Source organism: Helianthus annuus, chromosome 11 (genome assembly GCF_002127325.2).
Source record: "Helianthus annuus cultivar XRQ/B chromosome 11, HanXRQr2.0-SUNRISE, whole genome shotgun sequence".
Lineage (NCBI taxonomy): Eukaryota > Viridiplantae > Streptophyta > Magnoliopsida > Asterales > Asteraceae > Helianthus > Helianthus annuus.
Genome location: NC_035443.2, coordinates 24367202 through 24439290, shown reverse-complemented (window position 1 = coordinate 24439290; position 72089 = coordinate 24367202). Strand labels below are relative to the sequence as shown.

The 72089-nt window shown below is 38.6% G+C and overlaps 2 protein-coding genes, 1 long non-coding RNA gene and 1 pseudogene across 9 annotated transcripts; 3 read left to right on the top strand and 1 right to left on the bottom strand.

The window, feature by feature from the left end:
• Positions 1 to 22239: 22239 nt before the first annotated feature.
• LOC110887793 (leucine-rich repeat extensin-like protein 3) lies at positions 22240 to 29411 on the top strand. Its single transcript, XM_022135362.1, has 2 exons — positions 22240 to 22300; positions 28207 to 29411. Exons 1-2 carry the CDS (start codon positions 22240 to 22242, stop codon positions 29409 to 29411), a joined length of 1266 nt encoding a protein of 421 aa, XP_021991054.1.
• Positions 29412 to 44894: 15483 nt separating this feature from the next.
• On the top strand, positions 44895 to 50358 carry LOC110889651 (probable serine/threonine-protein kinase At1g54610). Of its 2 annotated transcripts, XM_022137216.2 has the most exons (9): positions 44922 to 44991; positions 45100 to 45161; positions 45730 to 46193; positions 47078 to 47680; positions 47761 to 47988; positions 48062 to 48162; positions 48739 to 48853; positions 48943 to 49356; positions 49865 to 50358. In XM_022137216.2, exons 3-9 carry the CDS (start codon positions 45786 to 45788, stop codon positions 50045 to 50047), a joined length of 2052 nt encoding a protein of 683 aa, XP_021992908.1. In that variant the 5' UTR covers positions 44922 to 44991; positions 45100 to 45161; positions 45730 to 45785; the 3' UTR covers positions 50048 to 50358. The 2 variants fall into 2 exon arrangements, with proteins under 2 accessions (XP_035835550.1, XP_021992908.1); XM_035979657.1 differs by having other exon boundaries at positions 44895 to 45161.
• A 1302-nt stretch (positions 50359 to 51660) lies between these two features.
• On the bottom strand, positions 51661 to 56638 carry LOC110889652. Of its 6 annotated transcripts, none has more exons than XR_002563817.2 (9): positions 56489 to 56638; positions 55716 to 56390; positions 55417 to 55450; positions 55119 to 55309; positions 53263 to 54854; positions 53085 to 53149; positions 52876 to 52915; positions 52456 to 52755; positions 51661 to 52048 (listed from the first exon to the last, which is right to left on the bottom strand). It is a non-coding gene; the product is annotated as an uncharacterized LOC110889652 (long non-coding RNA). The 6 variants fall into 6 exon arrangements; XR_002563818.2 differs by having other exon boundaries at positions 52456 to 52915; positions 53263 to 54044; positions 54821 to 54854; XR_002563819.2 differs by having other exon boundaries at positions 52456 to 52915; positions 53263 to 53982; positions 54821 to 54854.
• Positions 56639 to 63036: 6398 nt separating this feature from the next.
• LOC118483985 lies at positions 63037 to 64942 on the top strand (annotated as a pseudogene).
• Positions 64943 to 72089: the final 7147 nt, after the last annotated feature.

Here is a 72089-nt window from a genome sequence, read left to right as displayed (position 1 = left end):
TAATAAAACATAAAATACTGTAAGAGCCTTTAAGTAAAAACCTTGTCCATCATTTATATGTAGCAATTGAAGCTACATGGCTGGATCGGAGGAAGTCAATAGCCATCCGGTAGGAAACCGTGATGATGCTAAATTCTTAGTAACGGGTGCTGAGCTGAAAGCAATTGTGAATGATGCGGTTGCGAAAGCCTTGGAACGACAGTTCAGTGAGTACAGTGAGACCCGTAGTAGAACCCTACCTACACCGCATACTAAACCAAAGAATCATTCTGAGGCTCACAACAAACCACCACCTACTCCACCCAAATCTAAGAAAGATGATGACCGACTTTCCTCAAATGAAAACAACATGCACCCCAAGAAGATTGTGTTTGACGATGCTTCGCGTGCTAAGGGTTGCACGTATAAATATTTTGTGTCCTGTAAACCCTGGGATTTTACTGGGGGGAAAAAGGAGCAGTAGACTGTATGACATGGCTTGATGAAATAGAGACAGTTGTCGACATCAGTGGTTGTGCTGAAAGGGATATGGTTAAGTTTGCATCCCAGTCTTTCAAGGGTGAGGCTCTAGCTTGGTGGGGGGCGTTGATCCAGGCTTCTGGAAAGGTTGATGTAACAACCCTCACTAAAAATTAATATTTAGTATGATAATTATGCAATAAGGAAACCCTAATTAAGTTTAGTATGATTAATTAATCAGTTAATCAATATTAATTAAGCTAACAAGATTAATTAAGCTAAGTAAGGTCTATTAAAAATAGATTGTATAAGAACGTTTAATATTAATAATAAAATATATTATTTTATTTTCCTTACTCCGTTTTTAATGAAACTTAGGTTAAAACGTAGATAAAAATATGCTCGTTCTATTGACATATTCGTCGTTTTATAAAACGTTATATTTTAAAAGTTATACAAGAAAAACGAGTTAAGCAGCTGAAATAAAATAACTAAGCTAGCTAGCAAGCACGTCAAGCTAGCTAGCAAGCACGTCACTTAGTCCCACATCGACGAAATTATGTTGAGGTGCCTGCCTGCTTGCTTACTATAAATAGGAAGCTTAGGATTCATTTTTCTTTGCTCAATTCTCTTCTTCTTCTCTCTATACGTTGGTGTTCTAACCAATAATCACTCGATCGCTATTACGATTAAGTTTCCAAGCGATCAATATATCCAAAGAATGTTTAAGTGCCGCCCACATTGGGTTATGCTTTATCTATCGTCGGTAATCCGATGACTGAGCCGAAGCATTATACTTTATCGTTGTCGATAATTCGATAATGAGCCGAAGTATTATACTTTATCGTTTGTCATTATTGATAAATGAGCCGAAGTATCGCACTTAGACATTCATTAGAAATTGATCTCGGGAAATTATCGTAACTGCTGTATTGATCATTAACCCGGTTTTTATGAAATTCGTTAAGGTTCGAATCTCATGACTACCGTTAAGGTTTGATTTGGGTTTTTACACCAATACGTATTCTATTCTGTTAAACTACCAAAAATACTCCCAACTATACCCTTACAATCAAACAAACTATTAAATCATCAGAAGATCCAGAATAATAAAGTACATGCTTAATTATCGGGAAAAGTAGAATCAAGAAGTTTGTTAACTCAATCCTGCATGATGATTTGTGAGTTATTCTCTTTTTATAAATTCTTTTATCACAGTTTGTGATTAATTTACAATACTCCAAATTCATTTTCCGGGATTATAATACCAGTGATTAAGTTGATGTAATCACCAAATTGCAGCCAGTATGTGGGGTATTGTGCACAATATTACAGTTTAAATCATTTTAGGTGGGCGTACCTAATTTAATTGATTTACGTCATTCATTGGGGCAGCCAATGGTGATATGACCACTGTCACAGATTCGGTCGAGTGACAAATACTGTGGGTAATTGGTTGATATCAGAAACATGCGTAAAAGATCTTAACACTGTGAATTATAATCATAAAATGTGTCGTTTTCATTAACTAGAATAATTCACTCAGTATTTCCCGCTGACAAAATCTTTTTAAAACGCGTTTCAGGTAATTACAGTAGATTGGAGTAAGGATTGGATCCGGCACTAAAAGACTTCAAGAAGTGGCTTATTTTATTAATTAAATCAACTTAAGAAATATTGTTTTCATTAAAAGCTACCTTTGTAAAACATGGAATTTATTCCATCTTTTTAAATAAAATCCGGTGTTTCTAAACTCTGATATTTTTCCTAACTCACGGTCCTGATGAAATTTCCGCTGCAATGTTTTTCAAAATAATCACCGGTACCACTGGACTGCTCACGACACCGATTCCGGCTAGATGGGGTCGGGGGTCGTGACAGAAGGTGGTATCAGAGCTAAGCCACTACTTTAAGCCTATAAATGTTGTGATAACAATACTTAAGCTTAAATAAAAGAGTTAGGAAATTGCTATTAACTTAACTGGTAGCAAATCTGATAGAATTTAGACTTGAACATAAGAAAAGATGCCTTAGTACAAACTAAGCCACTTGTTTAGAGCAAATAGGTGTTATAATAATAATATCTAAGTTTAAACGAAGAATTAGAAACTTAATATTATCTGATAACATTCTGAATGATATTTAGACTTGAACTTAAGAATTTTGCCTTAAAAATAAACTTTAACATAAATTACTTATATAAGTATAATGTAATGGATACTGGTATGTCATAAGAATGACGGTTAGCAGGCAATAGCACTTAATTACTATTTATTCTTGCTTATTGATATTATTTGGTCTAGAATAAGATATGTTATGGGAATATAAATTTCCTTGATTCTGGATAAAAGTCCTAATAAAAGAGACAGTTTTAAAATCTTGGAAAGATACTATTTATGGGAAATAGAAAAATTTTCTCCGGCAAAACTGGGTATAGAGTAGCAGACTCTCCAGCTTGTCCGGATATACTGAAATTACCGCTCCGGCGCGAACCGGATAAGACGAGATAAATGGTATGTCAAACCAGTAACAAGATTTCCCTAAATAGTATCATGACCAAATATCTGACTGGTTGTTGGAAAAATGAATCTATTATATACATTTAACCCTATGAAAGGTATGTATATTACAACATGTGAAATATATAATATAGATATGTATATCTATAAGGAATTCCAAAAGTCAATTAAGAATAAAGCACAAGCATATGTATATAGATTTCTTTATCAGGAATCTTTCGCATATATCTTTAATTTTGATGTCAAACATTCTTTCGTTTAATCATCTACCTCGTAACTCATGCGACAAAATAATACTGGAAACCCATTAAGTTGGGACACCATCAAAAATATAAGAATTACCAATGCATTGCCATAAATTATTAACGCCATAAATTATGAACGCAAGTAAGAACCATCTAAAGTTGTGCTAATGCACAAGAAAACACATGAAACTTAAATTATACATCCACAGATGTCGAAGTTTATCACACACGACTTCCAAAGGCAAGATCTTTGAAAAATATAAATTAGGCACGATGATACCTACACTAATGCCATCAGTAAAAGAACTCCTCAATCAAAAAAAAAAAAAAAAAAAAAAAAATCGGCACTTTGCCACATGATCTTACAAACGATCAAAATATCGCTGAGGTACATTGGAACAATATTTCACAAACATCGGTGCATAGTCTAACCTGAGTCATAATTATTGGCACTACAAAAGAAGTCATCTACCTTTGCAAATCCCCTATTTCATTTCATTTCATTCGACATTCCTTGGTAATGTCACTTAACAAAGGTTATCACACGAGATTTCAGATAAAGTTCTTATATTTCTTTCATTGCAATTCTAACTTCTGCCTATAATAAGTTGACTTTCGTGTTCTTTTAATGGTCATCATACCATAAAGAATTCTTTCATAATAGCAAATATTGATCCATCTCGTTTCTTGGTAAATCCACACGATACACATGCACTATTTGTTGCGCATGTGGTTCATTTGAGTTATAAGACCCTAGGAAGGCATCATTTCAATTTGTTGTTTTATCAAAAGTTCAAATATCGTTCCGCTATACTTGATCTTTGCATTGTAAACCGCGTTTTTACAAAGCAATAACTCTTTAATATCGAATCAATGAATTTCTTGAAAAACTCGATTTTCTTTTTGAAGGGTATACATGGTTTCTGTTGTAATCATGTCCGAACTTCCTTATTAAAACTCGTTTTATCCAAACCCAGTTAACTTGCTCGCAATACAATTCAAAGTCCCATATGATGAATTGAAACCATCATATTCAAAATAGTCCTAACAAGCACTTCAATTCTCTTAAAACCATAATATGCTTGTTTAATCCTCGAATTCATCAAATCATCTCTTTGATCACGATCACTTTGTGATGACATTTTCACAAAATTGAAAATTGCGCTAATCTAAAATTTAATTATTTATTTATATTGAATCCGCTTTATTTTATAAAAGCAATCTTAACACAACTATGTGCTAAAATAATGATCCACCATTTCATGTCCTAAATTCCGTAGTCCTTACAACCAATCGAGCCTTTCGTGATATTTCTTACCTTATCATCATTTAATCGAAAAACATTGTATAAACTTAATTGATTATATAAAGAAACTTACAATATAGTATTTCTGTAATTAAAATTTTGTTAAAACCATTAAGGTAAAGAAATTATATTTTTACGTATAAAATTTTGTTTAAAGTATATTCTCATTTAAGTTTATGCATTTATTATTGGTAATTAATATTAGTTTTATTATTAGTAATAATATATTAATAATAATAATGTTAGTATTATTTTCAGATACTAGGATTATTATCAAGGGCAAGTATTGGATAGCCTAGCCTTAGTTAGGCATGGACTGGCCACCTATGCTTAAACAAGGCAGCACTAACCAATATCCGCCGTGATAATGACTAGTTAATTAAGTCATCATACTTATTTAATAAATTTTAATTATATATAAAAATATTTTACTTTGTACTAAAAGAAAAGACATATTTTTATAAAACAATACCAAAATTAGAGGGACGAATAAAAAAAAATACAAATAATTATATTTTGTGATAACTATGTACTATAACACTCTAGCAAGAAAATAACCATATAAGAATAATATAGTAGTCAGCGACTACATTGGGTTAGAAGAACATTGTAATACATAAAGAATAGTCACCACAACATTTGTAACTACATTTTACAATGCTATATGGTTTCAAAGTAAAAATAAGTAATCACATAGAATTGACCCAGTGTTATATAAAGTATCTTACAAATACTTTTACCCCTTTTATTCGCAACTTTCATTTAAACGTTATAAATAATAGTGATTCTTTTACAAAATGATAATACTAAAATATTTTGTAAATGTAATAACTTCACTATAATATTTTGTAATCTATAATAAATATAAGTTATTTTACATAGTATAATACAATACTAAAATAATATCTATTTGAGAATAGTAACCATCTACACATACTAAAAATGTGTGTAACAAATAAATATATATTACATTTGCTTTAGTAATATAATATAATAGTTGGTCATGCCAAAATAACTTGTTCTTATTATAATTCCATCTCTATGACATAGTACGAAAAATATAATCACTGATAGTGTACTATTACATTATTTCACCATTTAAAACAACTTGGAACTCTAAAATAATAACACGCTAACTCTATTGCCCTTTGGTGTATCTTTGCAATTCACTCATCTCAACACATAGAATTTTTCATATCATAATTTACTATTTGAAAAATCATTTTTCATGCTCTTATTTTTGAACCCGTCAATTCTCAGTCTTTCTCAGTTGTCAATCAAGTAAGATTTCTTTTGATAAGGAATTTTAGTGATTCCAAAAATCCTACACATTTATTTTAAAATCTATTTATCATATCTCTTTTGGCTTAAACCCAATTACCTTGAAAAACTATACCATTTCATCTCATTCGTTTAAACATTTCATCTTTTGAAATATCTAGATTCGCTTCCTTGAAACTCACAATTTCGAAAACGGTGAATTTATTCGGTCATCATTATTGAATTCTTTCAATCACTACAAACGCTTTGTAGCATCCGAATAGAACTGTAGCCTGTGTTAAACCCTATTCATAAGTCATTCGTTTGATTTGTCATATTCTTGGTACAATTATGTACTCAGATTACAATACACTAAATCCTGTTGTCCATTACCATCTAAGTAAACAATACTGATTTTCGGATAATCATTAACAAATTATTTTCCATACTCCCATTCACAAATAGATATTTATCGAATCGGAATCTCCCTCAATTGATTAAAGTAAGTTCATTTTGAATATTAAATCCAACTGTTTCTATAAATTATTTTTATTTTTTAAAATGTTCATACCCCTCAAAATATCTTTTGACTCCATTCCACGATACATTGCTTCTCCTAATTAAAAGAAGAAACAAAATTCCAAGAAAATGTCATCGTCCAAATCTCGAGGACGAGATTTTTATTAAGGTGGGGAGGATGTAACAACCCTCACTAAAAATTAATATTTAGTATGATAATTATGCAATAAGGAAACCCTAATTAAGTTTAGTATGATTAATTAATCAGTTAATCAATATTAATTAAGCTAACAAGATTAATTAAGCTAAGTAAGGTCTATTAAAAATAGATTGTATAAGAACGTTTAATATTAATAATAAAATATATTATTTTATTTTCCTTACTCCGTTTTTAATGAAACTTAGGTTAAAACGTAGATAAAAATATGCTCGTTCTATTGACATATTCGTCGTTTTATAAAACGTTATATTTTAAAAGTTATACAAGAAAAACGAGTTAAGCAGCTGAAATAAAATAACTAAGCTAGCTAGCAAGCACGTCAAGCTAGCTAGCAAGCACGTCACTTAGTCCCACATCGACGAAATTATGTTGAGGTGTCTACCTGCTTGCTTACTATAAATAGGAAGCTTAGGATTCATTTTTCTTTGCTCAATTCTCTTCTTCTTCTCTCTATACGTTGGTGTTCTAACCAATAATCACTCGATCGCTATTACGATTAAGTTTCCAAGCGATCAATATATCCAAAGAATGTTTAAGTGCCGCCCACATTGGGTTATGCTTTATCTATCGTCGGTAATCCGATGACTGAGCCGAAGCATTATACTTTATCGTTGTCGATAATTCGATAATGAGCCGAAGTATTATACTTTATCGTTTGTCATTATTGATAAATGAGCCGAAGTATCGCACTTAGACATTCATTAGAAATTGATCTCGGGAAATTATCGTAACTGCTGTATTGATCATTAACCCGGTTTTTATGAAATTCGTTAAGGTTCGAATCTCATGACTACCGTTAAGGTTTGATTTGGGTTTTTACACCAATACGTATTCTATTCTGTTAAACTACCAAAAATACTCCCAACTATACCCTTACAATCAAACAAACTATTAAATCATCAGAAGATCCAGAATAATAAAGTACATGCTTAATTATCGGGAAAAGTAGAATCAAGAAGTTTGTTAACTCAATCCTGCATGATGATTTGTGAGTTATTCTCTTTTTATAAATTCTTTTATCACAGTTTGTGATTAATTTACAATACTCCAAATTCATTTTCCGGGATTATAATACCAGTGATTAAGTTGATGTAATCACCAAATTGCAGCCAGTATGTGGGGTATTGTGCACAATATTACAGTTTAAATCATTTTAGGTGGGCGTACCTAATTTAATTGATTTACGTCATTCATTGGGGCAGCCAATGGTGATATGACCACTGTCACAGATTCGGTCGAGTGACAAATACTGTGGGTAATTGGTTGATATCAGAAACATGCGTAAAAGATCTTAACACTGTGAATTATAATCATAAAATGTGTCGTTTTCATTAACTAGAATAATTCACTCAGTATTTCCCGCTGACAAAATCTTTTTAAAACGCGTTTCAGGTAATTACAGTAGATTGGAGTAAGGATTGGATCCGGCACTAAAAGACTTCAAGAAGTGGCTTATTTTATTAATTAAATCAACTTAAGAAATATTGTTTTCATTAAAAGCTACCTTTGTAAAACATGGAATTTATTCCATCTTTTTAAATAAAATCCGGTGTTTCTAAACTCTGATATTTTTCCTAACTCACGGTCCTGATGAAATTTCCGCTGCAATGTTTTTCAAAATAATCACCGGTACCACTGGACTGCTCACGACACCGATTCCGGCTAGATGGGGTCGGGGGTCGTGACAGTTGCCTTGTACAATATGTCATGGAAGCAATTTGTTGCTCTTGTCAAGGATAACTACTGCCCTCAGCATGAGGTTGAATGAATAGAATCTGACTTCCTATCTCTGGTTATGAAAAACCTAGACTGCCAGGCATACCTCACCAGTTTCAACACTTTGTCCAGAATGGTTCCTTACCTAGTAACCCCGGAACCCAAGAGAATCGCGCGCTTCATTGGGGGTTTGGCCCCAGAAATCAAGGCCAGCGTGAAAGCCTCCCGACCTACCACATTTAGATCTGTAACCGATTTGTCTCTGTCCCTCACCCAAGATGCAGTGAGATAGAGATCATTAAGAAATGCGGACTCTGAAAAGAGGAAACGTGAAGATGAAAATTCACGTCGGTCAGGCAAGAAGCAAAAGGGGAACCGTGACAGTAAAAAGGGGTCTGAAGCCAGGAGGAACGATCAACAGTCGGGCGATAGGCCCAAGTGCAAGGTTTGCAAGAAGCACCACTTCGGGAGGTGCAGGTATGAGCAGAAATCCCAACCTAAGGCATGTGGGATATGCAAGTCCACTGAGCACCGAACTCTTGAGTGCAAAAAGTTGAAGGATGCAACTTGTTACAGTTGCAATGAGAAAGGGCACATCAAGACCAATTGCCCAAAGATAGTAAAGAAGGCTGAGGAGGGGAAGAAGACCAACGCTAGGGTCTTCCAGATGAATGTGCAGGAGGCCATCCAGAATGATAACGTCATAACTCGTACGTTTCTCATTAATGACGTTTACGCAAGAGTATTGTTTGATTCTGGAGCAGATAAATCCTTTGTAGATGATAAATTCTGTGAATTATTAAGATTGCCTATTAAAGCCTTGAAGGTAAATTATGAGGTAGAGTTAGCAGATGGGACTTTAGAAACCGTCTCGACTATGTTAGATGGATGTGCCATATCCATTAGGAACCACTCTTTTCCTCTGTCCCTCCTCTCGTTCAAATTAGCAGGCTTTGATGTAGTAATAGGAATGGATTGGTTATCGCGTAACCAAGCCCAGATAGTGTGCAACAAGAAGCAGGTAGTAATCAAGACCCCATCTGGTGAGCCACTCACTATTCAGGGAGATACTCAACACGGATTGTCAAAACAAGTGGCCATGCTTAAGACATCCGGATGCACGAGTAGGGGTTGTGTCATTTATATGGCACAAGTAACTATTGGCGAGAAGAAGCCCAGGATCGAAGACATACCGATCATTTCTGACTATCCCGAGGTTTTTCCAGAGGAACTACCTGGTTTGCCACCGGACAGGCAGGTGGAATTCAAGATTGACATCATTCCCGGAGCTGCACCAGTAGCCAGGCACCATATAGATTAGCACCAACGGAGATGAAGGAATTAAGGACACAGCTAGATGATTTACTGGCTAAAGGTTTTATTAGACCTAGTTCATCTCCATGGGGAGCGCCAATTTTGTTTGTTAAGAAGAAGGATGGATCAATGCGTCTATGCATTGATTACCGTGAGCTAAACAAGGTTACTATCAAGAACAGATATCCTTTGCCTAGGATCGATGATCTATTCGACCAGCTACAGGGAGCGAGTTACTTCTCTAAGATAGATCTCAAGTCAGGCTATCATCAATTGAAAGTTAAGGAGGAGGATGTACATAAGACCGCGTTTAGGACTCGTTATGGTCACTACGAGTTCCTGGTGATGCCTTTTGGGCTCACTAACGCACCTGCCGCATTCATGGATCTCATGAATCGCGTATGCAAGCCTTATCTGGATAAATTTGTCATCATCTTCATTGACAACATCCTCATCTACTCAAAGAACCGAGCTGACCATGAGAGGCATCTTCGGTGCATTCTTAAGCTGCTCCATCAAGAGAAGCTCTATGCCAAGTTTTCAAAGTGTGAATTTTGGCTTCGCGAAGTCCAGTTCCTTGGACACGTTGTGAGTGAGCGTGGAATTCAAGTGGATCCTGCAAAGATAGAAGCTATCATGAACTGGCAGGAGCCAAAGACACCTTCAGAGATTCGTAGCTTCCTAGGTTTGGCTGGATACTATAGGCGTTTTATTGAAAACTTCTCAAGAATTGCTGCACCCTTAACGTCGTTAACACGTAAGAACATTAAGTTTAATTGGGGACCTAAGCAGCAAGAATCTTTTGATATCTTGAAGCAGAAGTTGAGTAACGCACCAGTGTTAACACTACCCGAAGGCATTGAAGAATTTGTGGTGTATTGTGATGCATCACACACCGGAATGGGTTGTGTGTTAATGCAAAAGGGCAAGGTCATTGCCTACGCTTCACGTCAACTAAAGGTGCACGAAAAGAATTACACCACCCATGACTTGGAATTGGGTGCCGTTGTATTTGCACTTAAGCTTTGGAGGCATTATCTGTATGGGACGAAATGTGTAATCTACTCTGACCACAAGAGCCTTCAACACCTGTTCAATCAGAAAGATTTGAACATGAGGCAGCGACGGTGGATGGAAACCTTAAACGATTATGATTGTGAAATTAGATACCATCCAGGCAAGGCCAATGTAGTCGCAGATGCCTTGAGCAGGAAGGAAAGAGTGAAACCAATAAGGATCAATGCCAAGAGCATTGAAATTAAGAATAGTTTGAATGAAAGGTTGTTGGCTGCACAAAAGGAAGCTGTGATGGAAGCCAACTATCCTGAGGAAAAGCTAGGAGTAACTGAAGAACAGTTGTCCTACGATAAGAACGGAATGTTGAGATTGAACGGACGAATATGGGTTCCTGTATATGGAGGACTTCGAGATGTTATCCTCAAGGAAGCCCACAGTTCCAAATATTCCGTCCATCCTGGAGCTGATAAGATGTACCAGGATTTAAAGGCGAATTATTGGTGGATAGGCTTGAAAAAGTCTATAGCTGCTTATGTAGCTAAATGCTTGACGTGTGCTAAAGTCAAAGCTGAACATCAGAAGTCGTCAGGTTTACTGCAACAGCCTGAAATTCCCACTTGGAAATGGGAAATGATGACGATGGACTTTATCACCAAATTGCCTAAGACGCCGAAGGGAAATGATACTATATGGGTCATAGTTGATAGACTGACTAAGTCAGCACATTTCCTGCCCATTAAAGAAACCTTCAGCTCTGACATGCTAGCCCAACTGTACGTGGATAAGATTGTGGCCTTGCATGGTGTACCAGTATCTATTATCTCAGATCGGGATACTAGATACACATCACATTTCTGGAAGAGTTTCCAACAGTCTCTGGGCACTCAATTAAATTTCAGTACGGCTTACCATCCTCAGACGGATGGGCAGAGTGAGCGTACTATCCAGACATTGGAAGACATGCAACGGGCATGTGTAATTGATCTAGGAGGTAGTTGGGACAGGCATTTACCGTTGGTCGAGTTCTCCTACAATAATAGCTACCATACTAGCATTAAGGCTGCGCCTTTTGAGGCACCGTATGGTAGAAAGTGCAGAACACCCATCTTCTGGGCAGAAGTAGGGGATACCCAATTATCAGGTCCTGATTTAGTCTTCGAGACAACGGACAAGATTGTCCAAATTCGTGACCGCCTGAAAGCTGCTCGAGACAGGCAGAAAAGCTATGCGGATGAAAGGCGAAAGCCTCTCAAGTTTGAGGTTGGCGATAAAGTTTTGCTCAAAGTATCGCCTTGGAGAGGTGTGATGCGATTTGGCAAGAAAGGTAAGTTAAGCCCAAGGTATATAGGACCATTCGAAATCATCGAATGTGTAGGATCAGTGGCTTATAAGTTGAACTTACCTGAAGAGCTCGATGGAATTCATAATGTATTTCACGTCTGCAATCTGAAGAAATGTCTAGCTGATGAATCACTAGTCATACCACACACAGATGTGCATATAGACGAGAGCTTAAAATTTGTGGAAAAACCTGTGTCAATTGAGGATCGACAGGTAAAGAAGCTTCGAAGGAAGCATGTATCCATCGTAAAGGTCAAATGGGAGGGCCGCAGAGGTCATGATTATACGTGGGAGTTAGAATCTACGATGAAAGAGAAATACCCTCAATTGTTTCAGTAAATCTCGTGGTCGAGATTTCTTTTAAGGGGGTGAGGATGTAACACCTCGAAAATTCCTGTCCATAAAAATAAAGACACGTGTCACGAGAGACAGACGTGTCAGAAAAACCGGATTAAACAAAAAGATGTTTGGTAGGATTTTTAGGGCGTCATGTTATTTAAAATACCTCTGAACGACCCAAGGGCGGCATGTTATTAAAACACCTCTGAGCGACCCAAATTTTTATAAATCCCAAGATCCTTAAATCTTTTGAAAATCATCCTATATGATAACCGGTTGTTTCAAATAAATAAAGTTCCATCTTTTATGTGAACTCGGGAATTGGCAGGACTGTTACTACTAATAAGGCTAAATAAAATTCTTATAAGAAATAATCAAAATAGTTAATTACCTTGGCCAACTAACATGAGAATCCAAGGACTTATTCTTGATGTTTCCGTCAAATTAAAAGTTGCCATAAGATTCCAAGGTATCAATATTCATGCAAGCATGCAAAACCTGAAAATGGTGGACCCTACATTGCAGTAAAAGCCTGATGTTTCGACATTTGAGAGTTGCATGGTCAAGACTTAAAAGTTTTAAAATTTTTGTCCTCTGACCATCTCTTACGGACCGCAAGGCCCCAAGCTTACGGTCCGTAAGGAGGGAACCTAGGCTTGTTTCAGCAAGGTCGGTTACGGACCGTAACCATTTTAGCTTACGGTCCGCAAGAGTTTCTTACGGACCGCAAGGCCTCAAGCTTACGGTCCGTAAGACCGTCGCTGGCAGCAGTTTTTGGACAGCTGCCTGTCCAGCCCGTTGCACCGACTTAAAACGATGGTTTCTGAATTCAGGGGCTTGCTAGGCAGTATTTAGCCCTCTAGGGACACCTGGGGTGATCCCCCAACCATTGTAGACTTGCTTGTCATAATCTTGGACCATTTAAGTTCACTATATAAGGGCATGAGGTGTGACCATTTCCTTTGCTCACTTTGGACTTGGGTTCAAGACTTCTCTGAAGCTTTCCTGGACAACAACCATTTTTCTTAAGGTCCCAAATCATTCTTAGGACTCTTGTAAGTGCCCTTAACCTCCCTTAATCCATTTTAGCTTAGTTAATTAAGTAAAAGTCAAACCGTCGTAATTAAGGTTTGACTTCGTGATTACTTAAAATGTGCTCTGTCAAATCACGAATTAAAGATACCTTTAAGTAGGTAATTAGGTGAGTAACAAACCCTTAAAAGGGTATTTCCAGATTCCCACTTTAAGCATGTCAATTGTCGAGTCAAAGCTAACTATAAAAAGTCAACAGAACGCTTAAATTCAAATTAACTTATAATTAGCAATGTAGGATGCATGCAACCTGTTTTATCATTAATATAACTTGGTAAATAATGTAAGAACATGTTCCAACATGTTCAACTCGACAATTTTCTGTTTAGACCCGGTTTGGAACCGAAAGTCGCATAGTTTGACTTTCGCTTTGACTTTCAGTTCTGACCCGTTTTAGTCTAGATTAAGATTGCCTTAGAGCTTCTTTTGGACCTAATAACATGTTAGTATATCCTCCTGTGATTATACAACTTGGTTCATTAGATATCTTGATCGTATGCATGATTCCGTTAAATGCCCATATGTTGACCATTATGCCCAAATATCCATAAATCATGATTTTTGAAAATATAAAAGGATAGACATCTTAGTTACTGAATTATAGACTTGTCCCCAAAATTTGACATCAGTTTGAGGTCTAGATTAAGAGTTATGCTCATTAGCGTAATTAGAAGCTTTCTTAGTAAATAGTTAGCGTAATTAGCATGTAACCTACCTAGACCCAAATTTTATATCAAAACCTTATACCCACTGTTATATAATAATATTTTGGGAATTTTAAAGATTTTTATTTATTTTTAGGCTGAGCATAACATAAGGTTTTAAGCTTAATTCGGCTTATGCCGGTTTTGCCCTTTTAGACCATAAAATGAGTTTTTCAAAACCTTTTGACCCCAAACCTTTTTCTACTGATTTGTTATGTTAAATATATTATTTTGAGCCTTCCGGAATTATAAAAATATCAGCTTTTCTTTTAAAACCCGGAAATGGCTCCAAATCGCCTTTTTCGGCATTTTTACGACATAGTATATGTCAAAACTAGTTTTTATACATAAGGTCTAATACCTACTGATATATTTTGTGAAATTTCATAATATAACAGTAAACTAAAGTTGAGAACTCAGATTCCCGGTTTTAACCTTTTAAGCTTATGTAAAATTACCAAAATGCCCTTATGGGGCGTAATTGGAGTTCAAAATCATTTGGGGCATAATAGGACTTATCTTACTGAAATTACAACATATTTGGTGCATATAATCTCAGGAAACTTGTATATGATTTATATGGTTGCCCGTTACGCACTTTCGCGTTCGGATCGGCTTATGTAACTAGTTTACGCACATTAGCCGAAATGGGCCAAACCGTATCATCTTAGTCTCTAAATTCAGAATGTATTTAGTTTACCCATATTATACAAGTCTCCAAACTTGTCGGGTCTAAGTCACATTCCTTTTCGGTTTTCGCTTCCTCGTGATTAAACCATGTTTATCCTTCGAAACTAACCGGTCTAAGCTTAGGCTATGTTAAAAGACCCGTTAGGATTCTAATAGGTTATTATAAACCTTCGTTCCAGAATAGGAGCCCAGTAAAAGACACTTGCATTTTGCTTTTGTGGTTTATACTTGCTCAGGTAAATACTTTTAACTTATTTTCCGTTATACGGGCTTGGGGATACGGTATATAAAATACCGCTTGGTCGGGCAATTGACCCTAACTCATTAGTAGTTGGGTATTATCAATGTGACCCGTTTGAAAACTGGTTTTGTTTGTTTTACGCCTTTGGAAGCTTAATGACCATGTCCCGGATATCCTTGGCATCATTTTAAGAAATGGCCACGACCTTGACACCCGTGTGTAGGTGTACACCTGGTAATGTATCCATTTATTAAGGTATAAACGTTGGCTTCCTGCCGCGGACTTATACTGAGTGGTGTGTCAATTAACCTTAAACTCGACACGACCCGGGCGACTAAACGCATAACGAACATGTAATTCTTTTACAAGTTTAACTTTGATTAATTATTCCCAAGTTATAAAATGTTTTGTGCCTTGTGCATTCATATCAATTTTTAAAACCTTTTCAAAATGAGTCGGTTAAATTGTATTTACCAGTGCAAACTGACGTATTTTCCCCAAAAAGATTAAGTGCAGGATCTACACGGAATAGGCTGGTTTCTCCTTAGCATCATAGAGTCTCGCAAACTTTGGGATGCATTTATCTGTTGAACAATTTTCTCCTTTTTATTTCGATCCGCCTGTGGATCTATTTCGACTACTTGTGATACTTAGATATTACATTTGATGGTTGAAGTAAATCTATTTTTATTGCTTCCGCTGGGCATTATAATTTGTGTTGTTTGACAATGATGATATCAACTACGTCACGATAATCCCCCACCGGGCCCACCGGTGACACGTGGAAATTAGGGGTGTGACATGAATGCGTAACTGGTGATAGCCTGAGCGTAGATTGATTTTTTTAGAAATACATAGCACCTTGTAACTGATTAAACAAATCATCGATTCGAGGCAAAGGGTAGCGATTCTTGATAGTCAGCTTATTCTGTTCCCTATAACCGATGCACGGGTCCTTCTTTTTGACGAAAAGAACTGGTGCACCCTAACGAGAGGTGCTAGGGAGAATGAATCCTTTGTCAAGTAATTCCTGGAGTTGACTTGAGAGTTCGCGCATTTCGGACGGAGCGAGTCGATAAGGAGCTCTAGCGACAGGATTGGCTCCATAAATGAGGTCGATACGAAAGTCGATATCACGACTAGGAGGTAAACCAGGTAAATCGTCGGGAAAGACCAGAGGAAAATCACGAACAACGGGAACATCTTTCACACCTGTGGTTCTTTTCTTTTCCTTCTCCGCTACTACAATATTAGCCAAGAAAGCTCTGTATTCCTTGCGGAGATACTTGCTCGCTTGGACACATGACATGAGTTTGAGACCTTTCGAAGGAGTTTCGCCATACACACAAAGTTGATCACCATTAGCGAGCGAGAAGCGAATCATCTTATCGAAGCAAATAACTTCAGCACGATTTTCGCGAAGGAAATCCATGCCTACCATGACGTCAAAACCACCAAGCTGCATCGGAATAAGGTCGATAGGAAAGAGGTGATTATTGAGTTCAAGCGTACAATCACGTAGGACAGAATTGACAGCGACGGTTCTTCCGGTGGCAACTTCAACATCGAACGACGAGGGGAGATGGGCGCGCTTACGATTAAGGAGTCTTTCGAATTCCAATGATACAAAACAGTTGTCTGCTCCCGTATCAAATAAACACGAAGCATATATACCATTCACAAGGAACGTACCATTAACCACATTGTTGTCTGCTTGGTCCTGGCGGGCGTTGATGTTGAAAGCACGTCCGTGGGCTGCTGGCGGCTGCTGCTGTTGAGGCTGCTGTTGGGGCTGCTGCTGTTATGGCTCCTACTTCACCACTTGATTGGGGCACATGTTTGCGAAGTGGTTGGGATCACCACATGCAAAGCAAACTCTTGCATGAGCCGCGGGGGCAGGAGCTGTTGGCTGGCCCTGTGGAGCAGGAAGTAGAGCTTGTTGAGCGGGAGCTTAACCTTTAGCTGGAGCTGGAGCTTGACGTGGACCGGTACGGCAGTTGGCAGTGAAGTGGTCGTACGCGTTGCAATGAACACAAAATCTGCAAGCAATCCCCATGGGATGATGATAGGTGCAAGTACGGCAGAGCGGGTGTGGAGCAGTATATGCACGCTTGGCCGGCGGTGCAGTGGTCACTGGGGCCGCTACTTGGCGGTGTTGGGGTTGCGGTTGAGCAGCGAAGGCTTGGAGAGGAGCGGCGGTTGTGACAGCGCAATTCTTGCTATTGTTGTTGTTGTTCTTTCTCCTACGGCGGGAGGACTTTGAAGACTGCGGTGCGGCGGCGGTTTCAGCGGTGGGAGCAGCGGTAACTTGGTGAAGATTCTTGGAGGCTTTATCAAAGTAACCAGCCCTGACTCGCTTGTCGTTTATCTCAGCAGCGAGCAGGTAGGTTTCCTCAATAGTTGCCGTCTTTGCAGCTTGCACAAAGTCTGCCACACAATCTGGCAGAGCGCGGATGTATTTCTTGATCGTAATCTCGGGGGTAGTAACCTGACCGGGGCAGATGATACTTAGCTGCTTGAAGCGAGCTGTTAAACCAGCGTTATCTCCACCATCCTGCTTGATATGCCAGAATTCGTCCTCTAGCTTTTGGGGTTCGTGGGGAGGGCAGAACTCTTGCATCATGATGTCCTTCAACTCATCCCACGTCAGCCCAAATGCTGCATCGTTCCCTCGTTTGTTTCTCTCAGCCGTCCACCAATCAAAAGCGCGGGATTGGAAGATGCCGGTGGCGTTAACAGTGCGAAGGTTTCCGGACAGCCACTATGGCGCAGGGTGACTTCGATTGAGTCAAACCATTGAAACATGGTCGTAGGCCCATCTTTGCTGGTAAATTCTTTCGGGCCGCAGGCTTTGAGCTGCTTGAAGCTAAAAGTAGTTTTCGGAGCATCAGTCCTGGATTCTTCAGAAGACTTGCTAGCATTTTCATTCAGCTCGCTCACAATTTTCGGCATGACTTTCGCCATCTGCTTAGCGATGAGAGCAGCGATACACTTGTCTTCATGGTTTCGATGAGCTGAGCGGGAGTGAAACGACCCAAATGACGACATTGTCTGCAATTGGCATCGCCATAGGACTCAGACACAAATTTCGATTACTCTACGAATAGACTCCTACACCGCTCTAGACTACTTCGTATAAAGCTCAGGAACACAATCAAGCATATAAACACATAGGCACGTAGGCACACAAACCACAAAATCACATAAGCACATAGAGCACAGAAGCATTTAAACCACAGAAACATACTATATTTTGCACGTATTCACCTACATTTGTCGTACAGATTCACCTATCAGTCAAAGTCCGCGAGTTTGAGATAGCGATTGCGATTAGTGGGTACACAGCGAGTAGCATAGCGAGCAGCATAGCAGAAGCGAGTAATCAAGCGGTTTGTTAACGTTTTGAGATAAGTGTGTAGTGCGAGTCATGTGTGCCGATTAAAGCGAACAGTGAAAAGCGAATAAATCACCAAAAATCGAAACACATAAACAGATAAAACCACATAAAACACAGTAAAATCCACATAAAAGCGACCAACATCAGAGGTAGCGGCAGCGTAATTCAGAATCGAAACACATAAAATCGAAGATAGATTGTCTGGGTGTGTAGACATCGACTGCCCGAAGTGATTCGACTGTTCACAAGGACCTTGAGTGCACACTTTGGCCTCCCGGACTGTGCTCTCGCCTCGATTTTGGGCGAACGGCACGCATCCTTCCAGTTACAGCGTGACTCAAGTCGTTTGGAGTCCGTCGAGACTTTGGTGAGAGTTTTGTAAAACTAAGATAGAGAACGGAACAAGTCGTTAAGGTTCGGGTTTCACCCTTGGCTCAACAACTTCGTTCCTATTTTGATGAGATTGAGAGGAAAATTTGCGTCGAAGTATGGATTTCACTCCCGATTCAACGCAAATTCTCTTGTTTATAGATAAAAATTTGCGTCGAACACGCGATCTGATCGAGAGTTTGCGGTTTTCACACCTAATCTCGACCTAATCACTCATTCATTTTGAAAGTAGTGCAGTGATAATGTTCAGCGAGTGCGAGTGAGAATAGCAAATAAGCTCGTACAAACCCCTACAGGGCATGCACAAGGCGGTCTGTTGGTACTTAGACTGTAGACTAGGTCGTTTCTAAGACATCAACCCGGACTAGGTCGAGTCTTGCCTAATTCTCTATAGTTATGGCTCTGATACCAATCTGTCACACCCCAACCGATGACGAAAACATCGCGGCGCGGCACTGAGCGAAACAGATTGTCCAAGAGAAATTCCATAACAACTAAATTACCGGATAGTTAATATTTAGTCCCATACCATAACCCATCAAGTAAAACAATTATTACAAACAGAGATATCTCAAAGACAAGTAAACCTTTTCCGACAACTCATATTTAAATAAATAAATTGTTCGTAGGTTTCTAGACTCTCCTAAGCTCGATTCCATGAAAGCAAGCAAGCATCCCAAGCATCTGTCACATACGTTAAAATAGAGGTCAATACACATAGTGTAAAGGTGAGCATACAAGTTTAATGGTATAATAGAGTTCAAAATCGTTTACGCATAACCAGCATGTAACATGTAGCAAAGTGAAGCTAGTAGGTTATCGACAATGAAATATACACAGACATGACTGCGAGTTGTAGAATGCGCAACACATATCACCACTGTGACACGTGAAGGAATAACCTTAACAACCCCTGTCCACGACAGGTGCTGAGTCTGAACTATAGTACTATCGTTGCTAAGGCGTCAGGCAACAATCACTGTGTAAACATAACATACAAACGTTCACGAGTAACACGTATAACATGCAGTAACGATTAGCGTATAAAAGTGTTTGCGTTGTGTGATCGATGTGATTTGAATAAGTAACGTATGTAACACCCAAAAGTGCATAAATCAAAAAGGGATCGAGTATACTCACAGATAGCGTATAACAAGTAAACACTCTCTTGGATTGAAGGGAGCGCTGAGAGATTAGCCTGAATAGTTAATGATAGCATAAGCGAAGAACGACACGTAAAACGATGCAAAAGTAACAAGTGTCGAACGGTAATCCGATCGGATGTCAATCCGTTCGGATGGTCATCGGATCGGATGGCCATTCGGTCGGATTGACATTCGTTTGGTAAGGATGTGTTTGTGTATGATGGCTTTGAAGTTTCATTGTAGCATTTTGAAAACAGAGAAGTATCTCTATCCTTCAGGTTGATCGATCGAACGGTCATTCGATCGGATAGCGATCCGAATGGCGAGACATTTCAGTTTGAGAACAAGTTCACAGCAGGATGGTCATTCGATCGGATGGTCTTCCAATCGGATGGCAATCCGTTAGAAGCTGATGATCTTTGAAAATTTATAAAACAATTTAAGTGTTGAAATCCAAGTGCAATCCGATCGGATTGCCGTTCGATCGGATGGCAATCCGATCGGACGACAATCCGTCCCACAACCTGATCGTCTTGAAACTTGAGAAATTTGTTAAGTTTGAAAAGTTTTGCGGTTTGATCGAGACGTTATGACAACGCATTAAGCAATAGGAACTTCCATCAGACCCGAGTTATCCGATCGAACAGGAATCACCCTAATATGATCAGTTAACTGTCCTTGACGGTTGTTCATACTCAACCCGAAATCGATTGTCTTGTTGATAGAAACCAGATCTCAAACCGTCACTTCACTAGAGAAGAGTAGAAGGCCTGAACGAGCTCCGATTCTATCGGTTTTGAGTGCATTGAGTGTAAAAGAGTTGAAAGAAAGTTGAAAAAGTGTCTTTCAATCCTTTCAAGTTCGAAAATGTTTAGATCTATACAGAATCATTGTTAAATCATGTGGAAATCCTTCAGATCTAAGTTGGTCTTGATGGAATGAGGCCAAACCTTAAAGTTCATAAGAACACAATGATGACATCACCCTAGAACACCTCAGATCCGCTGATTTCACGGTTAAAAGTTAAGATTCAAAGGTGAAAATGATGAAGAAATGTGTGTAGATCATAGAAGCACAAGATTTGAGTTGGAAACTTACAAGGATCGTGAGAAGTCGAGAGAAAGAAGGTTTGGAACGCGCTTGGTCGAGTAAGAGAGTTGTCACACCACAAGTGATGTGACACGAGGTATTTATAGGTTGCCAAAAGAGGAAAGTGGAGTGCAAGGGTGCAGGTGTCGGGTGGCATCTCGATCGGATAGCACTTCGATCGGATGGCAATCCGATTGGATGGCGATCCGATCGGATGGCCATTCGATCGATTGGCCATTCGGTCGAAGTATCCGACGTGTTGAGTTCCGGCGTTTCGTTTCACGTGTTGAGCGTTGCGATGCGTTTAAGCGATGCGATGGATTAATAATGGCTACAATTAACTTAATCGAAACTCGCTATATCTAACAAACAATCATCTTAATTAACGGGCGTTTAGCGTTTGCGATTAAGTTGCGATTGCGATAGAGTTGCGGTTGCGTTTCGATTAATCACCACAAAACAATAAGTAAACATGCACAAGTAACACATAAATATCACACACACGTAAATCAATATACAGAACCTATTAGTCAAGTTGCGAACGCGATTGCGATGCGATTGCCGATTAAGCGATAAAGCGATAAAACATGCAATAAACATCGATGAAACCTCGATTATTAATAGATACTCCACATAATACCACTAAAGCAAATAGAATAAAAGGTTCGATTACAAGTCACGGTGTACAATCCATAGTTAAGCAAGAAGTGACAGATCGCAATTAGCAATCTTTTCTTCCTTTGACTTTGACTTTGACTTTGACTTGTACCTTGACTTTCGAAACACGGGGTGTTACATTTACCTATCATTTAACACTTAAAGTTAATAGCTGTTAACTTTTTGGATTAAACTAACATGTTTCAAGAATGTCAGAAACGGAAATGATACAAATTTAAAATTGGCATGGACTAGCATATTTGGACAAACCACAAAGACGAAATGACAGTTAACTCTAAATTTAATAATATGTTTAGATCAAATAAAAAAATGTATAACTTAAGAAAATTTAAATTCAAAATTTCAATAAATATGCAATATATCATGTATTCAGCCCCAATGTAATACACAAGATCAAAGAAGACCGTTTTCTCTCGTGTATGTTTTACGATGACGATTGACAAAATTCAAGGACAATCTCGTGTATGTTTTGCGATGACGGTTAACAAAATTCAAGGATAATGACTATCCAGAGTTGGTTTGTTTTTAAAATAATCAATATTTTCACATGGTCTATACATGGCTTTTTCCAGAATCAATAGTAGTGATGGACTTAAATCGTTAGTTGTTGATAAAAATGGTAATCTTACGAGCATGACATCCAATGTTATCTACAAATCACCTTTTTAAAGATTTTTAATTTGTATTAATAGATTCCTAAATGTAACATTAATTTCTATTTTTTTATTATTACTTGTATGTAATATGTCATTATTTATTACAAATATTTTAATTTATTACATCATTTTTTATCCACCTTTGTGTAATATACGGGTGTATACTTAGTTTTACATATTAAAATATTTTTTTTTATTATTTGTGCATGTGGGTGTGGGTGTTTATACACACACTAGTATTAAGCCCCTGTGTTGCAGTGGTTTACATAAAACTTTGTTAAGTAGTAACAATACTATATCATTGTCAGCGACTACTAACACCGGAAAAGCTCGTAAAAACAAAATATATAAAAACGGAAAAAAATAACGCCGAGCGAAAAGCAGACGTAAAATCTTTGAATCACGCACGCTCGTTGCTGAGAAATTAAAGCGAAACGTAAAACATAGAAAAAAATAACTAAGTCCATCCAGGACTCGCGTGTTGGACGAACTTGTCAAACGCAGAAAAATAAATGTGACGCAACGGGCCAGTCAAACGGGAAAAAATATATGATAAAATGTTGAACCCCACATGCACGTTGCGGTGCGTTAACTCACAAAATTTAGAACGAAACGAAAAACTTGGGAAAGATGAAAAGTATGGTGGACCAAAATTAAAAATAAAAAGGAGTTGGGATTAATTTGTAAAGAGTAAACTGCCATTTTGGTCCCTGTGGTTTGGGCACTTTTGCCAATTTAGTCCAAATCTCAAACTTTTTAAATCCGGGTCCCTGTTGTTTCACTTTTATTGCCATTTTAGTCCAAAATTCAAAACCCCCCTTTTTGAGTATTGCAACCTGCCTATTTTGTCTTTTTGTGTAGGGGCATTTTTGTCCAACTAATTTTATTTAACATATTAACTAAAGAGTAAACTTCTGTTTTGCTCCCTGTGGTTTGGTCACTTTAACAGTTTTGCCCCAAACCTTTAAAAATAGCCATTTTACTCCCTGATGTTTTGGTTTTGTTGCCAGTTTGCTCCCCACGGGGAGCAAAATGGAAAAACAAACAATTTAGATGGAGTTAGAGGCGGGGAGCAAACTGACAAAAAAAACGAAACATCAGGGAGTAAAATGGCTATTTTTAAAGGTTTGGAGCAAAACCGTTAAAGTGACCAAACCACGGGGAGCAAAACGGAAGTTTACTCCTAACTAAATAAATCAACCAGCAGCCCTGATTCACCAAAATCCTCTCTCCCCCTCTCTCTTTCTCTCTCTCCCCCTCTCCTCTCTGCCGCCACAAGCACCACCACTTGCCACCACCCTCTCGCACCCCCACCCCCACCCCCACACCACAACCACAACCACCCCACAAGCACCACCTCTTCAGAGCAGGCGGTGATCTGGAATCCAAGAAGCGATGGAGTCACACTCGAGTTAGGGTTTGACGGCGGCGCTCCGGCAGTCGGAGATGATGAGTATTTCGTGTGCCGGTGAGCCCTACAAACCCAAACCTTTTATATCTTCCCCTACAAAACAATCCAAGATCAATGAGAGAACAGTCTGACCGGATGTTCATCGGTCAAAACCCTACAACAGCCACCGGTGAACATAGTGTTCGAAACAACGGATAAGATTGTCCAGATTCGTGACCGTCTCAAAGCTGCCCGGGATAGGCAGAAGAGTTACGCTGATCCAAGACGTAAGGATTTTCACTTCGAAGTAGGTGACAAAGTCCTACTTAAGGTGTCACCCTGGAAGGGGGTGATGCGGTTTGGTAAGAAAGGCAAGCTAAGCCCGAGATACATAGGACCTTTCGAGGTTATCGAACGTGTCGGGTCCGTTGCCTATAAGTTAAACTTACCAGAAGAGCTCAGTGGAATTCACAATGTGTTCCACATCTGCAATCTGAAGAAGTGCTTCGCTGACGAATCACTGGTTATACCCCATACAGATGTGCATATAGATGAAAGCCTGAAATTTGTGGAAAAACCACTGTCGATTGAAGATCGACAGGTTAAGAAGCTTCGTAGGAAGCATGTACCTATTGTAAAGGTCAAATGGGATGCCCGTAGAGGTCCCGAGTATACGTGGGAAGTTGAATCCACGATGAAAGAAAAGTACCCTTATTTATTCCAGTAAATCTCGGGTCGAGATTTATTTTAAGGGGGTGAGGATGTAACACCTCGGAAATTCACGTCCTATAATATGTAGACACGTGTCAAATGTTTAAACATGTGAAAGAAATATTATAGAAGGACAAAAGTTGACAAACATGCAAAGTACGTGAATATACGTAATCCTAAGTGTCAACTGTGAATAAATGTAATGTACATTAACCCTACACGATGCTCATACCTTCAAACGAATAAATCATGGATCATACGGAGCTAAAAGTGAGAGAGTTCAAACTACAGGGGCTAAATGTGTCAACATGTTTAAATTATACCTCTGAGTGACCTTTTGACAAACCCGGAGCTTTGTGAATGTTAGTTATGCTCACTAGAATGCACTATAAAAATTTTGTAAAGTTTCGTCAACGTATGAGAAAGTTATGATCAAATTCGTGTGCGAAGTGTTAAAGCGTAAACGTTGGAAGTTAGGACTTTTCGGGTTAACCAGAAGTGCCCAGGGACTTGGCAAAGTGGGTATAAGTCCTAAAGCCCTTGTAGGTAAATAATACGGGGTTGAATTGCAAGAACAACGCTTAGTTACCCTTTCGAAGGACCAAGGGTCAATTGTGTAACAAAAGAAAAAAATAAAATCTGAATTTAAGAGCCACGCGGCCCGCGTGGGTTTTGTTAAAATATGAGGCGGGCCGCCTCAGGCGCCCAGTAACAGAAAAAGCGGGCAGCAGCCTGTTATGCGCGAATTTGACCCATTTAGCCGGTTTTCTCACATCCCTTGGCCCCTAAAACAACCCCTAAACTTGTAGGACACCTGTGGGAATGTTGTGGTTAGTCCTAGACTAAGATGTCAACATTTTGTGGTGGGTTAAGCACTATAAAAGGGGCATGATCTTGCAACTCATTGATCACACCTTCTCCTGCATTTGTGGATCATTTCTGGAGCTATCAAGCAGCCTCAAGTGATCAATCTCGTGCATAGGACTCTTGTAAGTCTACTAGTCCTTCTTTAATTGAGTTTAGCTTAATATTTAGGCTAAAAGTCAAACCGTCGTAATTACGGTTTGACTTCAAGATTAGTCATTAATGGCTCAGTCAATTCTCGAATCAAAAGTAGATACAAGATGGTATTTATGTGGGTAATAAAACCTCAAAAGGGTTTCCCCTGATCATCACTCTAACCAGGTCAAAAGTCGGGTCAAACTTATATTTAAAAAGTCAACAGGAAGTCTAAAATGCCATTTATGCATAATTAACATTGTAGATCATATACAACCTGTTGGATCATTGTTATAACTTAGTAATAAGTTTAAGAACATGTCTAAACATGTTCAACCCGACAATTTCCTGTTTAGACCCGGTTCGGAACCGAAAGTCACAAAGTTTGACTTTCACTTTGACTTTCAGTTCTGACCCGTTTAGGCACATTTTAGAAATGCCTCAGAGCTTTAATTGGACTAGGTTCCATGTTAGAACAACCCTCTGTGATTATACACCTTGGTTCATTAATTATCCAATTAATATGCATGTTTCCGTTAATTACTCATATGTTGACCGTTATGCCCTTATTACCTTAAAACGTGATTTATGGAAATGTAAAAATGTAGAAACCTTAATTACTGATATATAGACTTGTATGCAAAGTTTGACATCAGTTTGACTTGTAGATTAAGAGTTATGCTCATTATCGAAAAATTAATGCTTTATGTTAATAAAATGACGTAATTAGCGTATAGCCTAGTTAAACATGCTTTTTGGTATCAAATCTTTTACCCACTGATGTAATATATTATTTTGGGATTTTTAAAGATTTTTAATTAATTTTAGGCTGAGCATAACTCATAGTCGTAGGCTTAATTCGGTAAATGTCGGTTTTGCCCTTACGGGCCATAAAATGAGTTTTACATATTTAAACGACTCCAAACCTTTTTCTACTGATCACATATGATAAATAAATTATTTTAAGCCTTCTGGAAATATAAAAATATCAGATTTAAGTAGCGAACCCGGAAATGGCCTTTAATCGCCTTATTTAGCGTTTTTAGCGCATAGTGTGTTTTAAAATCATATTGGACATAACCGGGTTGATACCTACTGATATAAGAGGCAAATTTTAATATTTTAACAGTAAGAAAAGGTTGATAAACTCAGACTTCAGTTTTGAGCTTTTCGGCTTATGTGAAATTACCAAAATACCCCTACGGGGCCTAGTTTGGTTAGAAATGATAAATTTCACATATATGCTTTATCTTACTGTTATAACTCATTAACTTGAGTATGTTTACTGATTACATCAGACCTGTAACTCAGTTAAACACTTAAACTCTTTTATAAACTATTAAATGACCAAACTACCCCTACGGGGCCTAGTTTGTGTTTAAACACGTTTCGGGCATAATGAAAGACACCTTACTGATGTCATAACATATTTGAGGCATAATTAACTTAGGAAACCTGTATATAGCTCTCATGAATACCCGTCACGCTTATTACGCGTACGGTTCGGTTTATGTAACAAGTTTACATAAATTAGCCGAAACGGGTCAAACCTTAACGGTTTTATCTCAAAATCCAGAGTGTGAATAATAAACCCATATTAAACAAGTCTTCAAACTTGTCGGGTCTAAATCACATTCTATCCGGTCTTCGCTTAATCGTGCGTACGTACCGTATCTTTGAAACTAGCCGGTCTAAGCTTAAGCTTAATTAAAGACCCGCTAGGATTCTAATAGGCTATTATAAAACCTTCGTTCCAGATTTGGAGGACCAGTAAAAGCTACGTGCATTTTGCTTATTGTGATTAATACTTGCTCAGGTAAATACTTTTAACTTATTTTCCCTATACGGGCTTGGGTTACGGTGCATAGCGTACCGCTTGATCGGACATCAAATCTCCACGCTTAGTGGGTAGTTGAATAATTTGATCGGCTCGTTTAAACAGTCTTGTTTACTTTACAGCCTTTGGGGGGTTAATGACCATGTCCCGGATATCCCTGGCATCATCTTACGAGATGGCCACGACCTGAGCACGGGGTGTAGGCGTACTCCCGTGTATAACTCACTTAAAGTGGTGTGTCTATTGATCTTTAACCCGGACAAGATCCGGGCTACTGAACGCATAAGTAACATGTAATTCGTTCACAAGATTATAATATTAAATAATTCTCCCAAGTTAAACAAATGTTTATGCCTTGTGCATCCAAACCAATTTTTAATCATTTTCCAAAATGAGTCGGTTGATTGTATTTACCAGTGTAAACTGACGTATTTTTCCCAAAAGACTGAATGCAGGTACTAATCGAAATTGGCTGGGATTTCTCCTTAGCATCATTAGAAGTCTCGCAAGCTTAAGATGCCTGAAGTCTGTTGAACTAATACCTCATACTTTATTTCGATCCATCTGTGGATAAACAATCGAACGTTGTGATATTTAAAATTTCAATAAATAAGTTCGGTTGTATTATATCTTTTAAATTGCTTCCGCTGTGCCTATTGAATATTGTGTTGTTTGACTATTATGTTGCCAACTACGTCACGATACTCCCCCACCGGGCCCACCGGTGACACGTGGAAATCGGGGTGTGACAGGTTGGTATCAGAGCCAACACTGAGTGAATTAAACACTAGCCTTTTGTGTTTAATCTCAGCTACACAATTGCACAATTCTAAGCTTCGAGTCTAGACTTAAAACCTAGGACAAATTCTGCTATTAATTTGACCTTTATTTTTGCATATATTTTGTTTGGTTATCTCATGCCATATTGACAGGAATTACCAAAATCCCGCCAAGATTCTTCAGGAGAAGAGGAAGGGGCAAGGGGCCAATCACCGCCCCCAATAATAATGAAGCTGGACCCTCGAATGCGAGAGCTCCATCCACCACGGAGAGTGACGATCCCCAGCAGAACCGGAGGAACCTCTTTGAGCCAGCTCGACGGTCGGTCTCACACAGTTCAACACCTCCTAACCCTTATGCGCCACGATCGGATTACGAGGCCAGCAACCCTCAACCTTCATACATACCATTACAGCGATCCTTATCGCACAACTCCTTCGGTGACCCTACACCAGTTTTTAGGGGCCGGTTTAACCCGGCAAACTTCCTACAAGAACCAGGAAATTTTAACCCATTAGGTCCAGAAGATCATTTCTCTGGAGATCATGCGGACGACATGGAAGAGGATACGGACCCTGTCGAGCCTGCCAGTGGCACACCAAACCACTCGATAGAGATCTCTGACGGATCTTCCTTTCACGGATCGCCCTATGTTGGTCCTGATAGCTTTCAAGCCATGTTTACCAGGCACGAATGGTACTATACGCCTCCTCGCCATTCGCCGCCTCAGCAGCAGCAACAGCAGCAACAAGATTCCCCTGGGGATCCAAGGTTCGTGGCAGTCACGCCACCACCTCCTCCGCCACCAGTTCAACCGGCACCCCCGCAACCACCAAGGCGTAGGAGAACCGGAGCGCGCATATCTGTGCGAACAGGAGACTTTCATTTTAGTTCTCCACGCCAATCAAGTGCCAGCCACTACCCGCCACATCAAGAAGATCCACAAATGGGTGGGCCTTCGCAACCAGTTGCACCGCAACCCCCGCCTATGGGTTTTGATAACCCAATTCCGGCATACACGAGTTCCATGGCGTATAACCCGTTCGAACCGCCAGTGCACAACAACTACAACTATGCCGAAGCAGACCCGTACGTGGTAACGGCTAACTATAACACTCAAAGACCCTATGGAGATCCATGGGGAGTAGGATACCCAACTCATGGGTACCCGATACCTCCCAGACCTATTGTTCGGGCACAATCGCAACCACCAAGGTTCTCCCCACCAGAGCATGAAGAAATTCTGCAAAGATTGGACTATGTAGAGCGAGAATTTCACAGGGAGCGAAGGGAGCGAGAAACGTTCTTCCAGGGACTGACAAGCTTGATCAAAGGGAAGAGCAAGAAGGACCGCTGACTCCTTCCAACTGTTGTTAAGCCCCTGCGTGGGCATATCTTATTGTATAAGCCCCTGCGTGGGCATATCTTATTGTATAAGCCCCTGCGTGGGCATATCTTATTGTATAAACCCCTGCGTGGGTATGTATGTAGGTATGTTTAATTTGACCCCTGCGTGGGTCTATCTTTCTGTCAACCCCTGCGAGGGTATTTTATTGTGTAAGTCCCTGCGTGGACTATTATGTTATTAGGCCCCTGCGTGGGCATGTGTTGCTATTAAACCCCTGCGTGGGTATGTGTGTTATTGAGCCCCTGCGTGGGCAAGTATTTGTTTAAACCCCTGCGTGGGTAAATGATGTTTGAAAAGACCCGTTTAGGGCAGCGTGTAACCTATGTATAATTAATGGAATGTTGGTGTTATAAAAATTTCATGTTAGCCTTATGTGCATAATTAATTTATATTCATTCCTTTTAAAAATAATCTGCCTATTTAAATATTAATTAAGAATCTTAAGTGTGAAACCTAGCCCTCGAGTCAATTGAAAGACCGGGCCAAGATGGTAAGACCCGTTTAAAAGATTCAAATCGCTGTTAACATCTTAAAACATGTTAACACTCCTGGCAGAAGTGATTCGTTAAAATCATATGTCATTCTTATATATATAAGGATTCTTTAGAAGATTCCAAACCCAATTATATGATCTCTGAATCATGGGTGGAGAGCATCAATTAAGATGGTCATAATTTACCATACGTGGTAATATGATGCCTACGAGCCCAGCTCACTTCCATATGAGCCATAAGGCAGAGGTAGCTATGACTCCCTGTCTGATGAGGGTAAAGAACTTGGTTCAAACCTTAAAAGTCTTGATTCTCTGAAATCATAGCTTAAAATTCAAATTGTCCATGTGACTAAGCCTTATGTGCTAATATATATTGTTATTGTTTACAATTAGGATAAATTTTAATTGAAATCCTAAATTAATACGATTAATAAGTTAACCAAATATGGTCTCTGATTACCATGGTTAACGAGTTACCCTAAGGGGTAATTCCTTAAAAACTCCCAAATAAAACATTGTCCTTGTTTTCTGCAACAGCTCAATCCAGATGGCTGACTCAAATGAAATAAATAGCCATCCAGTGGAGCAAAATGGGAACGGCCAGATTACGTTAACGGGTGCTGAATTAAAAGCGATCATAGACGGCGCTGTTACACAGGCTTTGGAAAGGCAATATGAGGAATATAGTGGTACTCGAAGTAGGACCCACTCTGCACCACATTCAAAGCCCAAGACACATTCTGAGGCTCATATCAAGCCTCCTCCCAAAAAGAATGGACCCAAGAAAGATGGTGATGACCGTCAGTCCACCAACCATCAAAGTGTCCCATCTCAACAATTAGTACTGCATCAAGAACCCCGTAACAAGGGTTGCACCTATAAGTACTTCGTGTCTTGCAAGCCCAGGGATTTTACTGGGGAAAAGGGGGCCGTCGACTGTATGACTTGGCTGGACGAGATGGAAACGGTGGTAGATATCAGCGGGTGCGCTGAAAGGGATGTAGTTAAGTTTGTGTCACAATCCTTCAAGGGTGAAGCGTTAGCATGGTGGAGATCTCTGATTGAGGCCACCGGAAAAATCCCATTGTATAATATGTCGTGGGATCAATTTGTCGCCCTAATCAAGGATAACTACTGCCCTCAACATGAGGTGGAGAAGATAGAATCTGACTTTCTATCGTTGGTGATGACGAACCTAGACTGTCAAGCTTACCTGACAAGCTTCAATACGCTGTCCCGGTTGGTTCCTTACCTGGTAACCCCGGAACCAAAAAGAATCGCTCGCTTTATCGGAGGTTTAGCCCCGGAAATCAAGGCAAGCGTAAAAGCTTCTCGGCCAGCTACCTTCAGGTCTGTAGCTGACATTTCCTTATCCCTCACTCTGGATGCGGTCAGACAGAGATCGCTGAGGAATAAGGAGGCCGAGAAAAGGAAGCGTGAAGACGATGGTTCGCGGAAGTCGAACAAGAAGCACCGTGGGAGCGGTGACAACAAGAAAGGGTCGGAGTCGAGGAAGGATGAGCATAATTCTGGTGAAAAGCCCAAGTGTAAAATTTGCAAGAAGCAGCACTATGGAAAGTGCAGACTGGAGTCAAACTCTCAGACTCAGTCAAAACCCTTTGCTTGTGGAATTTGCAAGTCCACGGATCACAAAACCCTGGATTGCAAGAAGATAAAAGACGCAACGTGCTACCGTTGCAATGAAAAGGGGCACATCAAGACCAACTGCCCAAAGTACAACAAGAAGCCTGAGGAGGTTAAGAAGACTAATGCTAGAGTCTTCAAAATGGACGCGAAAGAGGCTGTGCAAGACGATAATGTCATAACAGGTACCTTCCTTGTAAATGATGTCTTTGCAAGAGTACTTTTTGATTCAGGCGCAGATAAGTCTTTCGTAGATCATAAGTTTTGTGAATTGCTAAAATTACCTGTCAAAGCCTTAAAAGTGAATTATGAGGTAGAGTTAGCAGATGGAACCACAGAGACCGTCTCAACTATGTTAGATGGATGTGTTATATCCATTAGGAACCATTCTTTTCCTCTGTCTCTACTTCCGTTTAAGTTGGCTGGTTTTGACATAGTACTGGGTATGGACTGGTTATCTCACAACCAGGCCCAAATTGTATGCAGCAAGAAGCAGGTAGTGATAAAGACTCCGACTGGCGAATCACTTACCATTCGGGGAGATACCCAGTATGGGCTGCCTGAGCAGGTGACTATGCTCAAGGCTTCAAAAGGTTTAAAGAAGGGCTGTGTCATCTACATGGCACAAGTAATTATTGATGACCCTAAACCAAAGATAGAAGACATCCCTGTTATTTCTGAATTCCCGGAAGTTTTTCCGGAAGAACTACCCGGTTTGCCACCAGATAGGCAAGTGGAGTTCAGGATTGATATCATCCCCGGAACGGCACCAGTTGCCAGGGCACCTTATAGGTTGGCACCCACCGAGATGAAAGAATTGAGGACACAGCTAGACGAATTGTTAGCCAAAGGTTTCATCAAACCTAGTTCGTCTCCTTGGGGAGCACCAGTTCTGTTCGTAAAGAAGAAGGATGGATCGATGCGTCTATGCATCGACTATCGTGAGCTTAACAAGGTCACAATAAAGAATAGGTATCCTTTGCCCAGAATCGATGATTTGTTTGACCAATTGCAGGGAGCAAGTTATTTCTCGAAGATTGATTTGAGGTCAGGCTACCATCAGCTGAAGGTTAGAGATGAAGACGTGCATAAAACAGCATTTAGAACTCGTTATGGTCATTACGAGTTCCTAGTGATGCCTTTTGGGCTCACTAATGCACCGGCTGCATTCATGGATCTCATGAATCGCGTATGCAAGCCATACCTGGATAAATTTGTCATCGTCTTCATCGACGACATTCTCATTTACTCTAAGAACCAAGCCGATCATGAGAAACATCTCCGATGTATTCTCAAACTTCTGCATCACGAGAAACTCTATGCCAAATTCTCCAAGTGTGAATTTTGGCTTCGGGAGGTCCAATTCCTTGGACATGTGGTCAGTGAGCGTGGTATCCAGGTGGACCCCGCTAAAGTGGAAGCGGTTATGAATTGGAAAGAGCCGAAGACGCCTACAGAGATTCGTAGCTTCCTGGGATTGGCAGGATATTACAGGCGTTTCATTGAAAATTTCTCAAGGATTGCTGCACCCTTAACTTCCTTGACCAAGAAAAAGGAAAAGTTCGTTTGGGGCCCTAAACAGCAAGAGTCCTTTGAGATTCTGAAGCAAAAATTGAGCAACGCTCCTGTACTGACATTACCTGAAGGCACTGAAGAATTCGTGGTTTACTGCGATGCTTCACACACCGGTTTGGGGTGTGTGCTTATGCAGAAAGGCAAGGTTATTGCCTATGCGTCACGACAGTTAAAGGTGCATGAAAAGAACTACACCACCCATGATTTGGAATTGGGTGCCGTCGTGTTCGCGCTAAAATTGTGGAGGCACTATCTTTATGGAATCAAGTTCGTGATCTATTCTGATCACAAGAGCCTCCAGCATCTGTTTAATCAGAAAGAATTAAACATGAGGCAACGCCGTTGGATGGAGACCTTGAATGATTATGATTGTGAAATCAGGTACCATCCCGGCAAGGCGAATGTAGTCGCCGATGCCTTGAGTCGTAAGGAAAGGGTGAAACCCATTCGAATCAATGCCAAGAGCATTGAAGTAAGAAACAATTTGATGGAAAGGTTATTAGCTGCACAGAGAGAAGCTGTGTTGGAAGCTAACTATCCGAATGAAAAGTTAGGGGTAACCGAGTAGCAGCTAACTTTTAGCAAGGATGGAATTTTAAGATTAAATGGACGAATATGGGTTCCAGTTCATGGGGGGCTTCGTGATGTTATCTTCCAGGAAGCCCATAGTTCCAAATATTCCGTTCATCCTGGAGCGGATAAGATGTACCAAGACCTAAAGGCAAATTATTGGTGGATAGGCTTGAAAAAGTCGGTAGCCGCCCATGTAGCCAACTGCTTGACCTGTGCGCAGGTCAAGGCTGAGCATCAAAAGCCGTCAGGCTTGCTACAACAGCCTGAACTTCCCAAGTGGAAATGGGAATGTGTAACTATGGATTTTATTACCAAGTTACCCAAGACGAGGAAAGGAAATGATACAATATGGGTTATAGTTGATCGACTGACTAAGTCAGCACACTTCTTACCCATCAAGGAGACTTATAGCTCAGATATGCTAGCCCAGCTATACGTTGATAAGATTGTAGCCTTGCATGGCATACCTGTGTCTATTATCTCTGATAGAGATACTAGATACACGTCACATTTTTGGAAGAGTTTCCAGCAATCTTTGGGCACACGTCTAAATTTTAGTACGGCTTATCATCCTCAGACTGACGGTCAAAGCGAGCGTACTATTCAAACATTGGAAGACATGCTGCGTGCATGTGCGATCGATTTGGGTGGTAGTTGGGATAAGAACTTACCATTGATCGAATTCTCCTACAACAATAGCTACCACACCAGCATTAAGGCTGCGCCCTTCGAGGCATTATATGGTAGGAAGTGTAGATCGCCCGTCTGTTGGGCGGAAGTAGGGGATGTCCAGTTATCAGGACCAGAGATAGTGTTCGAAACAACGGATAAGATTGTCCAGATTCGTGACCGTCTCAAAGCTGCCCGGGATAGGCAGAAGAGTTACGCTGATCCAAGACGTAAGGATTTTCACTTCGAAGTAGGTGACAAAGTCCTACTTAAGGTGTCACCCTGGAAGGGGGTGATGCGGTTTGGTAAGAAAGGCAAGCTAAGCCCGAGATACATAGGACCTTTCGAGGTTATCGAACGTGTCGGGTCCGTTGCCTATAAGTTAAACTTACCAGAAGAGCTCAGTGGAATTCACAATGTGTTCCACATCTGCAATCTGAAGAAGTGCTTCGCTGACGAATCACTGGTTATACCCCATACAGATGTGCATATAGATGAAAGCCTGAAATTTGTGGAAAAACCACTGTCGATTGAAGATCGACAGGTTAAGAAGCTTCGTAGGAAGCATGTACCTATTGTAAAGGTCAAATGGGATGCCCGTAGAGGTCCCGAGTATACGTGGGAAGTTGAATCCACGATGAAAGAAAAGTACCCTTATTTATTCCAGTAAATCTCGGGTCGAGATTTATTTTAAGGGGGTGAGGATGTAACACCTCGGAAATTCACGTCCTATAATATGTAGACACGTGTCAAATGTTTAAACATGTGAAAGAAATATTATAGAAGGACAAAAGTTGACAAACATGCAAAGTACGTGAATATACGTAATCCTAAGTGTCAACTGTGAATAAATGTAATGTACATTAACCCTACACGATGCTCATACCTTCAAACGAATAAATCATGGATCATACGGAGCTAAAAGTGAGAGAGTTCAAACTACAGGGGCTAAATGTGTCAACATGTTTAAATTATACCTCTGAGTGACCTTTTGACAAACCCGGAGCTTTGTGAATGTTAGTTATGCTCACTAGAATGCACTATAAAAATTTTGTAAAGTTTCGTCAACGTATGAGAAAGTTATGATCAAATTCGTGTGCGAAGTGTTAAAGCGTAAACGTTGGAAGTTAGGACTTTTCGGGTTAACCAGAAGTGCCCAGGGACTTGGCAAAGTGGGTATAAGTCCTAAAGCCCTTGTAGGTAAATAATACGGGGTTGAATTGCAAGAACAACGCTTAGTTACCCTTTCGAAGGACCAAGGGTCAATTGTGTAACAAAAGAAAAAAATAAAATCTGAATTTAAGAGCCACGCGGCCCGCGTGGGTTTTGTTAAAATATGAGGCGGGCCGCCTCAGGCGCCCAGTAACAGAAAAAGCGGGCAGCAGCCTGTTATGCGCGAATTTGACCCATTTAGCCGGTTTTCTCACATCCCTTGGCCCCTAAAACAACCCCTAAACTTGTAGGACACCTGTGGGAATGTTGTGGTTAGTCCTAGACTAAGATGTCAACATTTTGTGGTGGGTTAAGCACTATAAAAGGGGCATGATCTTGCAACTCATTGATCACACCTTCTCCTGCATTTGTGGATCATTTCTGGAGCTATCAAGCAGCCTCAAGTGATCAATCTCGTGCATAGGACTCTTGTAAGTCTACTAGTCCTTCTTTAATTGAGTTTAGCTTAATATTTAGGCTAAAAGTCAAACCGTCGTAATTACGGTTTGACTTCAAGATTAGTCATTAATGGCTCAGTCAATTCTCGAATCAAAAGTAGATACAAGATGGTATTTATGTGGGTAATAAAACCTCAAAAGGGTTTCCCCTGATCATCACTCTAACCAGGTCAAAAGTCGGGTCAAACTTATATTTAAAAAGTCAACAGGAAGTCTAAAATGCCATTTATGCATAATTAACATTGTAGATCATATACAACCTGTTGGATCATTGTTATAACTTAGTAATAAGTTTAAGAACATGTCTAAACATGTTCAACCCGACAATTTCCTGTTTAGACCCGGTTCGGAACCGAAAGTCACAAAGTTTGACTTTCACTTTGACTTTCAGTTCTGACCCGTTTAGGCACATTTTAGAAATGCCTCAGAGCTTTAATTGGACTAGGTTCCATGTTAGAACAACCCTCTGTGATTATACACCTTGGTTCATTAATTATCCAATTAATATGCATGTTTCCGTTAATTACTCATATGTTGACCGTTATGCCCTTATTACCTTAAAACGTGATTTATGGAAATGTAAAAATGTAGAAACCTTAATTACTGATATATAGACTTGTATGCAAAGTTTGACATCAGTTTGACTTGTAGATTAAGAGTTATGCTCATTATCGAAAAATTAATGCTTTATGTTAATAAAATGACGTAATTAGCGTATAGCCTAGTTAAACATGCTTTTTGGTATCAAATCTTTTACCCACTGATGTAATATATTATTTTGGGATTTTTAAAGATTTTTAATTAATTTTAGGCTGAGCATAACTCATAGTCGTAGGCTTAATTCGGTAAATGTCGGTTTTGCCCTTACGGGCCATAAAATGAGTTTTACATATTTAAACGACTCCAAACCTTTTTCTACTGATCACATATGATAAATAAATTATTTTAAGCCTTCTGGAAATATAAAAATATCAGATTTAAGTAGCGAACCCGGAAATGGCCTTTAATCGCCTTATTTAGCGTTTTTAGCGCATAGTGTGTTTTAAAATCATATTGGACATAACCGGGTTGATACCTACTGATATAAGAGGCAAATTTTAATATTTTAACAGTAAGAAAAGGTTGATAAACTCAGACTTCAGTTTTGAGCTTTTCGGCTTATGTGAAATTACCAAAATACCCCTACGGGGCCTAGTTTGGTTAGAAATGATAAATTTCACATATATGCTTTATCTTACTGTTATAACTCATTAACTTGAGTATGTTTACTGATTACATCAGACCTGTAACTCAGTTAAACACTTAAACTCTTTTATAAACTATTAAATGACCAAACTACCCCTACGGGGCCTAGTTTGTGTTTAAACACGTTTCGGGCATAATGAAAGACACCTTACTGATGTCATAACATATTTGAGGCATAATTAACTTAGGAAACCTGTATATAGCTCTCATGAATACCCGTCACGCTTATTACGCGTACGGTTCGGTTTATGTAACAAGTTTACATAAATTAGCCGAAACGGGTCAAACCTTAACGGTTTTATCTCAAAATCCAGAGTGTGAATAATAAACCCATATTAAACAAGTCTTCAAACTTGTCGGGTCTAAATCACATTCTATCCGGTCTTCGCTTAATCGTGCGTACGTACCGTATCTTTGAAACTAGCCGGTCTAAGCTTAAGCTTAATTAAAGACCCGCTAGGATTCTAATAGGCTATTATAAAACCTTCGTTCCAGATTTGGAGGACCAGTAAAAGCTACGTGCATTTTGCTTATTGTGATTAATACTTGCTCAGGTAAATACTTTTAACTTATTTTCCCTATACGGGCTTGGGTTACGGTGCATAGCGTACCGCTTGATCGGGCATCAAATCTCCACGCTTAGTGGGTAGTTGAATAATTTGATCGGCTCGTTTAAACAGTCTTGTTTACTTTACAGCCTTTGGGGGGTTAATGACCATGTCCCGGATATCCCTGGCATCATCTTACGAGATGGCCACGACCTGAGCACGGGGTGTAGGCGTACTCCCGTGTATAACTCACTTAAAGTGGTGTGTCTATTGATCTTTAACCCGGACAAGATCCGGGCTACTGAACGCATAAGTAACATGTAACTCGTTCACAAGATTATAATATTAAATAATTCTCCCAAGTTAAACAAATGTTTATGCCTTGTGCATCCAAACCAATTTTTAATCATTTTCCAAAATGAGTCGGTTGATTGTATTTACCAGTGTAAACTGACGTATTTTTCCCAAAAGACTGAATGCAGGTACTAATCGAAATTGGCTGGGATTTCTCCTTAGCATCATTAGAAGTCTCGCAAGCTTAAGATGCCTGAAGTCTGTTGAACTAATACCTCATACTTTATTTCGATCCATCTGTGGATAAACAATCGAACGTTGTGATATTTAAAATTTCAATAAATAAGTTCGGTTGTATTATATCTTTTAAATTGCTTCCGCTGTGCCTATTGAATATTGTGTTGTTTGACTATTATGTTGCCAACTACGTCACGATACTCCCCCACCGGGCCCACCGGTGACACGTGGAAATCGGGGTGTGACATGGAGACTCTAAACTAGGGTTTCTGCTTGCTCTGTTTTCTTTTTGTTGTTATGTGGATGAAGAGAAGATTATGAGGGTTTTGTTGTTGTTAAATGACCATTTTGCCCCTGAGGAAAAGGATAAAATAGCAGGGGTTTTTTTTTGAGAAATCTGAGTTAATTTTGCTTTTGGACCAAAATGGCAATAAAAGTGAAACGGTACCTTCGAAATACCTTTCCTGTTAATGATAGTGTTTTTTTTAGTCAAACTTTAACTATATTTTTCTCAGCATATCAATGCATGGTGTAACAAGCTAATGTATCAACGGGAGCTTCAAAGACAGTTAAGGGCGATGTCGTCAAAGGATTATCGGTGGACAGTAGTCCCGACTACTTTTTTTAACATGATAATAGAACAAAATAGAGAGGCCTACGGATATGGAGACGGTTCAAAAGATAATTTTTCTCCCTTTTGGGACGTTGATACGGTACATTGTGAAATATGCTTATTCGGAATGTATGCTTTTTATAAATTTGCAGACCTTTATTTTAATAAATTTAAAAATAAACTTTCTGTTTAAAGAAATTAGCAATTTTTATATTTTATGTTTTATAAAAAAATATTGATTTTTTAAATAATTTGTAACTTTAAAAATAATTCCCTAAAAATAATACCTTTTCCGGGGCTTATTTACGTTTCAATTTTTTGCAGATTTACATGCCCGTATCGCAAAACGAAAACCACTGGTTACTTCTAAAAATAAATATGTGTTCGCTTAAAATATATGCTTATTTTCCCGATAACTGTAACCTAAGTAATTACGGAGAAGGATTTTGCATACACAGGAAAATACATCAAATTCTTTTGGAATTTGAATCTCCATTCGTATGGTTTCTGGGCCGTATATCGTACTGGCAACACTCGGGGATAGATAGTGTAGAAGCCTTAGAGTATTGTGGGAATGTTGTGTGGGCTGACCACGAAGCTCATATTGGCCGAAACTCAGGTTTTATCATATATATGCTATTGGAAAATCTAGTTTACAACCGTTCATTGACATGGAACGAAGTAAACATTCAGGATGCTTGTGTCAGATATAGACGCTACATGGCTGATGAACTCTACGCCGGGCGCTACACACCAACTAATTTTTGAAGGCTGGACGTACGCATTGTAAAATTTAATTCTTATATAAATTAAAAGTACTAATTACTATTGCGGTTACGAGAATTTGTTACATGATTTTCCTAATTAAAACATAAAAAAACTAAGCTATTATTAAAATTCTGCTAAATTATAAGATTGACAAATGTCATCCGCTGGACTCTGGGTTTCTGTCTCTTTCCCTTTTCCTATGCCTGATGTTTTACGTGAACGAATCTGTGATGGCACTGGATCTAAACAAATGTCACGACCATGGTCGTATGTTCGACACCGCGAACAATATACCTGAACGGGCTCTTCCCTACGAGACAAGATTCGGGTGTTTTCTTTTGGACGACCAGATTGACGTTTTGTAATATGCGGCGGTAATACACTGCCAATGCCTTCTGGTATCACCCATTCAGACCTATTGTAGGACCGGTTTTGACTCCGAAACGATTGCGAACCGAACGTGTGACGTGCGGAATCCGTACACGAACGTGACCTAAACACAAGAACGTACAAATAATGTGATTCTATTGAAAGATATGACGAGTACAAGAACCTTGAATCACTTTCTCTCTCTAGAATCTCTATCTATATCTAGAGCTCTCCAAATTATCAAAATGAGCAAAAGTCCTAATTCTAAAGTCTAAGGCTCTATTTATAGGCACAAGGCTTTTAATGAGATTTCTCATTATTATAGAAATGCCACCTTGCCTTTTTGTCTAGCTATCTCTAATATTACAATATAAAGACTTGATTTCTTCAGTATCTGCTACGGACTGGTATTGACGAAGGCTATAGACATTACTGCACCAACACCTATGAGGTAGAGGATTAATCGATTCTTCATACGTTTTTTTTGTATACTTCGTTTGAATAACACGAGAATGCATAATGACTGCAGTCAGTTTCACCCAAAAATCTTGAAACAACAATCACATGCCCACAAGGTAGACCAGAAACTTGCCAGACACGGCAGCTGCACGAACGATTCAAAAAATCAACTAAACCCCTTTTCCCACCGTCTTCAACAAGAAAATTGTTTGCCTTGATACTTGCAACAGTCCAGGTTCTAGACCCTTCAATTTTCTTAAAAATTTTCTTTTGTGCCCACTGAGTCAGTGAGTGGCTCTCCTTCATGCCCTGCAGTCGACGGTCATAAAACCATTTTTGTACGGACTCGCAGAAGAATTCGATAAGTTGCGTTATCTGCATCTTACGCGAGAATCTAGATAAAGAGTTAATAGACTCCGCACTATTAGATGTCATATAGTGGTATCGATTGCCGGGACAATGAGCTCTTGCCCATCCACCAAACCCAATATTTGTTAAAACCTGGCGTATTCTAGGAACCGCAAGACACAAAGCATTGAATGACTCGTTAAAGTCAGACATCCGATAAGATTTACATGTCTTCCACCATAGTGCCTCGTATTCTTTTTATTAGATGACGGCAAACGTAAATTCATCATTAAATGACGACAACACAACCCGTGGTAAACACGTGGAAACACGTTTCTAACACCTACATGTATAGAATTCGCCCTATCCAAAATGATTGCCATATCTGTTATTTCACCAACACACTCTCTAAGCTTTGAGAGAAACCATGTCCAAGATTCACCATCCTCTGATTTTCCTATGCCATAAGCAATTGGTAAAATCTGATTATTTCCATCCATGGCCACTGCTAAAAACAACGTCCCTTTAAACTCACCCTTTAGGTGTGCCGCATCAATGATAACGACCAGTCTTAGATTAAACATAAAGCTACGAATCTGAAAATTAATGATAACAAAATAAGATCAAACCCATGTTATTCTAAAAGAATAAGAACAAGTGCAACAGAAAAGGGTGTAACTTACCGCAGCACCTAACACAACAAAAACCATTTCAAAACGACTCAGCTCATCAACCAAGATGTGAGTAACGCTTCCAGGATTTGCAAGCTAACAGTATATTGGTAGTTCGGCAAAAGAGTCTCGGGTTGTTCCTTGTAGAAGTTCAAGTGCATGGCTTTTACCACGCCAAGCTTGAAGGGTTGTTATCTCAACCTCGAACCTTTGTCTAAAATCTTTGACAATCTTTTTCGCTCGATATATCCTACCACTGTCTTTTAGTTGTTCCCTTTAAAAAGTGACCCAAAACCTTTGGGTTAGCCTGACGGAAATGTGGGTGTGTTTGCGTCTTCGAACAGGTGTGTCTATCATTCATATGTTTAACAAAAAATAAACTACCACCAGGAATAACATATGCCTTAAATCGCCATTCACAACCATCACCCATGCATGACACTTCATACCGTTTCTTAGATGATCTATAAACTTTAAACTCGAAATGCTCTAACAAACATTTCTTTCCCAACTCAAGCTTCATCTCTTCTTTGTTATTGAATATATGACCGGCCTCAAACACTATAGATGAAGAAGCTGATTCGTTGTGAGACGTGGATGATTTTTCAAAATTTTTTTTCTAAAACAGGACACTCATCGTTTAAAACATCAACACTTTCTTTTACTGAAATATTTAGATCTGGAGTTTTGAAGTTGTTTAAAGAAGAAAAACCAGAGGAACCAACACCAGACTCTTGAATAACATATAATTTATATAATTCAAAAGGATTCTGCATCGCCAAATAAAAAAAAATATCTAACATCTCGATCATTAATTATATCGATCGGATCAGTAAACGTAGACATCCGGTATGACAACCGTGTAATGTTTGGAGTATCACACATCTTAGAAACATAGTTTAAAAAACTATTATATGAATGATCTGTTTCAATTTCTAAACCATGTCTCCTTGAATCGCCATCAGTAACATACTCAATGTTTCCGTTAATGACATCCCACTTCCCCCTAGTATAAACAACAAACTTGACTCTCATGTTGTGAGATAATTACTAAAAAACAAACTTTTTGAATCTTAGATTTAAACTTCAAATACGGTTTTTCATAATGTATAGTATTTAAATAAGGGAACCCTCTAAATAAATGCAAAACGTCTTAAATTCCTACAAAAACGTCTTGAATTCGTACAACAAACGTCTTGAATTCATACAACAAACGTGTTAAAATAAAAAATCTGGCTCGAGCTGATGTAGCCGGCTAAAGAGAGTGAAATGGCTCAAGCCGGGCGGAAACGTCTCAAGCTGTCTGGAAAAATGGGCAGCCATAATGAAACGTCTCAAGCCGTCTGAAACGTCTCAGCCAAGACGTCCAGACGCCTGACTTTTCTGTCGGACACGTGGCAGCGTTTGGTTGGTCAGCCGCCAAGACGTTTGAACATGTTTGTGACGTCTCCCCGAGATGTTTGACTTGGCTATTTTGGAAAAATTGACCAAAACATGGCCATTTTGGCTATTTTCCCTTAATGAAATGCTACACCACCCTCTTGCCTCATCCACCTTGATTGGTATGGATTAAACCATGACAATCATGAGCTACCTTTCGTTTTTCAATATTTCTTTTTTCTTTTCAAAAAAAAAAAATTAAAATAAAAGAATAGTAATTTGGGTCATGACCACACCTTTAAGGTAGTGGTTTTGAATGATCGATTAGAAGTGGGTAATATATCGCTGATGTGGAGGACTATGGTGACCATAAAGGTCATGACCATGTACTGTAGCCTTATTGTAATAAACTTGACTTAAATTAAAGAGTTAAATGCCGTTTTAGTCCTTGTGGTTTTGGCCATTTTGCCAGTTTAGTCCAAAGGTTTCATTTTTAACATCTGGATCCAAAAAGGTTTTATCGTTTCCATTTTGGTCCAACTGACTTAACTCCATCCATTCACCTCTGTTAAGTCAGGGGCAATTTGGTCTTTTCCTAATTTTATAATAGATCATTTATTAAACATAGGTCATTTAAGCAGTTGTATATATTTATATATGTTATTTTCATAAAAAAGGATATACATACAACCTCATTTCTCTTCCTCTCTCTCTCTCACACACCTCTAGCCACACCACCATTCACCACCATTCACCATCACACCACAACCACCACCATTCTAGTTACCACGATGACAACCGCCTGTTAGGGATTACGGTGGCTCGTGACCACACCTGCTTCTTTATGTGGGGGAGTTTAACAAAGATCAAGCGACGATGGTGGTTAGATCCGGTGACCCACCGTCATCCTGCGAGCTCCGGCGAAAGTCAGGTGGCTTAATTTACCTCTCCAAGTTTCGCTAGGGCATAAATCGGCTACACACGAGGTTTAGAGACAGAGAGAGAAATGTTACTCAGATCTACGATGGTGTTGGGGGGGGGGGGTTAGAGAGAGATGATTCAGATCTGTTATGATGATTCAGATCTACGACGGTGGTTATTGGTTAGCGGTGAGCGGAGATGGTGGTTATCGGTGGAGCTTGGTGGCCGATGGGGTTCCGGAGATGGTGGTTATCGGTGGAGCTTGGTGGCTGACGTATATGAAGAACCATCCGGAGATGGTTGTTATCGGTGGAGCTTGGTGGCCGTCGGATAAGTGGAACTGGCAGGAGTAGTTTTAGGTGACAGTGGTTTTAGCGGTGGTAGAGATGGCGATGCAGTGGTGGATTGGTGGTAGTGGTGGTGGTGGTTCATAGAAAGAGAAAGTCCAGGGAGAGAGACTGTGTTTAGAGATTGTTTTGTATTGACTGAATTTAGAGACTGTTTTGTGAGGCTATGGTGAAGACAGAGGGTGAAGTAGGTGTGTGTTTCAATACATTTTGTTTGAGTTAAAAACATTTTATGCAGATATATGTTTGAGTTAAATACGGTTGCAGGGTGTTGCAGATATGTTTGAGTTTCAATACATTTAATAGACAAAATGACAAAAATACCCCTTGATTAACTGAGGAGAATGGATGGAGTTAAGTCGGTTGGACCAAAATGGCAACGATGAAATTTTTTTGGATCCAGATATTAAAAATGAAATCTTTGGACTAAATTGACAAAATGACCAAAATCACAGAGACTAAAAATGACATTTAACTCTAAATTAAATATCATGAGGAGCTCAAGAGCTTAGAGTTATTGGTCATTGATTAGAGAGATTCTTAATTAAAGAGTTCAAATTAATTTTGGAATTATGAATAAATCAAGTTTTGACTTAATAGAGTGGTGGCAAGGATGTCTCACTACTCTTTCTCTCTCTCTCATAACAACAGGCTTCCAAAAGCTGCCCCAAACTGTCAGAATATATAAATGCTAAACAAGAAAATGTACACAACTTTCTTTTAATTTTCTTTTTCTTCTTATTTCAATTTTCCATTTCTGTTTTTCATGAATTAAATCCCCCCCTCTCTATCCATCCATCTATCCCTTCACAGATCCTGCAACTCCAGATCCGTGACTTCTCAAACCCTAGATCAGTTTTCACCCTCACTTTCAGGTAACATTTCATCTTTTTGCTCATTTATTACCCATTGATTTTAGCTAATTTTGCCTGAATTTGCTTCAACTTGCTTTCTTGATGTGGGTATGTCTTTATACTTCACATTGGGTATGTGTTCATACATTAAAAATCATATCTTTGTTAATTTTTTTTTTTATGATTTTGTTGAGATGAAGTTTAAAGATATAACTTTTTTTTTTTTGCATTTTTAATTGTGGGTTTTTGTGGGGTTGTATTTTCTTAAATGCAAAATGTCTCATACTTGTTTAAAGATAATTTTTTATGATTTTTTTTTTGTGATGAAGCTTAAAGATATGATTTTTATGCATTTTTAATTGTGGGTTTTTGTAGGGTTGTATTTTCTTGATGCAAAATGTCTCATATTTTTTTAAAGATTTTCTTTTTTATGATTTTGTTGAAATAAAGTTTAGATATATGATTTTTATGCATTTTTGATTGTGGGTTTTTGTGGGGTTGTATTTTCTTGATGCAAAATGTTTCATGCTTGTTTAAAGATTAAATCTTTATGAAGAAAGTAATGATTTTTTTTTGGTTGGTATTTTAGTACAATTGTGCAAAGAAGTTGACTCTTGGAAGTGAGTTTTTTGGGTTGGTTTGATTATGGGTTGTGTTTGTGGCAAACCTTCTGCTATTGAAGATAGTAGAGAGAGTCCAAGGGATAGATACGGCGTTAAAACTTCATCGGAATTGAGGGTGCCTAGGGTTACTTCATCAAGAAGAGAAGATGTGTACAGGGTCAAAACTCAATCAGATAATAATGGTGGACCAATGTTAGTTAATAAGCATGTTAATGGCTCAGTCAGACTGCCCGGGGATAATTTTGAGAGGAAAAGGGATAAGACTGAGTCTGTTGTTTCCACACACCATCCTGCCCTGGGCAGTGTTCCTAGAGCGACCGAAGGTGAACAGGTCGCCGCTGGTTGGCCACCGTGGCTTGCGGTGGTTGCCGGTGAAGCTATCAAAGGTTGGGTGCCTAGACGAGCGGATTCTTTTGAGAAATTGGATAAGGTTTGTTTCCATTCTTTTTGTGATTGCTCTTTTTCAATTTATTAATCTCTAGTGGTAAGTTTTAGGAACAAATATATAATTTTACAATTTTTATAACCAATTTTGTTATAGAAATTGTTTACCTGCCTCTCCATATATGATTGTTTGACTTTGAATAATCAAAAAGTAATAATCTTAGTCAGTTTTTTGCCAAACACTCTAAAGTTAACACATCCAAATATCCCTGAATTGAATTTTGAAGAGTGTTTATTGGATTATGCTACCTTCTTAATGTGTAGAGGTGGCAAGATGGGCGGGTTGGTTGGTATGAAGGTAATGGGTCAAAACGGGTCATTTTTAGTATGGGTCCCGGATTGAGCTGGGTCAACTTGTAAAAGTTTAAAATATTTAATGCATTAGTTATGATTAGAAAACTATATTATACTTGAATATTTTAAAAGTTTGTCTACATTAATAGACTTTGGCGATTTTCAATGCGTTCGGCCCATTCCTTATAATTTGAGTAAATTGTCCTTTTCATCCCTGAGGTTCGGGCCGTTTGGCCACTTTTGCAACTTTCATCCAAAGGTTTGTTTTTTCGCATCTTGGTCCTCGTGGGTTCAATTTATTGCGACTTTCGTCCCTCAAGGTTTGGCCCTAAGGGACGTAAATGACAAGATTTTGAAACCACGATGACCCAGATGCGGAAAAACAAACCTTTGGATGAAAGTCGCAAAACTGGCCGATCCTCGTGGAAGAAAATGGCAATCTCTTATATTTTTAATATGACCTGTTTGAGACAACACACATTCAAATTGACTCACTCTAAGTAAATGGATCGAAATCCCACATCTAATAAATTTTTTGTCATAAGCTGACGGTAATTCTCTTGCTTTTTTTTTCAGATTGGGCAAGGTACGTATAGTAATGTCTATCGGGCCCGTGATCTCGATCAGGGTAAAATCGTTGCTTTAAAGAAAGTACGGTTCGACAATCTCGATCCCGAAAGTGTCCGCTTTATGGCCCGTGAAATCCACATTCTACGCAAGCTCAACCATCCAAACGTTATAAAACTCGAAGGTCTAGTAACATCTCGAATGTCATGCAGTTTATATCTCGTTTTTGAGTACATGGAACATGATTTAGCCGGGCTTGCTTCTCACCCAAGTCTCAAGTTCACCGAATCACAAGTCAAATGCTACGTACGACAATTATTAAACGGGCTCGATCATTGTCACAGTAACGGTATTCTTCACCGTGACATAAAAGGTTCAAACCTATTAGTCGATAATAATGGCGTTTTAAAGATAGCAGATTTCGGTCTAGCAAGCTTCTTTGACCCAAGTCAAAGTCAACCCTTGACCAGTCGCGTCGTCACGTTGTGGTACAGACCACCTGAACTTTTACTCGGAGCTACTTATTACGGCACTGCTGTTGATTTATGGAGTACCGGTTGCATAGTTGCCGAATTATACGCTGGCAAACCGATAATGCCGGGAAGAACCGAGGTAAGTTATATTAATAGTTTCGTTAATAATATAACGTTTTGTTAATTTATCTGTTTAATTGTAGGTTTTATGGATTGTAGGTAGAACAGCTGCACAAAATTTTCAAGCTTTGCGGATCACCGTCGGAGGATTATTGGAGAAAATCGAAATTGCCTCATGCTACCATTTTTAAGCCTCAACAACCGTATAAACGGGTTGTTGCGGAAACGTTTAAGGAGTTTCCGACACCCGCGTTAGCTCTCATGGAGACGCTTCTTTCTATAGATCCTGCTGATCGTGGGTCCGCCGCTTCGGCTTTGAAGAGTGAGGTGTGCATTTCTTTAGACATGATTGGTTTATATTCTTATTTTATGACTTGTTTTTTTTAAATACCTTTTACAGTTTTTTACGACAAAACCATTTCCGTGTGATCCTTCAAGCTTACCGAAGTATCCTCCTAGTAAAGAATTTGATGCTAAAATGCGCGATGAAGAAGCTAGGAGGTACGCCTTAGTAAATTTTATTCAATTTATGTATTTTACCCAAATAATGGCTATGTATTCGCCAAGTTTCCCACAACATGACAACCGAGGGATAAATTCGTAAAATTAAACAAAATGGATAAATTCGTAAAACTAAACAAAATGATATCTAAATGTGTTAATATAATTTGCGTCGTAGCTCGGTTGTGAACATTAAAATAATAAGAAAAGATAAAACAATACGGTAAATAATAAAGGTAAACGTAAAAGAAAACGATAGGAACTCGGTCGGTTTCGGTGCACTCGTTATAGCAAACGAAAAAAGTTCAAAAATATGTCCAAAAGGGTATCTGAGCGTGTTCAGTTCTTTAAAAAGAAATTCAAAAATTAAAAAAAGCTTTGTCCGTAGCCCGTAGTACGTACTGGTATTGGTTTTGTTCGTTAAAAAACTAAACTAAAAAAAGCAGAAAAACAAGTAATAAAAATAAAAAACAGGCGCAAGTTAGCAAAGCCTCATATTAGCATATTGGTACTATTCAAGCTTCCTTTCTTTTATATAGAGACAATGGTTAAAATTATTTAATTGTAAATCAATAGACAAGTTGCGGCTGGAGGCAAGGTTCACCGGCCCGACCCTGAACGAAGACCCGCAAGGGAGTCTCGAGCCGTTCCCGCACCCGACGCTAATGCTGAACTTGCAACCTCTTTGCAGGTTAATTTTGATTGAAGTATATATTTATTACTAGTAGTCAAATACCAAAAATCCCCTTGCTTATTGATTTGTGGGTATTGCGAATACAGAAAAGACAAGGGCAGTCATATTCTCGTAGCGAAAAATTCAACCCGCATCACGAGGATTCCGCTTCCGGGTTTCCAATTGACCCACCAAGACCTTCTCAAGCTATGGAAGAAGACCAAACCAATAATCTGCATAAGCGGGCTTCACATTCCGGGCCATTGGTCCAACGGGCCGCCTGGTCAAAAGTCGGAAAAAAGGTCGAGTCAAACGGACCGGATTTATCAGCAATGTCGGGTTTAGTAGCTGCGAGGAAAAGCATGTTATATGAAGAGCGGAGAGACAGGGACAAAACCGGAACGTCACAACCGCCTCCACGACTGATAAGTCGGTTTCCTGGTTCGCTTAAAGAAGCTTCTTCAAATGCTGCCGGACCGCCTGATGACGATGCAAGAACAATTAATAAAGATCCGGTTAATGTAAGTTTTTTAATAAATTTAGAGGAAAATGTCCTTTTCGTCCATGAGGTTTGGCCAGGTTTGCGACTTTCGTCCAAAGGTTTGTTTTTCTGCATCTGGATCCAAAAGGTTTGAAATCTTGTCATTTTCATCTGGCTCGTTAACTCCATCCATATTTCTCCGTTAAGTCGGGTATTTCCATCGTTTTTGTTAACTTAAAGGGCAATCTGGTCTTTTTCACTTTATGTAAACTCGCTGGAGATGTGTGAAAAAGACTGAATTGCCCTTTAAGTTAACAAAAAAGACGAAAATACCCCTGACTTAACAGAGAAATATGGATGGAGTTAACGAGCCGGATGAAAATGGCAAGATTTCAAACCTTTTGGATCCAGATGCGGAAAAACAAACCTTTGGACGAAAGTGTCACAAAACTGGCCAAACCTTAGGGACGAAAATGGCATTTTACTCATAAATTTATAAAAAATGTTATAATTTATAAACCAAATTGTCATTTTTATCCTTTGCGCAGATCGGGTACGGATCTAAGGGCAGCAAGATCCATTACTCGGGCCCACTACTCGCTCCCTCCGGGAAAGTTGACCAGATGCTGAAAGACCATGATCGCCAAATTCAAGAAGCTGTAAGGCGCGCACGCGATAAAACCAAGGTGCGGAAAGTCCAGGTGGACAATACATTATTTTCGGGTCGCTGAGCTGGATAGCTATTCATACCCACAACACAAACACGGATTATGTAGGAACGAACATTCATGTATAATGAGCAAAATGTTTAAACTTTTTCACCTGCCATCTTTTCTGTATAGTGGCATCGGGATAAATTGTGGGTCGATACTTGTTTTTTTTTCCTCGGGGTCTGGGAGATGATGGCGTGAGTGATCGGTGATGTTGGATATGAGTTTGAAGAATGTAATGTAATCTGTATTATTAAGCAATTGTGGTTGATGCTGAGTTTCAGGTTTACTTGATTGAAAGGGCATTTATGTAATTTCAGTTTACGCGACCGTAAATGAAGCACAAGTGTTCATATTCAGCGTTTGATCGATTCGTTAGTATACGAAAATATTCATCTTAGACTTGGGTGCAAGGTCAAAGTCAAACAATCCTCAAATGGTCATTTACACAAAATAAAATGAGTTTGGCACATCAAAGATTTTAAAATGGATAATGTTGGTGTATATTATGTTTTATAAAAGGTAAAAACTTTAATGTTGGTCTATATTAGTCATGCAATGGTTGACCACATAAAAGTCAACCCAAATACAACTGTTGTGTTTCATTAAGCATAACATAACATGGCCAACTCAACTCTAGTTGTTCTAAACCAATTATAGGCATCCATATGATTATGTTTGTATACCTAAAAACAGAAGTTGAGTCTTGTTGTTGACTTGACTTCATTTGTTTCAAAATCCACCACAAGTTTTGATCACATTGTATACATCCAAATTCTTGACATATTCAGTGGCAGTTGACTGAATACAAATATGACAAGTAACAGACAATCGTTTCTATGTTCGGATTCAGTTCCAACAGTATGAATACTTTGATCACTAAATTCCTTCATCATTTGAACAAGAGGTTTACAGGACATGAATGATGAATGTGCCACGTATCTCATATACAAACGAACCATAAAACGAACGAGTGGATAAGAGATGATGGGTCAGTGCCACTCTCGCGTTTCAAATTCAAAACTGTATATTATCATCACATCTGGTTTTTCTTCATTCCCAAAAAAATAAATACAATAACTCTTTTTTATATCCATTTTACTTGGACAAATGGTCACTGTTCTTCATTAAAAGATTTGATTTTTGCAATTCACATTTGTAGACATGAATAACAACACAACACCCCGAGTCGTATAACTACTTTCTTTTATTAGTTATTACTAGCCTAAGATCCCGCGAGCTTCGCGGGTGGCTTAACACAAACATATAATATATACTGGCAATGAGATGAACTTTGTAATGAAAGAACTTTTCAATATAAACGTATAAAAATATGATTTTTCTCACTTAGGTAAATATGCTTTGATTCATTTTTTATAGATATTGAGATGTTATTGTACAAAGGATTTTATAGCAATTTTTAGAACCAGGATAGATTTCATTTTTTTAATTATTTTTTTTATAACTTTGGTTATTTGATATATATTTTCTTAAATAAAGCATTTTTAACCAGTTTTGACCTTAACGTATATTGAGCAGAACACATATTGACATTAACCTATTTTGAGCAAAACCCGTTTTGACTGACCCGAACCTATTTTGACCTTAACATATATTGAGCAGAACACATATAATCAATAATCAATAAAATAAATCATAGTAAAGCTATTTATGCAAAAGGTACAACTGTACAAGTAATCTACCTAGGAACTATCTTAACAACTTCATCATCTCATTGTACAAACTTATTAAGCTCATTGTACAATTTTACTCTATAGTGGTCGATTTCAAAAAAATGTGCGCATCATGTGAGCGCATCAGGAGCGCATTATGCGATTTAGAGCGCATCATCATTGCATCATGTAATCGCGCATTATGCGCTTGTGATAGCGCATTTTAAAACCCATATTACCACCTCTACCGGAAAAAAAAGAGGAGGGGGAGAAAGGCTATGTGTGTATGCATGAATACCCATCAGAAAGACTGTTTTAGCAATGCGTGCAAGCAGCATCCCGACCAAGCCTGGTAGAAATAAATGAACTATCGTCATGTAAATATGTAAATATTGACGTCTCAGATTCAAACAACTGTAGAACTGAAGGGGATGGTCTAAAGTTATAGGTTTAATTCTATTAACTGCTAGCTCTTTTTACCTGAAGCAAATTCAATCATAGCCAAAAAACGTTTTATATATTTGGTAAAATAATATTACATATTTAGCCTTTAAAGTTTAAACAACATAAGCATATCCAATCACTATCTTGTACATCTACGTTATTGCAGTTTCTTATCCAATTTTAGCTTATTAGTTAGCCTCTATGAATGCAAGTAGCATCATGGGGTCCACACATAACTTATACAAACACTTGATGTGGTAGAACATCTATGACAAATAAAATCATAAAAAGCCAAATATGTATCAAGATTACCTGTGCCAGCTCCAAGTTCTACTCCTACAATCCCATTAAACTCAGATGAAGTATACATCTTATGCAAAACAAACTCTTTATCTCTCTAGTTGATCGACCATCGCAAGCCACCGCTATATATCATCTTGCTATCCTTGATAGAACACCAAACTTCACTTACAGACCCATGGTTCAATGGTTCATACACCTCAATTCAGCCCCGAAACACTCATTGTTGTCTTCTCGTTCATGATCTGTTTTGGCAGCCTTTACTGACACTTACCGTGGTTGTTTATACAGAGTTCTCAGCCCTGAAACACCCTGTCAAATAAATGCAAAAAATCCTAACTCGCTGCTGCATTGTACCACATAATTTGGTCTCGAAATCACACCCGAATGTGTGACCTTGCTGTCCAATTTTGACAGCCCATTACCGCTTACCTTTTGAGATTGTTTAACCATCCACGCAGCCCCTAAAAACCTATCAATTAAACACATGTGTTGGTGATGAAGATTTTTAAGTGAATATAATCAATATTATTGGATAAAGTTTCAACCTTTTTCGCAGAAACCTCAATTAAGAACTAAATATAATCCTTTAAATCAAATATTAGCAGAACTGAAGACATGGGTGATGCAAAAATTGTAACCTGATGTAAGTCATGTCCAAAATGTTGAAGATATGCTGAAACTTCCAGCCTTGGTATGTCTTGTTCTGTCGAAAATTTGAAATCAACTCAAAAAATAAGTAAAAGAACACAAAATACCAACGCATACATATTACAAAAAAAAAAATAATAATAATAAAACTTGCAATTTTGATCCAACCTGACAGTTACACTTAAAAGCATTAGACATTCTTACTGCAGAATTCGATGATATTCTAATGCGGCAAGCTCTTAACAGCCGTATATATGTAGTTTGAGGCTGCATTAAGACCCAGCAGCATCATAATATCAGCTCTAAACTTTAAGCTCAAACTTTGTAGCAGCACACACAACAGGTCACTTATTCGGTGCACCATGTATTTAATTCTCAAAACCTGCAGCAAGCCCACCCAACCCCAAATGACTGAATTACCCCTGGCCCAATTAGTAGGCACAAAAGTCCTGTGTTTGGTCTTCAACAGCTATGTCATCAGCCATACAACGGTAATAGCAACAGACAGCTGCAAAAAGACCGCAATACCCTTGATGTTGCAGCTAAGCCTGCTGTTTTTGTCTATTCAGTCCGACTGCACTATATGATGCCACCCGCACTCAAAAGTTCCTCGCTTAGGGGCTGAAAACTGACTGATCATCCCAATACAACCAGCTAACAGCAACAGCCACACCCCAAGAGGCTTGAGACAGTTACCAGTCACACGCACATGGGACAGTAAACCATTCTTCCTGTCTTTACTTTTATAAACATACACAACCCAATTACTTAGCCAGTGGAGGGCATAATGGTCTTTATAGCTGCCCTGCTTCCACAGTTGATGAACCCAGCTCTTAGCAGTCAAAGCCTTAGAACCGAACGATAAACCAAGATCCAGTAACCTCATTTCTATCATACAGAACAGAGGAGACCACCATAACATAAGGATTTGCCCAATTGGAGATGTCAACCTGTAAAAATTATCCCAACCCTCAACAACCAGATCCCCATAAGAACACAAAAACCACCGGTTAATAGGACACAACCGGTTTCTAAATCCTAAGGGTTTTGGTTTGGGAGTAAGGTGCAAATAAGGTAACCAACGAAATGACAACCACCCAAACCAGTGCTGCCTTATGTCTCCCAGGTAAGTGTTGATCGCCAACACACAGACCAAACCTAAAACTTCCAGAGGTCTCTTGTAAATAACTACGGTTTGCAATGGGGGAAGAAAACAACAAACAAACCCTAGGGATGAATACCATTTGAAATTTATACTTTATCTTGGCAGGCCCATATTTCTTTTTCCGGGAGGTATAACTTTTTGAGTTAATTCTCTACATTACTCTTTTATAAAATTCAAAGAACTAAAATCAACTATCAAACCAAAGAAAATTTGTTTGATCTCAAAACTCAAATACGAAAAATGACATGAACCAAGATAATTAGTTATCAGGATCAGTAAGGCATAACATCTAAAATAATTAAAGATGTTGATAGCTAAAGAATTTGGAAACAAAACTCTGATAAGATGCAAAACAGATGTGCAATGATATCAATCAGTATTCGATTGATATTGGTTACAAACTTACAAAGTCTGATGACTTGATACCCGGATCTGAAACAAAACTTACAAAGACACTAAATATCATACTTTCATTAGCATGACACAAAAATTATAAAATATAGTTTGAATGCATATAATGGAATTTAAGATAGATATCTCTCTTAAAAATGCAAAAAATACCTTTAACTAAGCTGTTCATTCACTGATCACTACCCTGCACATATATGAACATCATATGCATATTAGTATATTACAAAATTTGGCTGGTTCTAAAATATTAATCGATTTGACTCATCACCAGCGCATATTAATCCATTAATTAAGAATAAAAATGATTTAGTGATCAAATAAACGACCCAGTAATAAGACTGATTGGTCACTACGTCTTGAAAGTGTTAAACGTATCATGTATGTTAAATATTATACTTATACTAATACACTCATACTAAACAAAATAAAATTAAATCTCACAACAAACCTTCTGGTGTTAATTGCAGCCAACGTCATCGCGATGCTTCGACCAAAATCCACTCAACGATACAGATCTATAAAACATTGTCGTATCGCCGTCACTGAACCTACAATCAGACACTGGTTCTGGCATCCCTACCTCTTGTGCATCCATGTCTTCGATATTTGGCCAAAATTCGCAACCACCGAACAAAGACACTAAATATCATACATTCATTAGCATGACACAAAAATTAAAAAATATAGTTTGAATGCATATAATGGAATTTAAGATAGATATCTCTCTTAAAAATGCAAATAAATACCTTTAACTAAGTTGTTCATTCACTAATCACTACCCTGCACATATATGAACATCATATACATATTAGTATATTACAAAATTTGGCTGGTTCTAAAAGATTAATCGATTTGACTCATCACCAACGCATATTAATCCATTAATTAAGAATAAAAATGATTTAGTGATCAAATAAACGACCCAGTAATAAGACTGATTGATCACTACGTATTGAAAGTGTTAAAAGTATCATGTATGTTAAATATTATACTTATACTAATACACTCATACTAAACAAAAAAAAAATTAAATCTAACAACAAACCTTCTGGAGTTAATTGCAGCCAACGTCATCGCGATGCTTCGACCAAAATCCACTCAACGATACAGATCTATAAAACATTGTCATATCGCCGTCACTGAACCTACAATCCGACGCTGGTTCCGACATCGCTTTCCAATCAACCTCTCGTATTCACCGATTTCGTCGTCAAATACTCCGTAACAGATAACAGTTTCCAATTAAAATCAAAAGTTCTTCACAGAATCTGTAGAAAAAAATAATATACGGAACCTACCAAGAACAAAAACTCATCCCACGAAAGAAAACACGAAAAGAAGTGTAGCCTACCACTCAATTCACAACCCACTGGAACCTTTATCTCACAACTGAGATTCCCAGCATTATATATATTTAATGTTAGGGTTACTAATCTTTACAATACTCAAGAAATTATAAAGTTAGGGTTACTAATCTTTAGAATAAACCCCAAATTTGGGAAAATCGTACAACAAAAACTCAAACATAGATGAAATCTAAGAAAAACATAAACAAATATCAGTGTAACATATATAAATACATGATTAATTAAACAATATAATGGATTCAAGAAGATAAATTACCTTACCGAGATGAAGAAGAAGTCGATCAAACAAAGGTGGCAGGGAATGTCGGAGAGATTAGTCGCCAAAGTGGAATCGCGAAATAGATTTAGGGTTTCTGATTTGAATATCAAAATCAAATGATAATGAGAACATTTATCAACAGATTAGAATGATAAAATCACTATCTTTAATCGGAACTATTGTTAATCTAACCTTGATTCGAATTGATGGATTGAAGATCTTTGAATATCAGTGGCGACAGAGAGGGAAGGAGGAGAATGAGAGAAACCCTAGAATATGAGGGAAAGAATAAGTGAAACAGTGTCTATTCATTTGCCGCTCAAAGAGAGAATTGGAAAAACGCGTGAGGGATGGATTGTTTTGGCGGTCATTACAGGAAAAGAGGTATTAATCAAATGCCAAGTGTCAACTAATGGGTTAAGCTAATGACAAGTGGCTAAAGATTATTTTGTTTTATTAGAAGTAGTAGATTACTATCATCCTGTTGTGTCTGCAAGACCTTATAATGTTTTATTTATATGAAACTGTTAAATTAAATTATGTGCAATATGGTTAATTCATGTTGCAACATTACATTTTATCAGTTGATATTTTGTTATTCTTGTTATAACAACTATTGGATAAGATGTGTACAGATAATATCGTTCAGGGTGTAAACTGTAACATCTAAGGGTCATATTGCAAAGAGTGGAAACATGCAGGGGCATCTTGAAAGTATTAGTTGTTGTCAGCATATAAAGGAGTTCAACAGTGATTTGGATCTTATCTTCTCGAAACATCTGTTCTCTCTCATCAAGGCGATCCGGGTTTGATTTTGTATCCGGTTTGATCTCGTGTGAGATCTGATCTCGTGTGAGATCTGTTTGTATCAGTTTGTATAGATTAACTGATTGTATCAGTTAATCTCATTCTTTCTTTTCTTTGTATTGTTCAGATCTCACTATTGGTGAGATCTAGGGTTTCAGGGGGTATTTTTAGTTTGGGTAAATAATAAAGATTTGTCACAGTTTTGTCGCTTATCTTTGTGTTGTTTGTACTGTTTTTGATTTCACATACCATTTTTACATGGTATTAGAGCCTTCTTTGGCTCTTGATTTTTATTGTTGATCTGGTTTTTTGTCTTCCGCTGTTTCTTGTTGGTTGTTTCTCTGATTGTTGTTTGATTCTGGGATTTTTTTGAAGGTTCTATTCTCAGGAACGATTGGTGTGATCGAAGATATTTGGTGAAGTTTTGAAACCCTAATCTAGGGTTTGGTGAGAATCGAAGATATCTGGTGTTGTTAAAGACCCGCGTTGGTCTCTGTAACCCTAGAAGGCTACAGAGCAAACTGACCGGTTGTATTGTCCTCTTGTCTTCTGATCTGTAACTATAGCCCTAAGTGAAGGCTATAGTTCTGATCCGCTTTGAAGAAAATCGCACCCACTGTAAGATCGTTTCATTCTGTCCTTTGTTTTTTATTGTTGTTGACTAGTTGAAGTCGGGGTAGTGAGGACCGACACCATTAATTGTTGTTGTTGTGTGTGATACTTGCTGATTGATTGTTGTTGTTGTTGTTTATTTGGGTTCTTTCTGTTCATTTGAGTATTGTATTCAAAGGTGTGTAAGGCTCCTGAGTTAAGACATGTCCAGGCACCTGTGAGTGATGAACCTGGAGTCTTGACACTGACTCAGTTTCGCCGATTATTTCTTGTTGTTATCTGTTTGATAACTGTGTTGGTTTTTTTCCTTTTGATTTGCTGCTGTGTGATTTGTTTGTTTGTTGCTTAAATGGGTGATACTAGTAGTTCTACACCAACCTTAATTGGTAAGTTAGATATAGGAGATCCCTTATATCTGCACCCAAGTGAATCTAGTGCTTTGACTATTGTGAACATAAAACTGAAAGGTACAGAAAATTATTCTGTATGGTCTAGTGCAATGAAATTAGCCTTAGAGGCTAAAAATAAATATGGGTTTATTGATGGAAAATGTGTTAAATCTGAGAGTGATCCTGTGTTAGCTTAGCTAGTCAGTGGGACAGATGCAACTCTGTGGTTCTTACTTGGTTATTAAATTCTATATCTGAAGAACTTTTCTTAGGACAAGTTTTTTCTAAGTTAGCTTCAGAGGTATGGACAGACCTCAAAGAGTCCTTTTATAGGGTTGATGGTTCTATTGTTTATGATTTGTATAAGAAAATCAATAGTGTTTCTCAAAATGGCACGTCAGTTGCAGAATACTATAATAAACTTACAACAATGTGGAAACAATTTGATGCTATGTTGCATTTACCTACCTGTTCTTGTCAAGATGCAAAAGATTTTAATGATTTTTCAACATTAATAAAGTTAATGCAGTTTCTTATGGGACTTGATGATGTATATCAGTCTGTAAGAACAAATCTATTAACAAGAGAACCATTACCCTCAGTCAAAGTGGCCTTCTCTGTGATTTCCAGAGAAGAGTCACATAGAATGTCTAGTACTGGGTCAAAAGTTCAGAATATGTCTTTTGTGTCTAAACCTAATCAATCTTTTGATCAAAGAAAGAAAGGTAATAGAGGTTCTAATACAATTTTAAAGTGCACACACTGCAACATGTTAGGACATACTGTGGATAGATGTTTTGAGATTATTGGTTATCCACTTGGGTTTAAAAGGAGAACTAATAATAACAATCAATCTAATAAAGTGAATATGGCTAATGGTAATAAAACTAATTCTGGAAATGGTATATCATCATCTGTTGGAAGTTCTGGTTTACCTTTTACATCTGAGCAGATTGCTAAGTTGTTGAGTTTAGTTGGAGAAAAAAGTGGATCTGAGTCTCAGAATCAGAATGTAGGAGGTGAGGTTTTTAATGTGTCTTATTTTGCTAGTTGTTCTAGTTCTGTCAGTTATAATATGAATGGGTGGATTGTTGACTCTGGAGCTAGTCAACATATGGTTAAAACTGATAGAGATTTAATAAATGTTGTTGATGTGTCTGAATTCAATATTACTGTTGGTCATCCTAATGGAACAAGTGTCAAGGTTCTAAAGATTGGTGATTTAAAATTAACTAATGTAATAGTATTAAAAGATGTTTTTTATGTACCTGGTTATAGTGTGAATTTACTTTCAGTATATAGGTTGTCTAAGGATAACCATGTGAATGTTGTGTTTAATGACACTAGTTGTTTGTTACAGGATTCCAGTTCAAAGAGAATCCTGATGAGTGGTAGTCAGGATTGTGGTCTGTACTTTGTAGGCAATTCTGGTAATTTGATTCATACTTGTTTTAATAGTGTTGTTAAGTCTTCTACATGGCATAGTAGGTTAGATCATCCTTCAGATCAAGTTTTAGCAGTATTAAAACAAACACTTAATATTCAATCAAGTGAACATGGACCCTGTGACATATGTCATAGGGCTAACAGGTCAGAGTTTCTTTTCCTTTGAGTGAACACAAATCTAAGTCTGTTGGTGATCTCATACACTTAGATGTGTGGGGTCCATATAGAGTAACAAGCTATGATGGGTATAAATATTTTTTAACTGTCGTTGATGATTATTCAAGAGCTGTATGGTGTTATTTTCTGTCCAGTAAAACTGAAGTGTTTGAAAATATAAAGGTGTTTTATGAACTTGTGTTAACTCAGTTTAAAAAGAAGATAAAAATAATCCGAAGTGATAATGGGACAGAATTTGTTAATAATCAGATGCATAATTTTTGTATAACTAAAGGAATTTTACATCAGACGTCGTGTGCCTATACATCACAACAGAATGGTGTGGTAGAAAGGAAACACAGACATTTGTTAAATACTGCTAGAGCTTTGATGTTTCAGGGTGGTCTACCACTAAGATTTTGGTCTGATTGTGTGTTGACTGATGTTTATCTTATTAACAGGTTGCCATCTTATGTGTTAAATGGTAGGAGTCCTTTTGAAATGATGTTTGAATTTAAGCCCTCATTGTCTCATCTTAGAAACTTTGGATGTTTGTGTTTTAGTACTGTATTGCATGATTCAGACAAGTTTTCTTATAATGCTGAGAAATGTGTGTTACTTGGTTATTCTAGTTTTAAAAAGGGATATAAATTGTGGAGTTTAGATAGTAAGAAAGTATTTTTTTCAAGAGATGTCAAGTTTTATGAAAGTGTATACCCTTTCAAAGTTAAAAATTTTGACAACCAAGAACCAATTTTTGATAATCAGCTGAACCATGCAAATTTTTTTGATAACATTGTGTCCGAAGTTTCTAGCATACCCAATGATGAAGAGGGTACAAGTGGTTCACATGATCCTGTTAGTGGTGATCATCAACCATTGTCTCCCTCTACATCAGCCCCTGTTTCAGGTGTTGAAGTGGTTCAACAAACTGAACAGGAGGGCAGTAGTGGACATGATACAAATGAGATGGCAGATAACACTATAGGGTCAAATGTTGAAACAAACCAGTCTGAGGGTAATACAAGTGTTAGAAAGTCTTCTAGAAATACATCTATGCCTAAAAAGTTTGGTGATTTTGTTGTTGAAGGAAAAGTTAAGTATGGTATAGAAAAAGTTGTTAGTTATGCACATTTGTCTTATGATAATAAGTGTTTTGTTGCTGCATTAAATAAAGTATGTGAACCTACTTGTTATAATGAAGCTGCTAAAGATGATAAATGGGTTGATGCTATGAATAATGAGATGGAGGCTTTGTATAGAAATAATACATGGGTGTTGGTTGATCTTCCTAGAGGAAGAAAACCAATAGGTTGCAAATGGGTTTATAAGGTTAAATACAAAGCAAATGGGGAAGTAGAAAGATATAAGGCTAGGTTGGTAGCCAAAGGATTTAACCAAAGAGAAGGGTTGGACTTTGGTGAAACTTTTTCACCAGTTGTTAAAATGACTACAGTTAGAATTGTTTTGAAGCTTGCTGTTAATAATAATTGGCCACTTTATCAAATGGATGTTAATAATGCTTTTTTATATGGCATGTTGTCTGAGGATGTTTATATGACACAACCTCAAGGTTATAGTTCAAAAGATAATAATAAAGTTTGTAAGTTGGTTAAATCTTTGTATGGTCTTAAGCAAGCTCCAAGACAATGGAATGAAAAGTTAACTTCTGTGTTAACTTCTATGGGTTTTGTTCAAAGTATTTGTGACTATTCTTTGTTCGTGTTGTCTAAACAAGGTGTATTTGTTGTATTACTTGTATACGTTGATGATATAGTAATTACAGGAAATGATAAATCTGCAATTGAGAATGTTAAAAGTAGTTTAAGAGAAAATTTTCATATTAAAGATCTTGGTTTGCTTAGATACTTTCTAGGCATTGAAGTCTTATACTCTGATGGTTGTATTTGTTTGTCTCAGAGAAAATATTGTCTTGAGTTGTTGAATGAGTTTGGCTATTTGGGTTGTAAACCTGTTACAACACCAATTGAGCAAAGTTTTTTGGTTACAAACAAGTGTAAAAGTGATCAAAAGGTTTTAGAAAACATTAATGGTTTTCAGAGGTTAATAGGAAAACTGATATATTTGTCGTTGACTAGACCTGATATCAGTTATGCTGTTCAGTTTTTGAGTCAGTTCATGCATAGTCCTTGTCAATCTCATCTTGATATTGCTCTAAGGTTATTGAGATACTTAAAACTCTCTCCTGGAAAAGGGGTCAGTTTTAAGAAGTCCGGTAATATGACCTTGACTGGATTTGTAGATAGTGACTGGGCTAAATGTCTCAAGACCAGAAGGTCTGTTACTGGATATGGAATTTTTTTAGGAGAAACTCTTGTTTCTTGGAAGAGTAAAACGCAAAATGTGGTTTCTAGATCTACTGCAGAAGCTGAGTACAGAGCTATGTGCTCAGCTACCTGTGAAATTATGTGGATTTTAAATGTTCTATCTGAGCTAAAGGTTACCTGTAGTCTACCTGTTAAACTGTATTGTGATAGTAAATCAGCTATTTCTATTCCTCAAAATCCTGTATTTCATGAAAGAACTAAACATTTCGAATTGGATTTACATGTTTTAAGAGAAAAAATAGCTGCAGGTATTGTAGAGCCTAAAAAAGTTAGTACAGATATGCAGATAGCAGACATCTTTACAAAGGGTTTGAATGCAGCCCAACATCAGGCTCTTTGTGAAGATCTGTGTCTCTATAACATGTTTGCCACATGAATTATGGGGGCATGTTAAATTAAATTATGTGCAATATGGTTAATTTATGTTGCAACATTACATTTTATCAGTTGATATTTTGTTATTCTTGTTATAACAACTATTGGATAAGATGTGTACAGATAATATCGTTCAGGGTGTAAACTGTAACATCTAAGGGTCATATTGCAAAGAGTGGAAACATGCAGGGGCATCTTGAAGGTATTAGTTGTTGTCAGCATATAAAGGAGTTCAACAGTGATTTGGATCTTATCTTCTCGAAACATCTGTTCTCTCTCATCAAGGCGATTAGGGTTTGATTTTGTATCCGGTTTGATCTCGTGTGAGATCTGTTTGTATCAGTTTGTATAGATTAACTGATTGTATTGTTCAGTTAATCTCATTCTTTCTTTTCTTTGTATTGTTCAGATCTCACTATTGGTGAGATCTAGGGTTTCAGGGGGTATTTTTAGTTTGGGTAAATAATAAAGATTTGTAACAGTTTTGTCGCTTATCTTTGTGTGTTGTTTGTACTGTTTTTTATTTCACATACCATTTTTACAGAAACAACAGCTGTTTCAGTGAAAGAATTATGTACAACTTTATGAAGCTCTAAGTTGATAAAAAATGGAAAACTCGTCTGAATCTAATCGGCAAAGGTCTGGTTGTGACGCGTATCAAGATTCTAGAATCATAGCCGGACGAATAGAAAAGACAGTTTTGGGACATTCGGAACTCAGTTTGGTTACTTTAAGGAAGTTGATGGTGCAGTTTTCCTTGCGCTTGAAACTAAAGATGTTCGCTTGAGAGGATAACAGCAAACGCGTTGTTCATGCGCTAGATTGCTTGCTTGCATATCTTTATGCAAGTAGTTGAAATTGTGAACTTAGCTCATTTTCTCAAGGATTTGTTATGCAAAATGTCCGGCCCTCGTGTTTTATCTTGTCATCATGTATTGTTTATAGAATCGGTGTCGTGTTCAGGTTCATGTTCAGATGAATTAAACAACCAGACTGTTGAATTTACTGGATCGTTTTCTCCATCGGGTCAATCAGGATTATTAAATTTAGAAGGTAGTAATGTTGCAAATGAAACATTAGCCCAGAGGAAACTGCTGGTGCTACAAGTTCTTGTTCTTGAGCTTGTGATGTTTATCGATTAGGAAGTGTACCGTATTTTTGTTCTAATCGTATGAAACAGAACCGTCTAATGTTGTAAAAACTTTCTAGTTATACTGCACAAGTAGTTCACAGACGAAAAGAATGCAACCATGTCGACGTATCCTCCCGCCTCAGTTCTTGTTAAAATGCCCTAAAGAAGCCGTGTTTTGCTTGTGCTTATTGCATCCCGAGCCTCAGTGGCGCAGCTTAGTGCCCCCCCACCCACACACACACACATTTATTTTGCCTAAATATTTATACGGTATATAAATGGGGCCCTGACTTTCCGCCCCCTGAAACTTTTGGTTAAGCTCTGCCACTACCGAGCCTACTAGTAGACCGAAAATCCAGTGAGTTTTGTTTAACGTATTCTTTTATACAATTAAATTCATTGTATCATAAATGCAGTTAATATATCACCGATATATCAGTTATCGGTCCCAATCTAAAATATCAGTCAGAATATCTGTACCGATATTATCTATCCGCGATATTGACCGATATATCACCGATTTTCCCGATTTCAGTATCTTTCTTCTTAGCTCTACCATTCTTCTTTCTTCTTATTGCTGCTATTAGTGTTTTAAGTCTTAATTGTTAGTGATTTAAGTCTTAATCAGTTCCTCCTTGCTAGGGTTCAGCTCGGTACCGGTACTGAAAATCGCTAAATGTGGGTGCCGATACCGAAAATGTTCGGTTCGGTACGGTACCGGTATTTGTGTGTAAAATTCGGTAAAATACCTCCGCCGTACCGAAAACTCCAAAAAGTGGGTGCCGAATCGGTACCAAAAAAAGCGGGAAATTCGGTAACTTGCTACAATTGTTAGTGTTTTGCAAGTTGCAAAAGATTAATTTTCTAATGGTAGGAGAGTATAGTGAATTGTTAGTGTTAAATTGCTATATATAGAAATTCTACATGATATTAAAATTATCACCGATATCCCACCGTGATAACCTATGTCTCAAATATAGGTCCTTCACCGATATCCGATTTTTACAGCATTAACTGGCTAACTGCTAATGGTTGGATGCTTTTATGATGATAAAATGTTTTTTGTTATTAGTAAAGTGCTGCAAAGTGAATTGGTTGATGAACCCAGAGATAGCTTAATCGAACGCGAAGCAGTTATCGAGCTTAAAGAAAATATTCAAGAGCAAGAATTATTGCTTGAGTTTTTTTTTAATGTAAACAGGATCTGCTGACATTTTGCGCAGCGCAGGACATTTTCGTTTATATCTTCCGATTTAAAAGAAGTTACAAAATTACAGACATATATCGTGACAGACATTATCCGGTTGTTGAAATGTCGAGTGGATCTAAGTTAAGCAGTATATGTTGGAATAACAACATTAAAGGTCAGATTGCTTCAAGCAACTTTAATATGCATATGGAAAATTCAAAAGTTTCAATTTTTTTTTAACATTATTAACAGAAGTTGTTTAGATTTTTTATTTTGAAGTTTCAGACAGAGGTCTTCATCGAATCGAATAACGAATTTTCGAATTACTCAAATCGAATTTTTCGAATAAATTTTATTTTTACTTGAATTCGAATAAGTTTGTTTTAATTCAAATTCATTTAAAATATGTAAATTCGTTATGGGCTATTTGGGCTTGGTAACGGGTTATTTTGGGACTTAGATTAAATTTATACTATAGCCAGATTAGAGTTACATGTGTGTATTATATATAAATATAATAAATAAATATGTATAATTTGAATTTGAATTTCTAATCAGACAGAATTTCAAGGTATGCTTGTGTGACGTTATGACTATTGACATTATGATGTTATTTAATTTGTTTCTGTTTTGTTTACAAATTCTAACTTGGTTTTTTACCTTTTAAAGAATTTTGTTGGTTTATCTGTATGTGATGGTTACATTGCTGGTTCAGAAACAACTGAGCTACTTTGTTATTTTATTGTGATTACAAACTTATTTAAAAGATCCAACTTTTATAAATAAAAAAAGTGTTTGATTCTGGTCATAAGGTGTATATTTATGGTTATATAAAATTGTGTGCAGAAACCGGATTATGGTTTACATAGGATTGATTAAAATCACCATATATTTGGGCATATGGATTCAAACCGCACAAGAGAGGAGAGAAATGAGCGAGTTGAAATGAAGCCTGCCCGGTTTATAGATTTTCAGGCAGCACCATATTCATGTGTCGGCACTGACACGGCCATGCACCGCCTCATTATACGGTTGTGTTAGACAGGTGTCCTGCTACGCGTCACCTAGCTTTGATACGTGGTGAATTTACTAATAACTAGTGGTGAATCTACTAATGACTAGCACCGACACGGTTAACAAGCATGGTCATGCTTGGGGTGTCACACTTGAGGGAATGTTTTATCATAGGTCTATCGGCTATGTTATCGCTTATGTGTGATTGAACTTATTGTTCTAAGTTATTGAATACTTAAACGACGTGTTTACATTGTAAATACTTGTTGCTAATCACAAAACACACCGGTTGTGTGCCCTTATAATTAGCCAAAGAAAATGCGCATTTTATGATGCTTCGGGTTTAAATTGCTCGCTCCTTTATAGTGGAATCCATCTCTCATAAAATTGGGAAATGAAAATTCCCACAAATTGATTTTTCAACTAATTTCGGTGACACAGATAGTTGCATCACTGAAAGTCCTTTGATTTGTAGTGAACGTAAACCCCAACAACAAAATTAAGCCTTAGATCAAAGAAAAAAAAAACAAATAAGATATGGTGATATTATTAACGATAATCAACCTACAACTAGATGATTCTAATAATGTTAATATTATGATCAATATTAATAGAATAATAGTTAAATAGGCATCTAACTTAAATTGTAGAGTGTGTATTTAAAATCTCTCTCTATCCATACATCCTAAATGAACATAGATATTTTACAAACATTGTATTAGGACTTAATCAACTTAGACTTGTTAAATTTATATGTTAGAAAGTAGAAACCATCATGATGTTTGTTTCCAACATGTTCTTTTCCCTTAATTTAAGGTGCAATATTTTCTTCATAAAGTAAACTAATACATCCATGAAACCTGGATTTGCTGTCAACAGTTGACCCCATTGTCTCTCTTTGCTTTAGCGGTATCTAGCTTTTGCTTACAGATTTCCCAAGTGATATCTGAAAGTCAAGATTCTGAGGTAAGGATGTGTCATGTGTGGGTTCTTTTTCTTATATACTTTTTTTTTAAGACAAAAAATCTACATGTAAACCACTTTGTTCGGGCTATGCCCAACGTCTAGCGGCTAATCTAGATAATTCTTATAAGGGCAATGTTTCAAAAAATGGGGTAACGAAATAAAAAAACGTCGAAAAACCGTCAAATTTTTCCAAAAGTTACACTACCGCCAGAGCGTCAAGCGGTAGCGGGGGCTACCCCTATTTATTAGCTATATCTGCCCCTGCCAAGGTCGACTTCTCGACCGCGCCATGAGACCGTGCCCCCATGCTGCGTAGGAACCAGATGAAATCCGTAAACTCTCGCCCTACCGTCAGGTTCGAACTTGGGATTAAAGCCCCGATTCGTCCCTTCACCTAGATGTCCCTCAAAAATGGCTCAAACGAGAATCGAACCAGCATCTCCACTAAAAAGAGAATGTCTTTTGACCACCAGACCAACATTTCAGGACTTCTAATATCCTTTTCTTGACTAATTAATAATTATTAGTAATACACTATTAAAATCAGATAAATTACCAAACTAGCCATTAACTAACATTAAAGATGTCCTGGTGGTCTAGCAACTTTGGTGATTACCTCACAAAATGGTGATTACCCTCCCACAAAAATGGTGTGAGTCATTTAATTTATTTTTTTTAAATTCCTACATATACATGTTGATGGGTGGTTTAGGTGTAAAAAATTGTTATTAGAAAACTAACATTAAAGATTAAATCAAAGAAAATTATTACTTGAGGCATCTTTTTATTTTAACATAATACACAAGAAGATCAATCGTTTATTGCGGACATCAAAAGTGAACTTCAGTCAGTGGCGGACCCAGAAATTATTTGCTGGGGGTGCGAATAAGGTGTTTAACCATATTTTCAAGGGGTGCGGTCGGATTTTTTGCCTAAAATATACACTAATTTATTTTTTTCAAGGGGTGCGGCCGCCCACCCTGGCCAAAGGGTAGATCCGCCCCTGACTTCAGTTCTAGCTCGACGGTAGCATGAAGTTCAAGACTTGATATAACCGGCTACTTCTTAAAAAATATATTAAAAAAAGAATAACTAATGATAATTAATTATTATGTTGATTTTATATGTTACATTGCCTATAAATACTGTTATTATTGTTATAAATATTATATATTATTATGGTTATTAACTTCTGATGAAACAATGGTTAACCGGGCAGGGTTAACTCACTGGTCTCGTCAAGAAGGGTTAATCCCTTCCTCTCGAGGATCGCTGGCTGGATCACCGGTGGGTTGATCTCCTGCACAAGGAAACAAACCGTGACTCGTAACAAGGAGGATGGGGTAGGGGGTCCTCCTTGTTACCACTCTCCGGTGTGAGAATCAGTAATTTGCTTGGGAAGCAAAGTAAGATAGTAGTAGTAGTGAGAGAGTTGTGAAGAGATACCTCAAACCTGGTTTGGGGTTGGTATTTATAGCCGAGGAGTGAAGGAGGAGGATGAGGACAGACTGACGACGTGCTGCACCTTTGCAGGTGTGTCAGGCTTGTCGGGTGTGGAGGTTACGCCACGTCAGTCTGTTGCTTACGTAGTCCTGACAGATGACTGTCATTGGCGCTACTTGCACTGGTGTGTCAGTCCCACTTGTTGGGCGTATAGGATGCGGTGCGAGCCGCATCGCTGCCTGCGGTAACATCTGATGTTATTGCGTCTCTTGCTTGTGATCAAGAAATACACGAGATGCGGTGCTGGCCGCATCGTCGCCTGTGGTGACTGTTGCTGTTATCCAGCTTCCTTGTATTGATAGAAGTGTTCACTGGACGCGGTGCTAGGCCGCATCGCTGTGAATACTTCCGTTTTCATACACCAGATGTGATGCTATGCCGCATCTCTCTACCGTTCTAATATTCCAGGTAAGTCCTCCATCACTGGACCGATTGGATTCAACCATTGTGTCGATGCGTTCCCGCACGGACATAAGTAGGTTGTTTAGCTAGTGGGGGTTTTGATAAGGGTAATGGTCACTCGCGGTCGATGCTGACGCGAGATCTGGGACCATACCCCTTCAAGTCCCCACAGTCTAGTGTTGCTGCCATATGCACGTTGCATGTGGGAGGAGTACTGGACTATGGTGTCTAGAAGGTAGTTTGGAGTCTGGAGAAGATCCTAGACCAAGTGGATGGTCTTTGCTCTTTGTAAATCAAGCTGGAGGTCTGGAAGAGTCATTTGACGCCTCTTCCGTACCGGTGAAAATGTTTCGTCTGATGCAAAATTCTCAGCCTTTGGCTGGTTGCCACCTGTTGGTGTGCCGAACCAACTGTTGGAATTAGTTGGAGTAAGTGTACAAAATTCGAACCAATCTCTGAGATGGTGGTTGAAGGTGTGCACAAACTTCGAACCAACCTTTGAGGTGGTGAGCGAAGAAAAGAGCGTGCTGCTCCCATGATTGGATATCTAATGATGATTCCTTTCGTGGGGTGTTCATGTTCTTCCCATTAGCTCTCAAGTAACCGCACGTCCTTTGCGGTTACCTCGTTGCTTGACATTGTTGGCCACGGTTGTGGGAACAACATTGGGTACTTGCGTCATTGTTGGCCATGTTTGGTCGAACAATGTGATTCTGGATAACGGTCAAATAAACATGGTCATAGGCATGGTAATGCCTACCATTGTTTATTCTATCCAACTTACAAGTAGGGTAACAAAGTCATAAGCAGACTTGTTACCGCTTGTTCGATCGCTTGTTGTTCGACAAGGGCTCGTATGATCATTGGGGATCTCGTCCGCGTCTCTCCCTTAGGCACCTTCCTTCACGCTCCAATACCGAGGAGTTTTCCTTGAAGTAGTTTCGTTCCTCGATGTGGAGTTAGTTGTGGCTCTTCCGTAGCAACCATTTGCGGAAGCTATGGTTATGTCCGCAGCGACTCATGAGTGTCTGCGGTTTTGCATTCCCATATTCGCTCGAAACGGGTGTGTTGCTCGGATGTAGCTCTTGAAGGTTCAGGAGTCAGGGTTGCTGATGTGCGTTCACGTATATTCCCTTGCTTCTTCTTGTTGAAGAAGTTGTTCAAGCACCCTCTGTGGTTGTGAACCGGATAGGAGGGATTTGAAGCTTGAAGAGAGTGAAGTCAATGCGGTTTACCTGTTTCTGAGATGCGGTTCAGTCCAAAGAACAACGCTGGTTCTGAGTATCTGACACACCTGAACGGGCTCGTGTGTGTCATTTCCGCATATTCCACGCGTGCTCGTGGGTAGTGCGGACAGGTATTATACCCCGTTATAGTGTGGAGATATATATTTTTGCCTATTTTTAGGGGTATGTAAAAAAAACGACATGCGGTATGGGTTATGGTGCGGTACCAGAGAAACCGCATGCCGCTTGTAATTGGATAAGGTAGTCGCTTTTTGTTGCATACGTGGCTGATCTCACGTGTGAGTTGGTGGAAGTTGGTGAGATCATTCTGGCATGTGCTGAAATGAAAGGACATTTGCACTGCCCGAGGCATTAAATGCACTGTAGCAAGGAGTGTAAAGGTCTCTCTTGTCAGGCGCGTGGGCGGCCACGCGCGCGTGATAACTGTCAGCGGAAACGGCGCTTGACACGTGGTGTCGCGTAATTCGTTCTTTTTGAACGTGATGATTCGTTTTCTCCCTCCGCATTAATTGTGATGGGTATATAAGGGGAAACCGTTCGTGGTTTCCCCTCACTTGTTTGAAATTTCAAAAATTTGCCGGTGAGAGAAAAGAAGTTACTTTGTCTTCTCCGATCAATTGTTTGAAGTCTCCGGTGAGGTTTTCTGAGTTTGTAGTGTTCGTCTTCTTTATTCCTGATGGCTGAACCGTCGAATCCACACAATGTGGAGGGTGAGAACCCTGAACAGCCGGTAGTAGCGGCTGATGAAGACGAAGATAATGACGTTGATGTTCCCGGTGGTGGGTTACCGGTGTTGAAGTGGTCAAAGGGTAGTTTTAAAAACCTGATGACCACCGTTCATATGGCCGAAGAGTGGGAGGCTACTTACCCACAAGAGGGGGATACCGTTGCCGATGCTCCGGCCGGTTATATTACTTTGTGGGCAGATTTTTTTACCGAAGGCAACCTTCGGTTGCCGGTGACGGTGTTCGTTGCGGAGGTGTTGGAGTACTACCATCTCCATGTCTCCCAACTTAGTCCCTTTGGGATGTTCCGAATCAGGAACTTTGAGTACACCTTCCGTGCCCATGGCTTGCCCATTACTGTTGAGAATTTCCGGCGGTTTTACCAGTTGACGGTGAACACCGGATTTTTCTCTTTTAATCAACGTCATGGGAGTTTGAAGTTGATGACACCTCCGAAGGGTGTGACCCATTGGAAGATGAAGTTCTTCTATGTTAAAGCATGTGCGGTATATGCCAATATGACTTTCCGGGATGTCAATATTGGTGTTACTGATGAGGACATCGCTGTTGCCACCGCGAAGACTGTGGATTGGTTCTCTAGGCTGCGGCCTACTGAACTCAAGAAGTTAGACAACAACCAGTTGTGGGTGTTGCGGATGATGCTTACGAGGCCGGACAGGAAGGCAAGACCCGTTCTGCGGGAACAGAGTGGTGGTAAGCCTGTTGCTTTTTATTGTTTTTCTTGCTTCGTTATCCTTGTAGTAATATGCATGCATGTGTTGTATCAGTGGATGCAGTTGGCTTGTGGAAGATGTTTGAGCCCGATTTCGAGGGCCAAGTTGATCTGATTCCGGTTGAGTTACGGGAAGGTTTCAATCTAGAAATTGTTGGTAACTTCCGTGTACCGAAACGTGATGTGTTGAGGGCACCCGTGCCAGAAGGTGAAAAAGGTATTTTCTAAGTTGTACTTGTTTTCCAAGTTTACCCTCGTAATTTATTTGCTTGGTTTCTCCCATGCAGCTGTCCTTGCGAACTTGGGGAAGTTTGAAAAGCGCGTCCCTAAGAAGCATGTAGAGAAGAAGCAGGTGAAAAAGACCACACGGGGTCGTGGTAAGGGGAGGGCTGAAGGCTCAACTGTCCCTCCTTCGGTGTCTCAGGCCGCAGGTACCTATCAATCCTGTTATCACAGATATACCGATTACGTGGTAGTATCTGATACCCTTGAGGGTTTGGGTGTTCTAGGTAGTGGTGCGGCTGCGGGTGGAACTGCTGCGGGTCCCCCCGTTGTTGGTGATAAGAGAGAACCAGAGCAGAAGGCTGCTGGTGGTGGTGAACCAAAACGTCGGAAACTGCAGTCTAAAAGGGCTGCTCCGGCGCAAATGAAACCTGCGGTTGCTGCTGGTGAGTATAACTATTTTCATTGTTTTGCATGCACAACGTGTTGGATTAGTAGTTATTGCTTTTTGTATTGCAGAATCCCAA

Coding starts and splice junctions, on each gene's coding strand:
- LOC110889651 (XM_035979657.1), top strand. CDS start 45,786: ATGGGTTGTGTTTGTGGCAAACCTTCTGCTATTGAAGATAGTAGAGAG. Junction 48,163..48,738: donor CGCGATGAAGAAGCTAGGAG/GTACGCCTTAGT, acceptor GTAAATCAATAG/ACAAGTTGCGGCTGGAGGCA. Junction 49,357..49,864: donor TTAATAAAGATCCGGTTAAT/GTAAGTTTTTTA, acceptor TCCTTTGCGCAG/ATCGGGTACGGATCTAAGGG.
- LOC110887793 (XM_022135362.1), top strand. CDS start 22,240: ATGGCTTTTTCCAGAATCAATAGTAGTGATGGACTTAAATCGTTAGTT. Junction 22,301..28,206: donor GTTAGTTGTTGATAAAAATG/GTAATCTTACGA, acceptor CCATATTGACAG/GAATTACCAAAATCCCGCCA.